This window comes from Arachis hypogaea, chromosome 3 (assembly GCF_003086295.3).
Source record: "Arachis hypogaea cultivar Tifrunner chromosome 3, arahy.Tifrunner.gnm2.J5K5, whole genome shotgun sequence".
NCBI classification, from domain to species: Eukaryota; Viridiplantae; Streptophyta; class Magnoliopsida; order Fabales; family Fabaceae; genus Arachis; species Arachis hypogaea.
The window spans coordinates 119,122,906-119,194,994 of NC_092038.1; the positions used below are offsets into that span (position 1 = coordinate 119,122,906).

Here is a 72,089-nt window from a genome sequence, read left to right on the forward strand (position 1 = left end):
TGATGATTGTCACGGATCATCATTCATCCGGGTTAGAACAAGTGTTATCTTAGAATGGAAGCAAGCATGATTGAATAGAAACAGTAGTAATTGCATTAATCCATCAGACACAGCAGAGCTCCTCACCCCAACCATGGGGTTTAGAGACTCATGCCGTGGAAAGTACACAAAAAAGTGTAAGTGTCATCAGGTACAGATACAATGTCAAATGATCCTATTAATAGTAAACTAGTAGCCTAGGGTATACAGAATGAGTAAATGACGTAAAAATCCACTTCGGGCCACTTGGTGTGTGCTTGGGCTGAGCATTGAAGCTTTTAGTGTAGAGACGTTTTCTGGAGTTAAACGCCAGTTCTCATGCCAGTTTGGGCGTTTAACTCCAAGTTTATGCCAGTTCCGGCGTTTAACGCTGGAATTTCTGAGGGTAATTTGAGCGCCGGTTTGGGCCATCAAATCTTGGGCAAAGTATGGACTATCATATATTGCTGGAAAGCCCAGGATGTCTACTTTCCAAGCCGTTGAGAGCGCGCCAATTGGGCTTCTGTAGCTCCAAAAATCCACTTCGAGTCAGGGAGGTCAGAATCCACAGCATCTGCAGTCCTTTTTGGTCTCGGAATCAGATTTTTGCTCAGGACCCTCAATTTCAGCCAGAAAATACCTGAAATACAGAAAAACACACAAACTCATAGTAAAGTCCAGAAAAGTAAATTTTAGCTAAAAACTAATAAAAATATACTAAAAACTAACTAAATCATATAAAAACAACTAAAAACAATGCCAAAAAGCATAAATTTCCGCTCATCACAACACCAAACTTAAATTGTTGCTTGTCCCAAGCAACTGAAATCAAAATAGGATAAAAAGAAGAGAATATACTATAGACTCCAAATATCAAGGAAACATAGCCCAATTAGATGAGCGGGACTAGTAGCTTTTTGCCTCCGAATAGTTTTGCATCTCACTCTATCCTTGAAGTTCAGAATGATTGGCATCTATAAGAACTCAGAACTCAGATAGTGTCATTGATTCTCTTAGTTGAGCATAATGATTCTTGAACATAGCTAGTGTATGAGTCTTGGCTGTGGCCCAAAGCACTCTGTCTTCCAGTATTACCACCGGATACATACATGCCACAGACACATAATTGGGTGAACCTTTTCAGATTGTGACTCAGCTTTGCTAGAGTCCCCAATTAGAGGTGTCCAGGGTTCTTAAGCACACTCTTTTTTTGCCTTGGATCACAACTTTATTTCCTTCTTTTTCTCTTCTTTTTTTTTCGAAAATTTTTTTTTATTTTGAATCACTGCTTTTTCTTGCTTCAAGAATCAATCTGATGATTTTTCAGATCCTCAATAACGGTTCTCTTTTTCCTTCATTCTTTCAAGAGCCAACAATTTTAACATTCTCAAAACAACAAATTCAAGAGACATATGCACTGTTCAAGCATTCATTCAGAAAGCAAAAAGTATTATCACCACATCAAACTAATTCAACTAGTTTCAATGATAAATTTCGAAATCCTGTACTTCTTGTTATTTTGTGATTAAAGCATTTTTTTTCATTTAAGAGAGGTGATGGATTCATAGGACATTCATATCTTTAAGGCATAAAATTTCAATTTTATTAATTATGAACTAAGAATAAGACTCAAAGATAGATATAAGACTAAAAAGAAAACAAAACAAAAGAAAAAGAAAACGCAAAAACATAGGCTCCTAATGATAGAGATTTCACAGAGTTAGGACTCAACAACCTTGATTTTGAGAAGTGGATGCTCCCTCAGCTTGAGAGGAGAGCTTTTGGCGTTTCAACTCTTGGAGTTCACGCCCCTGCTTCTCTTGTTCCTTCAGCAATTTGCAGAACATGCAGTTCTGATTCTGCTGTTCTTCCTTCAGTTGCTCCATAGTCTCTTGCAACTTGGTGATAGATGCTTCTAGGCTGGTCCAGTAGTCAATTCTTGGGAATTCAGGGAGGAATTCCTGCGCCCTCCTCTTGATAGAGTTGTCTTGCAATTGTCCTTCCATTGACTTCTTGGTGATTGGGTGTTCAATGGGTATGAACTCATCTACTCCCATCTTCACCCCAGCCTCTTTACAGAGCAAGGAGATCAAGCTTGGGTAAGCCAGTTTAGCTTCAGTGGAATTCTTATTTGCAATTGTGTAGATCTCACAAGCAATCACATGATGAACCTCAACTTCTTTTCCAAGCATAATGCAATGAATCATCACTGCTCTCTTGATGGTGACCTCAGAACGGTTGCTAGTGGGCAATATGGAATGCCCAATAAAATCTAGCCAACCTCTTGCAATTGGCTTGAGGTCTCCCCTCTTGAGTTGGTTTGGGACACCTTTTGAATTGGTTATCCACTTAGTCCCAGGGAGGCATATGTCCTCTAGAACTTGATCCAACCCTTTATCTACTCTCACCATCCTCCTATTGAAGGAATCAGGATCATCTTGCAGTTGAGGTAGTTTGAAGATTTCTCTTATTTTGTCCAAATGGAAGTACATAACTTTCCCTCTGACCATGGTTCTGTAGGTATGATAAGCAGTTCTAGTCATTCTCTACTTATCTGTTAGCCACAGATTAGAGTAGAATTCCTGAACCATGTTCCTTCCAACCTTTGTTTCAGGATTGGTTAGAACTTCCCATCCTCTGTTTCGAATTTGCTCTTGGATCCCCGGATATTCATCTTCTTTCAGATCAAATTTAACTTCCGGGATCACTGACCTCAAACCCATTATTTTGTGATAATGGTCTTCATGTTCTTTGGTTAAGAACTTCTCTTGATTCCAAAGATTCTTTGGATTAGTCTCTTTCTTTTCTCTTAAATTGGTTTGTTTTCCCTTAGGAGCCATGATCTTGATGAATCTTGGCTTAGTGATCACGGAAAAGCACACCAAACTTAGAGGTTTGCTTGTCCTCAAGCAAAAGAAAAGAAAGAAGAGAGAGAGAGAGAGGAAGAGGAAATTCGAATGGTGTGAGGAATGGGGGGTGGCAAGCGTTTATTTATAGAGTGGGGGGAAGATTTTCGAAAAAAGAAAAATTTGAAAGGAGATTTGAGGAGATATGGAAAGAAATTGAAAGAAGGGTGAGTTTTTGAACAAAATTTTGAGAATGATTTGAGAGATTTGAAGAGTGATTTTGGATATTTGAAAATTTGAAAGTGAGTGATGAGAGATTGGAATGTATTTTTGTAGAAAAATATGGTTGAGGAAAGGAAAGTTTGAAAAAATCTGATTTGAAAACAAAATTGTGGTCCCCCCACCTTTCTGGCGTTAAACGCCCAGAATGGCACTCATTCTGGCGTTTAACGCCCATATGGCACCCCTTTTGGGCGTTTAACGCCCAGCCAGGTTCCCTGGCTGGCGTTAAACGCCAGAAATCCTTTAGCACTGGGCGTTTTTCTGAACGCCCAGGATGCTGCACACCTGGCGTTAAACGCCCAGAATGGTGCCCATTCTGGCGTTTTACGCCCAAAATGGCACCATTCCTGGCGTTAAACGCCCAGAATGGTACCCATTCTGGTGTTTAACGCCCAAAATGCCCCTTACTGGCTTTTTTCGCCAGTAAGCTCATTTTCTCTGCTTTTTGAGCTGAATCCTTCTGTAACTCTGTGAATTCCTTCATTTTTGATACTTGCCTCTGTAAGAACAATTCATATAACCTCCTAATGACTGGGTTGCCTCCCAGCAAGCGCTTCTTTACTGTCTTTAGCTGGACTTTCACTGAGAATCACTCAAGTCTCAGTTTTGAGCATTCTTGCTCAAAATTTCCTTCAAGATAATGCTTGATTCTCTGTCCATTAACAATGAACTTCTTGTCAGAATCAATATCCTGAAGCTCAACATATCCATATGGTGACACTCCTGTAATCACATACGGACCTCTCCAACGGGATTTGAGTTTTCCTGGAAACAGTCTGAGCCTAGAGTTGAAGAGCAGAACTTTTTGTCCTGGCTCAAAGACTCTGGTTGACAACTTCTTGTCATGCCATTTCTTTGCCTTTTCCTTATAGATTTTTGCATTTTCAAAGGCATTGAGTCTGAACTCCTCTAGCTCATTTAACTGGAGCAATCTTTTTTCACCAGCTAACTGTGCATCCATGTTTAGGAATCTGGTTGCCCAGTAGGCTTTATGTTCCAGTTCCACAGGCAAATGACAGGCCTTCCCATACACCAGTTGGTATGGGAGGTTCCTATAGGAGTCTTGAATGCTGTTCTGTATGCCCACAGAGCATCATTCAAGCTCTTTGCCCAATCCTTTCTTCGGGCTATCACAGTCCGTTCCAGGATTCTTTTTAGCTCTCTGTTAGAGACCTCAGCTTGCCCATTTGTCTGTGGATGATACGGAGTTGCCACTTTGTGGCTAATTCCATATCTAACCATAGCAAGGTGTAGCTGTTTATTGCAGAAATGAGTGCCCCCGTCACTGATTAGCACTCTGGGAACGCCAAACCTGCTGAAAATGTTTTTCTGGAGGAATTTCAGTACGGTCTTGGTGTCATTAGTGGGTGTAGCAATTGCTTCTACCCACTTAGATACATAGTCCACTGCCACCAGAATGTAAGTGTTTGAGTATGATGGTGGGAATGGCCCCATGAAGTCAATTCCCCATACATCAAACAATTCTATCTCTAATATCCCTTGTTGAGGCATGGCATATCCATGAGGCAGGTTACCAGCTCTTTGGCAACTGTCACAGTTACGCACAAACTCTCGGGAATCTTTATAGAGAGTAGGCCAGTAGAAGCCACATTGGAGGACCTTAGTGGCTGTTCGCTCACTTCCAAAATGCCCTCCATACTGTGATCCATGGCAGTGCCATAGGATCCTTTGTGCTTCTTCTCTGGGTACACATCTGCGGATCACTCCGTCAGCACATCTCTTAAAGAGATATGGTTCATCCCATAGGTAGTACTTGGCATCTGAAATTAATTTCTTTCTCTGCACGTAGCTGTACTCTTTGGGAATGAACCTCACAGCTTTAAAATTTGCAATATCTGCAAACCATGGAGCTTCCTGAATGGCAAAGAGTTGCTCATCTGGGAAAGTCTCAGAGATCTCAGTAGAAGGGAGGGACGCCCCAGCTACTGGTTCTATCCGGGACAGATGATCAGCTACTTGGTTCTCTGTCCCTTTTCTGTCTCTTATTTCTATATCAAACTCCTGCAGAAGCAACACCCATCTGATAAGCCTGGGTTTTGAATCCTGCTTTGTGAGTAAGTATTTAAGAGCAGCATGGTCAGTGTACACAACCACCTTGGATCCCACTAGGTAGGATCTAAACTTGTCAATGGCATAAACCACTGCAAGTAACTCTTTTTCTGTGGTTGTGTAGTTCTTCTGTGCATCATTTAGAACACGGCTGGCATAGTAAATGACGTGCAGAAGCTTGTTATGCCTCTGTCCCAACACTGCACCAATGGCATGGTCACTGGCATCACACATTAGTTCAAATGGCAATGTCCAATCTGGTGCAGAGATGACTGGTGCTGTGACCAGCTTAGCTTTCAGGGTCTCAAATGCCTGCAGACACTGTGTGTCAAACACAAATGGTGTGTCAGCAGCTAACAGGTTACTCAGAGGCTTTGCAATTTTCGAAAAATCCTTTATAAACCTTCTGTAGAACCCTGCATGCCCCAGAAAGCTTCTGATTGCCTTAACATTGGCAGGTGGTGGTAATTTTTCAATTATCTCTACCTTTGCCTTATCCACCTCTATTCCCCTGCTTGAAATTTTGTGCCCAAGGACAATCCCTTCAGTCACCATAAAGTGACATTTCTCCCAGTTTAAAACCAGTTTAGTCTCTTGGCACCTTTTCAAGACAAGTGCTAGGTGATTAAGACAGGAGCTAAATGAGTCTCCATATACTGAAAAGTCATCCATGAAGACTTCTAGAAATTTCTCTACCATATCTGAGAAGATAGAGAGCATGCACCTCTGAAAGGTTGCAGGTGCATTGCACAGACCAAAAGGCATCCTCCTGTAGGCAAACACGCCAGAAGGGCAAGTGAATGCTGTTTTCTCTTGGTCCTGAGGATCTACTGCAATTTGGTTGTAGCCTGAATAGCCATCCAAAAAGCAGTAGTAATCATGGCCAGCTAGTCTTTCTAGCATTTGGTCTATGAATGGTAAAGGAAAATGATCCTTTCTGGTGGCTGTATTGAGCCTTCTGTAGTCAATACACATGCGCCACCCTGTGACTGTCCTTGTAGGAACCAGTTCATTTTTTTCATTATGAACCACTGTCATGCCTCCCTTTTTGGGAACAACTTGGACAGGGCTCACCCAGGGGCTATCAGAAATAGGATAAATAATCCCAGCCTCTAGTAATTTAGTGACCTCTTTCTGCACCACCTCCTTCATGGCAGGATTTAGCCTCCTCTGTGGTTGGACCACTGGTTTGGCATCATCCTCCAATAGGATCTTGTGCATGCATCTAGCTGGGCTAATGCCCTTAAGATCACTTATGGACCACCCAAGAGCTGTCTTGTGTGTCCTTAGCACTTGAATCAGTGCTTCCTCTTCCTGTGAATTTAAAGCAGAGCTTATAATCACTGGAAAAGTGTCACCCTCTCCCAGAAATGCATATTTCAGGGATGGTGGTAGTGGTTTGAGTTCAGGCTTGGGAGGCTTATCCTCCTCCTGAGGAATTTTCGAAAATTCCTTTGCTTCCTCTAGTTCTTCTTGATCAGGTTGAGCATCCTTGAAGATGTCCTCAAGCTCTGATTCTAGGCTTTCAGCCATATTGATCTCTTCTACCAGAGAGTCAATAATGTCAGCGCCCATGCAGTCATTTGGTGTGTCTGGATGCTGCATAGCTTTTACAGCATTCAACTTGAACTCATCCTCATTGACTCTCAAGGTTACTTCCCCTTTTTGCACATCAATGAGAGTTCGTCCAGTTGCTAGGAAAGGTCTTCCTAGAATGAGAGTTGCACTCTTGTGCTCCTCCATTTCCAGCACCACAAAGTCAGTTGGAAAGGCAAATGGCCCAACCTTGACAATCATATCCTCAATTATGCCTGATGGGTATTTAATGGAGCCATCAGCAAGTTGGAGGCATATCCGGGTTGGTTTGACTTCTCCAGTCAACCCAATCTTTCTGATAGTGGATGCAGGTATTAGATTGATGCTTGCTCCAAGGTCACATAGAGCTGTCTTGGTGCAAGCACCTTCTAATGTGCATGGTATCATAAAGCTCCCTGTATCTTGAAGCTTTTCTGGTAAGCTTTTTAATATGACTGCATTGCATTCTTCAGTGAGAAACACTTTTTCAGTTTCTCTCCAATCCTTCTTATGACTTAAGATTTCTTTCATGAACTTAGCATAAGAAGGTATTTGCTCAAGTGCCTCAGCAAACGGAATCTTTATTTCAAGAGTCCTTAGATAGTCTGCAAAGCGGGCAAATTGCTTATCCTGCTCCGCTTTGCGGAGTTTCTGAGGATAAGGCATTTTGGCTTGATATTCTTCAACCTTAGATGCTGCAGGTTTATTCCTTACAGAAGTGGTTGAAGAAGCCTTTCTAGAAGGGTCACTATCAGCACTCTCAGGTGTCTGATTCCCTATTGAAGTTTGAACGCCAGGATTGGGTGGAAAATGGGCGTTTAACGCCAACTTTTCCCCCTTTTCTGGCGTTTGAACGCCAGAACTGGGCAAGGAATGGGCGTTTAACGCCAGCTTTCCTTCCCTTTCTGGCGTTTGAACGCCAATGACATTCCTCTCTGGGCTCTTGCTGTCCTCAGAGGGATTTTGAACAGTAGTTTGGTTGTCCTCTGTCAATTGTTCCTTGTTTGGCTTTTTACTCTTTTGAGCAGTGTTATTCAGGGTCTTCCCACTCCTCAATTGAACTGCTTGACATTCTTCTGTTATCTGTTCAGATATCTGCTGTTTTGCTTGATTCAACTGCAGTTCTATGCTCTTGTTAGCAACTTTAGTTTCATAGAGCATCTCTTTAAAATCTGCTAACTGTTCTGTCATCAGGAGCAATTGTTGATTAAGCTCAATTATCTGTTCTTGAGGACTAGGGTCAGTGACTACTGTCATAACTTCCTCTTTTGGAGATAACTCATTGCTAGAGTACAAATATTGGTTTCTAGCGACAGTGTCTATAAGCTCTTGAGCTTCTTCAATTATCTTCCTCATGTGTATAGATCCACCAGCTGAGTGGTCTAAAGACATCTGAGCTTTTTCTGTAAGCCCATAGTAGAAAATGTCTAACTGTACCCACTCTGAAAACATTTCAGAGGGACATTTCCTTAGCATACCTCTATACCTCTCCCAGGCATTATAAAGGGATTCATTATCCTCTTGTTTAAAGCCTTGGATGTCCAGCCTTAGCTGTGTCATCCTTTTTGGAGGGTAAAAGTGACTCAGGAATTTGTCTGATAACTGTTTCCATGTCTTTATGCTTGCTGTAGGTTGGTTATTCAACCACCTTTTAGCTTGATCTTTTACAGCAAATGGAAACAGTAATAGTCTGTAGACATCCTGATCCACCTCTTTATCATGTACTGTGTCAGCAATTTGTAAAAACTGTGCCAGAAACTCAGTAGGTTCTTCCTGTGGAAGACCGGAATACTGACAATTTTGCTGCACTATGATAATGAGTTGAGTATTTAGTTCAAAGCTGCTTGCTCTGATGGGAGGTGTACAGATGCTACTCCCATATGCAGCTGTAATGGGGTTAGCATATGACCCCAGAGTCCTTTTGGACTGATTAATCCCACTTAAGTCCATAATGGACAAAAGGGAAATGATAATGATTGCAAGGAGATAAATTTTGTTGCTCTTTTTTTTTGAATAATTAAACGAAAGAAAATAAAATAAAATAAGGAAATTAAGATAAAAAAATTCGAAAATCAAAAAGAGAATAAGATCAAAGCAAATTGAGAACTGAATCAATTAGTTAATTAAAAAGATTTTGAAAACAGCAATTAGAAAGATATGATTGAAAAATTTTTATGAAAAAGATTTGGTTTTTTTTAAAAAGAGGAAAGAGAAAAACACAAAAAGACACCAAACTTAAAATTTTTAGAAAATCAAACACACAGTTTTCGAAAATTTTTAAGGGAAAAACACAAAGAGGACACCAAACTTAGAATTTTTATAAATCAAAAAGGGACTAAGAACATGCAAAAATCGAAAATTAAAAGAAAAACAAAAGCATGCAATTGACACCAAACTTAGAATATGAAACTAGACTCAACTAAAAGACTCTAAACCAACAAAAATAAAACAGTCCTAATCTAAGCAACAAGATAAGCCGTCAGTTGTCCAAACTCAACAATCCCCGGCAACGGCGCCAAAAACTTGGTGCACGAAATTGCAATCACACTTTTGCAACCTCGCACAACTAACCAGCAAGTGCACTGGGTCGTCCAAGTAATACCTTGCGTGAGCAAGGGTCGATCCCACGGAGATTGTCGGCTTGAAGCAAGCTATGGTTATCTTGTAAATCTTAGTCAGGATATCAGAAATTATCAGGATTGATTGTAAAAGACAAAAGAACACGAAATGATTACTTGTTTTGCAGTAATGGAGAATAGGTTGAGGTTTTGGAGATGCTCCATCTTCTGAATCTCTGCTTTCCTACTGTCTTCCTCTTCAAACACGCAAGTCTCCTTCCATGGCAAGCTGTATGTAGGGTTTCACCGTTGTCAATGGCTACCTCCCATCCTCTCAGTGAAAACGATTGCTAATGCTCTGTCACAGCATGCGGAATTCATCTGTCGGTTCTCGGTCAGGCCGGAATAGAATCCAGTGATTCTTTTGCGTCTGTCACTAACGCCCCGCCTGCTAGGAGTTTGAAGCACGTCACAGTCATTCAATCATTGAATCCTACTCAGAATACCACAGACAAGGTTTAGACCTTCCGGATTCTCTTGAATGCCGCCATCGATTCTAGCTTATACCACGAAGATTCCGATTAAAGAACCCAAGAGATAACTACTTAATCTAAGGTAGAACGGAGGTGGTTGTCAGGCACGCGTTCATAGTTGAGAATGATGATGATTGTCACGGATCATCCCATTCATCCGGGTTAAGAACAAGTGTTATCTTAGAATGGAAGCAAGCATGATTGAATAAGAAACAGTAGTAATTGCATTAATCCATCAAGACACAGCAGAGCTCCTCACCCCCAACCATGGGGTTTAGAGACTCATGCCGTGGAAGGTACACAAAGAAAACGTGTAAAGTGTCATGCGGTCATAAGGTACAGATACAATGTCAAATGATCCTATTAATAGTAAACTAGTAGCCTAGGGTATACAAAGATGAGTAAATGACGTAAAAATCCACTTCTGGGTCCACTTGGTGTGTGCTTGGGCTGAGCATTGAAGCTTTTATGTGTAGAGACGTTTTCTGGAGTTAAACGCCAGTTCTCATGCCAGTTTGGGCGTTTAACTCCAAGTTTTATGCCAGTTCCGGCGTTTAACGCTGGAATTTCTGAGGGTAACTTTGAGCGCCGGTTTGGGCCATCAAATCTTGGGCAAAGTATGGACTATCATATATTGCTGGAAAGCCCAGGATGTCTACTTTCCAATGCCGTTGAGAGCGCGCCAATTGGGCTTCTGTAGCTCCAGAAAATCCACTTCGAGTGCAGGGAGGTCAGAATCCAGCAGCATCTGCAGTCCTTTTTGGTCTCGGAATCAGATTTCTGCTCAGGACCCTCAATTTCAGCCAGAAAATACCTGAAATTACAGAAAAACACACAAACTCATAGTAAAGTCCAGAAAAGTGAATTTTAGCTAAAAACTAATAAAAATATACTAAAAACTAACTAAATCATACTAAAAACATACTAAAAACAATGCCAAAAAACATACAAATTGTCCGCTCATCAATAACTTATTAAATTCACAAGTTAAAACTAGTTTAAAAATCCTTTCTAAAAGAATAGGTACAACTCATTATTCCAATTAATTAAAACCTAATTCGTTTAATTCAACCAAACTAACAAGATGCATGACAAAAATGTGCAATATAAATTTAATGCAATTGAATGAATCTCATTCACTAAACACAACTAAAATCTTCTGACAACTGAAGCACTCTTAATCTTACCTTACTTAATCTACCCTAATATTATTTAATTTTTTCTTATATTAAATTCAAGGTTCTGAAAATCAGACCAATCATTAAATTGTTCTAATCACTGGTTCACTGGTTTATTAGTTCAACCTGTCTAACCGTGGTTCAACTGGAAAATCGTTCTATAATAAAATAAAATAATAATAAGAATAAAATAAATAAATAACAATAAGAATATGTTTAAAATTCTTTCTTTTGAGAAAAAATAAAATAAAATGAAAAATTAATATTCTGAAATTGAAATTCAGACTCTTGTACTTATAGGCTAACAAGATACATTCTAGCTCCTGCCTAACAAGTGCTTTACCAGCAGGTTTTATGCACCATGCACTAAGCCACTTCTCTTTAATTGACATAATTTCAATTAATAAATCAAGAGTTACAATGCAGAAAAACAGGGCTAATGCCACATATGATGTACATTTAAAAGAATAACTCAATATAACTCCTCTATCATCTAAAACCAGAGTTAGTTGGTGGTATACAGTTACCAAAGTTCTTAAACACACCAACGCAAGATGTACTTTAAAATTAAGCAATTTCAAGTGGAAACACAATTTTTATGAAGAGATAATTCAAGCTTACATTAATTATTGTATATATCTAACTATGAAATTTTTTGTCTGTCGTTTATTTACAGTCTGTATATGAAATAAAAAAGGTGGTCAGCATCCAATTCATTAGCCTAGAAAATGTAAAAACCATATAAATTAATCATCAAAGCTTTTAAAGAATAGCCTAAAAGATGCATGAACTATATAATTTAATTAGTGAATAATCTGTATTATGAATCAATTATTTGATTTATTTCAATAAAATAAAATAGAATAACACAAAAGCTCCATTTGTGTTATTTGAATCAATTTATTAACAAAAGTTGGAAGAAGGCCACTTATCCTTGTTTGATGCACAAAAGCTCCATCCGTTTTCCCTAGCAAAGAATATAGTCAATATACACTATACATATCAACAAATTTATGTTTAAATTTCATTGCAATTCATACGTGATAAAAACACATATCAAAATCATAGTTGATGATGATATGGAGAATATTGTAATTATATTAAAACAGAATAGAAAATCATTTATGGTTTCTATTGTTTATTGGAAATTTTGCTATTAATCGTTTATGATTTCAACAAAAACACAAAGCAACAGCAGCAGCACAGCAGATCCACAAAACACACAACATCACGTCAGAACCCAGAAGGTACAACAGCAAGCCAAAGCCAGAGCAAAACAATAATTTTAACAAAACACAAAGCCCTATAATCATTTAATGATTTGTTGATTTCATAACAGAGAGTCAGAGAATAAAATGAAGAACAAGTACACACCAAAGCCACTGACCTTTGAAAGGGCGACGAGACGATGATGACAAGACGACCATGAGCAGGACGAATCCAATGAAGGATGGGCGCCGAGCGAGGAAGAAGACAGTGAACAGGGGGTTTGACTTGGATAACGCCAACAGTACGAAGAGAGACTCCTCGGACAGTCATAAATGGCAGTAGTAGATCACTCCGTTCGGCGTGAAGGCTAGCTAGGGTTTTTCCTTTCTATTTTCTTTGAGTGAAGGAATGAATGAAAGTAACAAAAGGAATGAAAGAGAAGACAGAGATCAGCAACGCGCTCTTTTTCATCCCCCTATGAAACGAGGTCGCATTAGACAAACCGACCGGTTCAATGATTTTTCTTCAGTTTTGACATGAGCGGTTTTAGTAAGGAACCAAACCGTTTATAGTGCCAGTTCCTAGTCAGATCGGTCCGATCTAGTTTTCAGAACCATGATTAAATTAATACAACTCCTAATAACAAACTTCATTAAACAAATTTAACCAATGCTTTAACAAAAATCCTAACAAAATGTTAAACTCACAATCTGAAAATATATAATAACCATACCAACAAATCAATCTGATGATAGTGGCTACAGTCTTTCTTTAATGTGGTGGTAACAGAGGCAGCGGTGATGGCAATGTGAACACCAATCACAACAGAGGATGCAACGAGGACAGCAGCAGCAGCAGAATCAATAACCATGTGCAACTGCGGTGACAGTGGGTACTCTAGGCACGATGGCAATGACAATGGCTTGTTCGGGTAGTAGCGACGGTGAGAGTTATACAGCGAGGGAGAGAACGGACGAGAAGAGAGAGAGATATATATATATATATATATATATATATATATATATATATATATATATATATATAATAGAGAGAGAAAGACGTCGCACAAGTGAGGAGGAAGGGCTTCGCATTTGAATTTAGCCCCAACTTTACCGTTGGATTAATTCAATGGTAAATCACTAAAATGAGGTGTTTCATTAAACCTTGATACCGTCGGAATTTTTCGTCATTAAATCCAACGGTAACATTGGCGCGCATGACTTCCGTTTTCACGCTAATAATTACCATCATATTTAGCGACGGAAAATCTATTCGACGATAAGCTTTTATGGCGACAAAATTCTTCTCCTTTCCATAAAAAATCTGATGCTAAATTCGTCGGTACAGGTTGATACTAATTCCGACGGTAAAACTGACGATACTCAGCGTTTTTCTTGTAGTGCAATACTAACACTCTCCAACAAAAACCTTCTTTCACCATTCTCTATAAACCCTTTCTCTACCTTATCATCTTTCGCAGAAGGCAAAAAAGAACAATGACTAAATGATCATTAGAGAGACAGAGTCAGAGTCAGTGTACCTGATTTAGGGAAAGAAATTTTTTCTATCTATGCTAGGGAAAGAATTATTTGGGGAAGGATTTATTTATTTTTAAATATTTTAAAAAGGTATACAATCACTCGTTTTAAATAACAACTCAATTACAATATGATTAAAATATTAATTTTAATTAAATTGAAGTAATCTAAATTACTATTATAGTTAATAATTAGATTAAGATATTATTCAATTAGAAGATGACATATCATAGAAGGTAAGTTACATGTTAATTTAGATAAGACTAAGTAGAATTCACATGCACACACGCACACATATCAAATATCTTTTCATTGTGCTATGCAATTTAAACTAGTAGTGAATAAACTAAAATTATTAGAATTTTTCATGCCAATTTCATAAAATTCAATTATTTTACTAGATAACTATATGCCAAAAAATTCTTAATAAAAACTTTTAAATTTTTTTATATAAAAAAAATTTATCTTTTTCTAACACAAAAAGATTTAAAATTATTATTAAGATTTTTTTATTTAACTCAAATTTTTTATGTTTAAAAATTTTTTATTTTTTTATTATTTTTTCCTAACTAATGTGAGTTCAAATTGTTTTCATCTTATTTGTATATTAACATAAATAATTGCTTTTTAGTCACTATCCTTTTGATCTTTTAGCCATCATTTCAAAAATGAATCACGTACTAGCTGACAAAAATTTAAACATGCAACACGTTCGTACTTAAAGTTCCACGTTAAATAGTAAATCAAAACATATTTCTTTGATTTACCACTTTGTATCTGTTAGTATATCGAATCATATTATTTCAATTTACATGTATATATTGTACTAATAATAAATCGAATAGCATGTATTTAGTATAAATCGACTTAATTTGATTCGACTTATATAGATATGTTCAGCGTATAATTGAATTATTTTTAGGACATCTGTGTAATTTTAAACCTCATTTATTTTATAGGATAATTTACACTAATAAACTGAATGAGATTTAAAATTACGCAGATGTCCTAAATTAAATTTCGTTACACTCCTGTCCTAGAATATCTTTATGTTGGATTCGATTTAGCTATAATAGTAGTAAATCAAATAAACTAGATTTGATTTACTATATATGTGCTGTAGAAGTAGTAAATCGAATTAACTAGATTCGATTTACCTAGTTAATTGATTTACTACTTCTGCAGCATATATATAGTAAATTGAAGAGTTAAATACGATTTTGGTCCCTAAGGTATAGGCTAAATTTCTTTTTTGTCCCCAATCCTTTTTGTATACAAAATCATCCTTAAGGTTTAACTTGGTTTTAAAGTCGTCATTCGAACCAAAATACACTCGTTTGTACCCTCGCTGCCCGCCATTCTCGCTCTATTGCTGCCATGTCGCATCGCGTCTAACCACTTGCCGAGTCACTCTCTCTCTCTTTCTCCACACCCCCATCAGTTTGTCAATGTGCCTTCGCATCACCTTGCCTCTCTTTCGTTTGTCTCTCAGTCCATCTCCTCTCTCAACCTCTGCATTGTCGACGGCCTTCTTAGATCTCTTCTCAATAGTGATAGCAGCGATTTCGGATTCTCCCTCTCTTCTCAGATCTCTTCCCCATATGGTGTGTTATTGTTTTTGTTGAAGTTGAAAGATTTTTTCTTTCTTTATTTCAAAAAAAATATGAATGTTGTGTTGTTGTTGTTATTGAATTTGAAAGATTATGGAAAGATGTTGTTATTATTCTTGAATTTGAATACTGTGTTGTTGTCGGTAATAAATGTAATGGATATTTCTGCAATTTGGATGGCACGACGGAGGTGGTGGCAGAAACGGAGGCAGAGGTGGATCGTGGACAGCTTCTTCTTCTTCTTCTTTTTCTTGCCTTCCTTCTTCACAGGAGTAGAAACACTTTCTTTTTCTTATTTTTTTTATTTTATAATTTTTTTGCAAGAGTATTTGGTCAAAAATTTTAAGATTTAAGTAAAAAGAACGATTTTAAAACCAAGTTAAACCTTAGAGACGATTTTTTATGCACAAAAAGGTTGGGAACGAAAACAATTTTTGGTCTATACTTAAGGGACCAAAATCATACTTAACTCTAAATCGAATCTAGTTTATTCGATTTACTACTATTATAACTAAATTGAATCCAATTGATTTGATTTACATTGAGATCTTCTAGAACAGGCGTGTAACGAAAATTTATTTAGGACATCTGTATAATTTTAAACCCTATTCAGTTTATTAGTGTAAATGACCCTATTTTATCCATATAAATTACCCTACAAAAAATATAAAAAATACATATAGGACGATTTAATTATAAATGTATCTCATCTTTGGGAAAGACAAGATAAGTAAGGAATAACAAAAACATATTTAGTCTACAAATAAGATAAAACACAACAATCATTTTAAATATATCTTGTTTATAGTGAGGACGAAATACGTGTATAACTATCTCGTCCATGGTGAAGATGAAATACTTGTTTAAAAGAAATATTATATCTACAATCATGATACCCATACACGAGATAAGAATTTTCACCAATATAAGGAGTTCATTCATGTCATTGTAACACCAATTTCATTTCTCCAATTCTCTTCACATATTCTTTGAAAATGTCTAGTAGTGAATTTGCTGTTGTGAGTGTTTATGTAAATGGTTGTCTTAGAGACAACAATGAAGGAATTATTTGATTGTTCAGACCCGGTGTTATTTCAATCTTTCGGCTCGATATTCTGCAAGATTTAAAGAATCTGATACTGATAAAGATGGGGTTCAAGGTTGGAGCGATGTTACCAAAACTGATTACAAGTTCCTCACTACTTTGATATACCATGACTTCAAATTCAAGATTTTTTGAGTTGTAAGTGATGAATATGTGCGTGTAATGTTTGAGACTCATGGGATGAAGTATCCTCAACTGCAATAATATGACTGAACTTTATTTTTGTAACAAAAATATTGACATTAAAAAAAACCAAAACTAACAAAACCAATGAACTAATTAAGATTTTTTAGAATAAATAAAATAAGTATGAAATTAAATATTATAAAAATATCCAAACTGACGATTTCAATTTCTTTAAAAACATAAAATAAATGTAAAAATATTAAAAAATTCTGACTAACAATTCTGATTTTTAAAAAAATAAATAAAATAAATTAAATATTTATTTTCTAACGATATTTTATCATGCTGCAAAAAGTCTAACTAATTCAAACCAATTACAACAAAATTATTAAGTAAGATATAACTAACTACCTAACAAAAAATCCAAACAAACTACTCCTAACAATTTGTATTTTATAAAATCATTCTTATCTAACATGAACTAACAAAATCAGTCTAATTACAAATGAAAATATCTAACTAAAACTATAATCATTATTATCTAATCAAAACCAACAAAATTAATTTAATAACAAAAATATTAAAATATTTAATTAATTCGGTTACCAACACGGTCGAGCACTCTAACAATGTATGTAGTCGTATTTAACCGATTGATGTCAACGACACATTCTTGCATGATTCAAAACCTAGCGAGAAGAGTAGAAGAAAGAGAATTTCTTCAAAAAATTGAAAACAACGAGATTTTTGAAAATATAACAAATGAACACATCGATATATATGTGCTTGTGTTTAAACGTATTTCGTCCTCACCATAAATGAGATAGTTATGCGTGTATCTCGTTCTCACTAGTGATGAGATACATTTAAAATGACCGAAGTGTCTTACACTACAAGAAAAACATAGATTCGTAAACGTTGGTTAAAGAGAATTCTACTTAAACGAATGCACTACTTATCCTTAATCCCTAGATTGAAACTATTATATGCATCGATGCGTTCAGCCCCTCACATGACCTGACATAGTAGCAACAAAAGAGACTATGGAATCATGACGCAACCATCACACGAAAAAGCTTGGAGCATTTTGACCGGATCCATCCTACATTTGCGAGCGCGCTCAGGAATGTTAGACTAGCTTTGTGCTTTGACAAGTTCACACCGAATTCTAATTTCGGTAACACATACTCTTGTTAGCCCATAGTCGTGACACCTTATAATCTGATCCCAAAATGTGTATGAAGGACCCATACATGTTCCTAACTAGCATCATACCTGGTCCCAGCAATCTAAAGGCCAAAATAGATGTCTTCTTGTAGCCCTTGGTGGATGAGTTATAGGAGTTATGGATACATGGTGTATGGTGCTCAAAATTGTGATCATCAACAATGGCGCCAATAAACTTGGAGCTCTCAAACGTGAATCACACTTTATCACAACTTCGCACAACAAACTAGCAAGTGCACTGGGTCGTCCAAGTAATACCTTACGTGAGTAAGGGTCGATCCCACGGAGATTGTTGGTATGAAGCAAGCTATGGTCATCTTGTAAATCTCAGTCAGGCGGATTCTAATGGTTATGATGGTTTTCGAAAATAAAGATAAATAAAGCCTAAAATAGAGAAAGAGATACTTATGTAAATTATTGGTGGGAATTTCATATAAGTGTATGGAGATGCTTTGTTCCTGTTGAATCTCTGCTTTCCTACTGTCTTCATCCAATCCTTCATACTCCTTTCCATGGTCCAAATGCTCTGTCACAGCACGACTAATCATCTGTCGGTTCTTCGATCATGTTGGAATAGAATCCAGTGATTCTTTTGCGTCTGTCACTACGCCCAACATTCGCGAGTCTGAAGCTTATCACAGTTATCCCATCTCAGATCCTACTCGGAATACCACAGACAAGGTTTAGACTTTTTGGATCTTAGGAATGGCTACCAATAATTCTAGCTTATACCAAGAAAATTCTGATTAAGGAATCCAAGAGATACACACTCTAGCTCTCGCTTGTAGAACGGAAGTGGTTGTCAGGCACACGTTCATAAGGACGGATGATGATGAGTGTCACGGATCATCACATCCATCGGGTTGAAGTACAAGTGATATCTTAGAATAAGAATAAGTTGAATTGAATAGAAGAGCAACAGTAATTGCATTAATACTCGAGGAACAGCAGAGCTCCACACCTTAATCTATGGTGTGTAGAAACTCCACCGTTGAAAATACACAAGTGATAAAGGTCCGGGCATGGTCGAATGGCCAGCCTCCCCAAATAGCATGTGAATTCGAAAATAGGGAAAAAGATCCCCTAGTACAATAGTAAAAAATTTTATTTATACTAAACTAGCTACCAGGGTTTACAGAAATAAGTCTAAGTGCAAAAATCCACTTCCGGGGCCCACTTTGGTGTGTGCTTGGGCTGAACTTGAGCTTTACACGTGCAGAGGCTTCTCTTGGGGTTAAACGCCAAGTTGTAACGTGTTTTTGGCGTTTAACTCTGGTTTGTGACGTGTTTCTAGCGTTTTACTCCAGAATGCAGTATGGAGCTAGCGTTGAACGCCAGTTTGCGTCGTCTAAGCTCGAACAAAGTATAAACTATTATATATTGCTGGAAAGCCCTGGATGTATAATTTCCAACGCAATTGAGAGCACGCCATTTGAAGTTCTGTAGCTCCAGAAAATCCATTTCGAATGTAGGGAGGTCAGAATCCAACAGCATCAGCAGTCATTTTTCAGCCTGAATCAGATTTTTGCTCAGGTCCCTCAATTTCATCCAGAAAATACCTGAAATCACAGAAAAACACACAAACTCATAGTAAAGTCCAGAAATGTTCATAAAAACTAATAAAAATATCCCTAAAAGTAGCTAGATCCTACTAAAAACTACCTAAAAACAATACCAAAAACCGTATAAATTATCCACTCATCAGTGTACAAATGTATCATATTTTGACGAAGATAAATTTTTAACCGCAGGCTGCATCAATGTGGACCATTAACGACTTTTTTGTATACGGCATGTTGTCAGGTCAGTACACTCAGGGCAGAATGGCATGTCTTATTCGTATGGAGGATAGGAAGGCATTTTGGTTGATGAATAACGGTAAGAATTCGTGGTTTGATTTTCGTCGAAGATTCCTTAACATGGATCATCTATTTTGGCGCAATAAGGAATCATTTAAAAAAAATAAAACTGAACAAGAAGAGGCACCTAGGAAGTTGTATAGTTGTCCAGTTTGGTAGCGTATCAAAAGAATCCCACAAATCATTGATAACGGGGCAGGTCTGAGACCTCCAGGTATGTCAGGGAGTATAATTGGACTAAAAAGAGCATATTTTGGGAGTTTTCCTATTGGAAAGACAACTTGGTTCGACATTGTCTTGATGTGATACACATTGAAAAAAATGTGTTTGATAACATCATGCACATAGTAATGGACGATGAGCGAACGAAGGACAATGATAAAGCTAGGTTAGACTTGATAGACATTTGCAGGCGGCTAGATCTGAACTTAAAGAAACTTGATAACGGGCGGTGGACTAAACCAAAGGTGATGTTCTCTCTAACGAAGGAGCAAAAGCAAAATATTTGTAGGTGGATTAGAGGATTAAGATTTCCTGATGGTTACGCTTCTAACGTAGGTAGGTGTGCAAACGTGTCACAGGGTAGGCTTGCTGGGTTGAAGAGTCATGATTGTCATGTATTTATGTTGTTTTTGCTTTCGATTGCATTCAGAGCACTGTCAATCAATATTTGAAAACCTTTCACAGAAATAAATGAGTTCTTTATGGAGTTATGTACTACAAAATTTAGCATTAATAATCTCACAGTCATGGACAAGATCATTTCTCATCATAATTTATAAGCTAGAGAGGATATTCTCTCCATTCTTTTTTGACATTATGGAAGTTTTAGTAGTCTATCTACAGTACAAAGCAACACTATGTAGGCCAGTCTAATTTTGATGGATGTATCCATTTGAGAGGATGTTTGGTTCATTCAAGCACACCGTAAAGAACAGAGCTTGGATTGAGGACAGCATCTGTGAAGCATTCCTGGTTAAGGAAACTTTCACATTTTTCTCATTCTATTTTCAGTCTCATGTTGAGTCACGTAAAACAAGGGTTGCAAGGAACGATCAGAGGGGAGAATCCTCATCAAGTGGAATAACACACCCAATCTTTTTTGTCGGAAGGAGCTGTAATGGGTGCGAACAGTGATTATTGGTTTGAGCAGAAGGAGATCGACACCATACATCAGCATGTGTTGCTTAACTATGACCAAATTTCATCTTAACTTAGATGTATTTTTTAGGTATTCGTAAATATTGTAATCAGTAATATACTAGCTTCTTAATCTTAAATAAAACTTCATTATCTCATTCTATCATATAGGTTATTCCGAGAGGCAAATCCTGAGACCTCATTGAACAATTTTTCACATTGATTCCGAGAATACATCAACGTGCAGCTAACTGACACAACAGATTTGGAACTAGTTACACTTAGTTCAGGCCCAATGAATAAGACACTAGCTACCCGATTTACAATGTTAACGGATATCGGTTCCATAACTTACAATGGTCGATTAGAAAGAAAACATATAACATGAAAGTTTGGGTTTATGGGGATTCAAGCGAGGTATATTCTGATTGGTTTGGTGTGTTGCATAACATAATTAAATTATCGTATTTCTATTGCACTACATATAATGTGTGTGTGTTTAAATGTGAATGGTATGATCCAAGTTCACGACAAGGAACACAAAAGCACAAGTACTATGATATCATTGAAGTTAATGTCACCAAAAAATATAGGCATTACGATCCTTTTATACTATCTCAAAATGCACGACAGGTATGCTATTTCCTTATCCGAGTTCATGCAAGCTAGTTGGATAGTTGTGGTTAAGACTAAGCCCAGAGACCGTATCAAGTCTGATGATACGCTAGAGGGTCAGGAACCTTATGAGATTGACGACCTAACTCCTTCGAAGACGGTGCTTGATACCAGTGAGCTAGTCTCCCTTAGATCTCCTGTTATGGATAATGACATCATTGACCTTGGATTAGATACCGACGCACTTCCACCAGAGGACGACGATCTTCAAGAAGAGAACGGGGTCGATGGCAACGAAGAAGATGAAGACGAGTTCGATGATAATGAAAAAACTACATCGGAAGAGGAGGATGGTGAACCAGAGGAAGAAGATGATGAATCTGATTAAGGTTAATGTAAACATAGTTATGTAATATGTATTTCTTTAAAACCCTAATTGAATTTGTAATATATATTTCAGTGACTGTAAACATAGTTTTGTGAATGTAAAATAGTTAGCATTGTTTTAGATATTTCAGTTACCATCATTCGGTATTTATAATTTATATTTTAGTACTTCACATCAGATTTGAAGCACTATTTCAATTGTTAAATATCAGAGTACACTAGAAATGGACGGAAAAAGATAATTTAAAAAATTAAAATGCTACCATCAGAATTATCGTCAGAATTTTTTGATGGTAACATTATTTTTAAAAGAAAATAAAAAACATTTCCGTCGGCATGACCATCGGATGAATCTGTTGGTAATAATATAGCAGGAAAACGAACGATGTGGGGCCAATGTTACCGTCGAAAATTTCCAACGATAACGTTCAACACGATCCGTTTTCATACGAATTATATTTCGTTGCAGAATCCGACGGTAATTACCGTTAGACGAAAAAAATCCGATGGTAAACATTTACCGGCGAGATTTATACTATCCGATTGTTTCTGACGGTAAATCCAATGGTAATTAACATACCGTCGAATTTTTTTCATTTTCCGATGACAAATCCAACGGTATTCAACATTTTTTTTATAGTGTTATCTCGTCTAAATGCGTTTTTATTTTTTCTTACTTATTTCTTCTCTAAAGACAATATACGTGATATGACCGTTATACGTCGGTTACGAGTTATAGCTCGGCGAACGTCTTGATAACCGACGAATCCCTTGCGCCGAGTTTATGGCAATAAATAACCTTATGATCAGTTACATCGGTTTCGCCTTAAACGGTAAGTTAAGGAATATGACTGTTACAGTATCTCGGTTATAAAAAGCAATCAGGAAGAATCGGTAAAGGTAGACCTTCCTTGACTAGTTAACTTCTAAGAATAACTCTTCTAAACTGACTTGAGCGTCGGAGTACTTTTGCAGGTACTTCCCCCTTCTTCCTTTTGGCTCTGCTGGCTGGTGGTGGAACACTACAACTCGAGGACAAGCTCGGCCTACCATTGCTCGGGGACGATCTATAGTTCGGCGGTAATCAGGCAAGAACATTTGGCGCCCACCGTGGGGCCCGAAGCTTGAAGTCCCTCTCTCTCAGGCCCCAGATACCTCGACAATGGCTGACGCACCTCCTCCCACCCCATCGGAGCTTCTTCGTATGGTGACTGAACTTCAGCAGGCAAATCAGCGCATGGCTGAGGCCAACGAGCATATGAGAAACGAGAATCAACGGATGCAACAACAGATCGAGCAATTGATCAACGCCCGCATTGAACATGGTAACAATCATGATGAGCGAAATAATGACGAGGAACACCGCACACATGTTTCGGAGACACCTCAGGATGAGGAAGGCGGCGGTCCGCACGACAGCGAAAAAAGAGCCGAAACCGATAAGGACGAGCTTGACAATTCCACAGGACCATTCACGGCGGCCATCATGAATTTCCAGCTACCGAGGCAGTTTACTCTACCAACAACATTAACTCCTTATGATGGATTGGGAGACCCAAAACAGCACATCAAGAAATTCCGATCAATTATGATCGTTAACGGTGCATCTGATCCTATTCTATGCCGTTGTTTTCCTTCTTTTTTAGATGGTCCTGCACTTGACTGGTTTTGCTCTTTGCCTGCAGATTCTATTTCCCGATTTCAAGAACTGGCAAAGCAGTTTGAGGATCATTTTGCAGCGTCCGCTATTTACCTACATGACTCGGACTATTTGACAACTGTTAAACAAGGCCCTCAAGAAAGCCTAAAGGACTACATCACCCGCTTTACGAAGATAGCGATGAGGATCCCCGACCTCCATCCTGAAGTCCACCTACATGCCATTAAGAGTGGGCTCCGTCCAGGAAAATTCCAGGAAGCTATCGCGGTAGCTAAACCAAGAACCCTGGCCGAGTTCCGCGAGAAGGCCAAAGGACAGATAGACATCGAAGAACTCCGTCAAGCTCGGAAATCAGAAAAGTCGGCAACCACCAAAGACGACGAGAAGCCCCGCGAAACTAGAAAAAGCTTCAAACCAGTACCCCGATACGAGTCATACACACAGTTCAACACCAAGTGAGACGAAATTATCAAGGAGATATTAAACTCTAAGCTGATCAAACCTCCACGGAAAGCCGGGAGTTACCCAGAACCAAAAAATGTTGATAAATCCAAGTATTGTACATTCCATCAGAAGTTCGGTCATACAACCGATGAATGTGTGATCGCTAAAGATCTCCTTGAACGTTTGGCGAGACAGGGACACCTTGACAAATTCATTGCAGGTCACATGCAAAAGAGATCCACTTCTGCCGCGGAACCATCCTCGGTAGCAACTCCATCAAAGGACAAGGAGAAAGTTCCTGCCCAACCCAGGGGTATAATCAATTGCATTTCTGGGGGCTATGCTGGGGGAGGATGTACAAGCTCTGCACGTAAACGCACATACAGAGCGATGCTCGCCCTGACGGATACGGCCAACCATCCTCAGCCGACACAAAAAGCACCTGAGATAACGTTTTCCCAGACTGATTATCATGCTCATGACACGAATCTCGATGACCCTGTTGTCATCTCCATTCAGCTGGGCGATTTAATAGTTCGGAAAGTACTGCTGGATCCAGGCAGCAGTGCCGACGTTTTATTCTTTACTACATTTGAAAAAATGAAATTAAGTACTAACATTTTGCAACCATCTGTAGGAGACTTGGTCGGTTTCTCGGGAGAGCGAGTCCCGGTCATGGGTTCAGTATGGTTACAAACCACATTGGGAGAACAACCTGCGTCTAGAACACAAGACATTCAATACTTGGTGGTTGACAGTTTCAACCCCTACAACCTTATTTTAGGGCGACCCTTTTTAAACAGGTTTGCCGCAATTGTATCTACTGTTCATCTTTGTATCAAGTTTCCTCTGCAGGATAATACCGTGGCCATAGTCCATGGCGACCTACAAGATGCTCGGCACTGTTACAACACTAGCCTAAAGCCCATCAAGAGAAATAGCGACAGACGTGTAAACTCCATAGGCGCAGAGCAACCGATGCTTACCGAGCTGGATCTTCGAGCCGACCTTCAAGATCGCCCTCTACCAAATGAAGAGCTGATAAAGCTTACCTTGACAGATGATCCAACTAAATTTACCTTTATCGGCGCATCCATGAAAGGCGAAGAGAAAAACAAGCTCATCAACTTCTTACGACAGAATGCCGACCTATTTGCCTGGACGTCGGGGGACATGCCAGGAATTAGCCCTTCTGTCATTACGCATAAGCTCGCCATTAATCCGGCAGCCCGACCAGTAGCCCAGAAAAAAAGAAACCTCGGCACAGAAAAAAGACTGACATCCATGGACGAGGCTAAAAAGCTAATCGATGCAAACTTCATACGAGAAATCAGATTCACGACTTGGCTAGCCAACATCGTAATGGTAAAGAAACATAACGGTAAATGGCGTATGTGCGTTGATTTCACTGACTTAAATAAAGCATGTCCAAAGGACGCATATCCTTTACCTTCAATTGATACTTTAGTAGATAACTCTTGCGGTTATGGTACATTAAGTTTCATGGATGCATACTCTGGATACAACCAGATCTTTATGCATCCATCAGATCAAGAAAAAACTGCTTTTATCACTGAATATGGTAACTATTGCTATAACGTCATGCCCTTTGGCTTAAAGAATGCAGGAGCAACATACCAACGGCTGATGAACAGAGTCTTCAACCAACAGATCGGTAGAAACCTGGAGGTCTATGTTGATGACATGGTCGCCAAGACAAAGATCGGGGAGAGCCATGTCGGCGATCTTACGGAGATACTCGGTCAGATCCGAGTTTACAACATGAGACTTAATCCAGAAAAATGTGCTTTTGGTGTCCAAGGTGGGAAATTCCTCGGGTTTATTCTGACCAGCCGAGGAATCGAGGCCAACCCAGAGAAATGTCAGGCCATTCTAGATATGAGCAGTCCCACAAACATAAAGGAAGTGCAGAGATTGATAGGACGACTAGCAGCACTGTCCAGATTCTTGCCATGTTTAGCATTTAAATCAGCGAGCTTTTTCCACTGTTTACGAAAAAACACAGCTTTTCACTGGGATGAAAACTGTGAACTGGCATTTCAAAGTTTAAAACAATTCCTTTCTAAACCACCTGTTTTACAAAAGCCCAAAGTCGGTGAACCCTTATATTTGTATTTGTCTATCACTGATATATCCGTTAGTGCTGTCCTTGTTGCAGAAAACAATAAGACTCAACAGCCAGTCTACTTTGTGAGCAAATCACTCCAGAACGCCGAGCTTCGTTACCCGAAGTTGGAAAAACTGGCTTATGCCCTTGTTTTTTCAGCAAGAAGGCTTCGTCCCTATTTTCAGAGTCACACGATCAATGTTAGGACGTCTCAACCATTACGCCAAATACTCGCCAGACCCGAGCTTGCCAGACGGTTGATCAAATGGTCCATCGAACTCTCGGAGTTCGATATCTATTACCAACCTAGGACATCTATAAAGTCACAGTATTTAGCTGATTTTGTTGCTGAATTTACAGGACCCACCCAGAATGAGGATGGCAAAAAATGGGTGCTATTCGTTGATGGAGCATCAAACCCACAAGGAGCTGGTGCAGGAATACTGTTGGAAAACCCTGAGGGAGTTATATTTGAACATTCTCTTCGATTTTCCTTCAAAGCCAGTAACAATCAGGCCGAATACGAAGCCCTCATTGCAGGGCTCAGGTTAGCAATTGAATTGCAAGTCAATAACTTACACGTTTATTGTGATTCTTTGTTAGTGGTTCAACAAGTAAATCAGCATTTTCAAACAAAAGACCCTATTCTATTAAGATATCTTGAAATTGTTAATAAACTGATTACTCGCTTTTCGAAAATCGAAATTACCCACATAGAAAGAGATCAAAATCACAGGGCAGATATACTATCTAAGTTAGCTACTAGTCAGTCACATAATGCTTCACTTTTGCAGTCAACTTTACAGGAGCCGAGCATAAATATGATCGGCAACCTCCAACCCGAGGATTCTTGGCAAAAGCCATACATTCAATATCTCAAAAATGCAAAACTTCCGCTAGAAGTAAAAGACATTAAAAAGTTTAAAAGACAAGCATCATTTTTTACATTGTTGAATGACGAATTATACAGGCGAGGCTATTCTCGACCATTATTAAAATGCTTAGACAGAGCCGAGGCCGAAATAGCCCTAGCCGAAGTTCACGAGGGCATCTGTGGAATACACTCAGGCGCCAGAAGTTTAGCACGCAAAATTCTCCGTGCAGGTTTTTACTGGCCGACCATATGGGAAGACAGCCAGAAAAAAGTTCGAACTTGTGAACACTGCCAGAAGCACGCCCCGATACTTAATATTCCAGCCGAAGAATTACATCAGTCAACGGTAAGCTGGCCATTTCATAAATGGGGAATTGATATCCTCGGACCTTTTCCCACAGCACCCAGACAGGTAAAATTTTTAGTTGTGGCAATCGATTACTTTTCCAAATGGATTGAAGCTCAACCTCTATCCAGAATTACATCGGTACAAATGATATCATTTGTGTGGCAACATATAATCTGCAGATTTGGTATACCACAACATATTGTGACTGATAATGGTCGGCAGTTCATAGACCATAATTTTCGGACTTTTTTGCAGAATTTAAAAGTGAAACAACATTTTTCCTCAGTAGAACATCCTCAATCAAACGGTTTAGCAGAAGCTGCCAACAAGGTCCTTCTCCAAGCTCTAAGGAAGAAACTCGACAACGCTAAAGGCCTTTGGGCCGAGCTTGTTCCAGAGATCTTATGGGGATACAACACCTCGGTGCATTCAACAACAAAGGAAACACCATTTCGTTTGGTGTATGGTTCGGATGCAATGATTCCGGTTGAGATATCACAAAGTTCCTTAAGAACACAACATGAAGCCCATGATGAAGCCCGCCGAGCCGAGCTGGACTTGGTTGAAGAAGTTCGAGCAATAGCCACAATTCGGCAAAAAGCATTGCAGCAACGAATAGCTCAACGTCACAACAAGACGGTCAGACCAAGATCATTTCGCCAAGGCGATTTGGTGTTACGCAAAACTGAAACAGCCCGCAAGCCACCTTCCCACGGCAAGCTCGCCGCAACATGGGACAGACCTTATAGAGTACGTCAAGTGATCGGTAAAGGCGCCTATCAGCTAGAGGAATTAGACGGAACAACACTTCCTAGCACTTGGAATGTTACCTCATTGAAGAAATACTACAGCTAACAAGGTGCAGCACGCTAGTACTCTTTTTCCTAACTTGAGACTTTTCCATATATGGTTTTGCTCAAGAAGGTTTTAACGAGGCTAGCTTACCTATCTCAATTGTAAAGGTACTGCACTAAATAAAATTTGTTTTCGCATCTCTATATACAATTCCATATGTTTCATATACATTGTCTCTCATTACAATCTGGCAATACACACATCCATATATCATCGGTCAAACGTTAAGTCGCATTGATACCTCATGCGCAAAGCACTGCTGATAAAACTTCAATCAGCATCACAAATTAATCAGACCCTCAGACGGGAACAAATAAAATTAGGATTAACCACATCCTAATCCAACAGATATATCAGATAACAAAATAAACAACGCCAAAACCATAATGGCCAAAACAACCGTACGTAAATCATCAAACAAAAAACAAACAGTTCTTACAAGAATAACATAATTCCATTTTAAAACAAACAAAAAGATAACCCAAAATACAGCCTAATATCTTAGTCAGCCAAATTATCGTCACCCTCTTCAGCTTCATCCTCATCGTCAACTAACTCACCATTCCGAACTACTTTACTCGGATCCATGGCAGTAAAATTGCTGCCAGGAAACAAAAACTTAGCCTGAATTACCGCACGTTCAAAACCTTCTGCAAAAGCATCTAGGACATCAGTCTGCCGACTAGATTCCATTTGCTTCAATTTCATCGTAACCTCAACGATTTGTTCACTCATAGAACTCAATTCACCCTTCTTCTTCTCTAAAGCCTCGGAAGCACTTTGATGGTTCTCCTTCTCAACCTTCAATTTCTCTTTCACAGCAGCTAACTCCTTCTCAAGCTCGGAAAGCATATTCTCTTTCGTCTCAAGCTGACCTTTTAACTCGGTGCTCTCAGATGCACACTGTAACATTTTTCTATGTCTCTTTTCTTGACTCCGACCAATGCTGGCCAGCCGAAAGCCCAGAACCTGCGTTATCGCAAAACCAATTAATTGCTTCAGAAAAAAAAAGAGAGAATATATATACTTTACAACACAACAGACCTGCATGAATTGGTCTATTCTAAGATCTCCCACTTCATCAATCCGAGTAACATCAGAAGCAAACTGCACAACTTCGTCCGCTACCACATTAAAAGGAAAATTCTTGTCCCACAGTGACGAACCATCACCGTCTTCCTCAAACGAGTGGAGCTTCTCTTGCTTCACGATAAAATTCGCCAATTCGTCAAGTTCAACCATCTTCTTCCCCTCCTCCAAGTTTTCAGACTTTCTCTTCTTAAACACGATACCTTTCTTTCTCGGAATCGGTTGATTCACCTCAACCTCCCCCTCCACTTTTTCCAGGTTAGAGGAAGAACCTTCAAAGTTTTTTAACTTAAAACGAGCCCTCATACTCGACGCTGAAACCCCAGGATATCTACCACCTGAAAACAACAAAACAAAGCTATTAGCGACAGAACATACCACAGAACATATGATCAACAAACCCTTACCCAAATATTCCACCACCGAAGCCCTATTTTCCTCCCAAGGCAACAAGTTAGAGACAGATATCAACCCGCCCAAATCAACCATTTCCATTAAAAAATTGATAATACACTCATTCCGCGGCGAAATTAATTCAGGGCCCAAAATATGATTAGGATGACAACACCAGAAAAGTGGAAACTGTTCGCCGAGATTCTCGTCCAAATAGAACGGGAACTCCTTCTCCACCGATCTCACCTTAAAGAACATCTCTTTAAAGTCTTTGAAAGAGGATTTGTATAATTTAAAAACAGCAAATCCGGGTGTACTGTTCAAATTTACCCAGACACCCTTCCAAACACCTTTTGCTTGAAAAAGTGAGAAAAAAAACTCTACCTCAGGTTCAATACCCAGGAACTCCATTAATACCTCAAAACACTTTATAAAAGCCCATCCGTTAGGATGAACCTGGGACGGAGCACAGTTCATCTGTTTCAATATACTACATTCAAACTTTGAAAACAGTAATTTCACAAACAACTCCTCAAGGATACAACTATACAAATAAAAACTTTCAAAATCCTTTCCTTTGTGGTAAACCCTATCCACACGGTTACACGGAATCAGTTCGATGTGAAAACCGGGCCTCGTTACTTTCTCTAAAGATATTGCTCTAACACTTTCTTCATCAAAGAACAAAGAAGCCCTATTTTTCACATCCTCACCAACCCAACCATATGACCCATCATCTTCTACTTTAGGCAGTAGCTTTACTTTCGAATCACCCATTTTACTTATTAGACGGAGAAAAGAAGAAATGAAGAGAAGAGAGAGAACAGAAGTTCTAACCTCTTTTGCTCATAGTTTAAAACCACCTTCAAAAGACAAAGAGACTAAAGCTCTCACACGTAAGTAACTCAACATCACTTCCTAGCCACTGATTTAAGAAACCGTTTTCATTTCCAAAGTTTAAATCTTGACCGTCCGTTCAAACCCACTTTCAATGGCATAAATGTGACTTTGGAACTTGCACCTGCATTGAAAAGACAGGCATCATCATTAACTGTTCAGGTAACTTTTCCTATGCTATAATAAATGCACCCCACTCGATACGTCAAGTTGAACTGGGGGCTCCTTACGCCGAGCTATAACTCGGTCAAATCAAATTTCAAAGCTCAACCTGCCCTATCTACGTCCAGGCTAAGCTTGGGGGCTGTGATATGACCGTTATACGTCGGTTACGAGTTATAGCTCGGCGAACGTCTTGATAACCGACGAATCCCTTGCGCCGAGTTTATGGCAATAAATAACCTTATGATCAGTTACATCGGTTTCGCCTTAAACGGTAAGTTAAGGAATATGACTGTTACAGTATCTCGGTTATAAAAAGCAATCAGGAAGAATCGGTAAAGGTAGACCTTCCTTGACTAGTTAACTTCTAAGAATAACTCTTCTAAACTGATTTGAGCGTCGGAGTACTTTTGCAGGTACTTCCCCCCTCTTCCTTTTGGCTCTGCTGGCTGGTGGTGGAACACTACAACTCGAGGACAAGCTCGGCCTACCATTGCTCGGGGACGATCTATAGTTCGGCGGTAATCAGACAAGAACAATACGTTTATAAAAAAATCTTCTTATCGAGGACAAGATAAGTAATAAAGTGTTGTAGAAAGATAAATTTTTATATTTATTTTATTTATTTTAAAAAAATTCAATGATACGTGTAATCTTTTTCTCATGAAAATAGTAAAAAAATATACTTTTATCTTTTTTTTTGGGGGGTTAAAATCGCGTTAGCCTTCAAAATAATATAAAGAAAAAAAAAGCAAGTGTTTGCTTGAAACGAAATTCAGCAAGCCGGACGTTAGGGTTTGCATCAAGCTAAGAAAGATCATAAAGGAGTAAACAGCAAAGCATGATGAATATTGAGCACTGGGCTTGAAAATTATAAAATAGTAGATTGTGCCTAATATAAATATTTTCCCCCTTTATTTTGTTGATGCAATTAATAGTAAAAGGCCAAAAGCATAGTTGCTTTTCTCAGGAAAAAAAAAGAAAGAAAAAAGAGAAGAAAAGCCAAAATTAGCGGTGACGAACATGATACTCTTTCCCATTCCCGAAACCAAAATCCATATAAATAATATTGAGTCGCATTAATAAGATAGATCACCGATCCATGTTGCAGCATGTTTTTCTATGTGCGCCATATTAATACATATTTGGTTGTTTTGCAACTATACCACTCATAATTTTTAATTACGAAACATATCATAAGGCCATGAAATAGAAATATAATCTCAGGTTACGTATTCCCTTTGAAAGAAAATTGAATGACACTGGACCATAATATTTTAGGTATTGCGTTGCATGAGATAGTTTGGCTTGTGTCGATTTTCGTGTTTAGATTTGGTTTTTCTTCCCTCATAAAAACAGATGGTTTTCTTCTATTTCTATATATGGATTATCTGCATATGCAATATGCATGTACTCTTTGGCAACTACATGGATCAGTGGCATGAAGAAAAAAAAAAGTTGTATGATCATCAATTAATTAAGTGTTAGTTTGGATTGGATTTTTCTGAGTGATTTTTTTTTAAAATAAAGTATTTTTATTTATTTTAAAGTTTATTTAGATATATCTTTTGAAAAAAATATTTTTATTAAAAAAATAAATCATTTACTTTTTTTAAAGCTAACAATACATTACTTTTAAAAAAATAAAAACAAAAGACGTTTTTAATAATTATTTTTTTAAAAAAATCTATCTAAATATAAAATAACTTTTGTCTATTACAAAAAACTTTTTAAAAAAAATAAATATTTTTTTAAAAATCAATCCAAACCGACCTTAAATATTTACATATACTCTATCATATTATTGAAGAATTTTAATTATATTATTAGAGTTAATATTCAATTTAATTTTTAAAATTTAAAATTAAAACTTAAATTAACCTTTAAAATTTTAATCGATTTAAATTGAATTCTAAATTTACAATGATAACTCAAATTAGTCTCCAAAGTCCAAACACATTTTTGTTAATGATTTGCTGATGATTTGATATATTAGTTTGTCACGCTGATTAAAATAAATGATGTAATTTTATATTGATATCCAATTTTTAACAAAATAATATCATTTCACACACTTCTCTCTTTTTCACCAGTGATAGTTGTAAAATGAGACGTGATTTAACCCCTTCTGGGAAGCAAGGCACATGATCCATTTGCATTAAGGGAGCTCCAGCATCTTCCATTTATAGTATTTAAATATTATTATTATACTAGTATATTATAAAACACATTGATTATGTCACCTTTCTTCAAATGGCATTCAAGAAATTTAAAACCATTTTCCAATCTTCTTTCCTACTCCTACACGGGATATGGGGTATATCTCACCCTCAAATTAAAACCACGTGACTGACATATATAACATAACTATTAAAATACAAAGGTGAAAACTGAGGTGAAGTTGAAGTTAATATCTCAGAGCCGTTAGATGAAAATTTAGTCAAATCAGTCAAATCATCTAAAAACTCTCAAGTATCAAACTTCACGTGAAGTCGACTGCAGGTGAGTTTCTACCAAATACAAATCCATATAAACGGTGGATATGCTCTTATGGATGAACATAATTCTTTTTCCCTGTGCACAGATCCCACCCTGACATTAAATTAAACTAAATTTATACCAGCTACCTTCAATTTAGTTTTGTATTTTGCAACCCCTTGTTTTGTTTTGCAGTTTTGCAGTTTTGCTTCCTTCCACTTGATCACATTAGATGTATTGAATCCAATTGCCAACCCTTCATCCAATGGCATAGCCCCCTTAACTGAAAGCCGCAATTTGGTGCATCCCCACTTGCCCATTAATTTCTCCCACTTCCATATATATATATAGACGCACAGAGAATATATTATTATCCCAAACCACACATTGTTAAACCAGAGGCAGAGGGTTGCATATTCTGCTTGACAAAAATGTCAGAGCTTCCATGTCCAAGCTATGACATGTACCATTCACAACCCTCTGAATATGGCACCTCAGAGAGTGGAAGTGGAACTGACAGCTTTCACAAGTTCTTTGAGGGATGGGTGGTTGAGCAAAACCAACACCTGAAGGAGCTGGTGGCATCTACAACAACAGAGCTCACAGATGAGAAGCTTCAGGCTCTGATTGATGGAGTTGTCAAGCATTATGAGTACTATTACGAGGCCAAGTCAAAGTGCGCAAAGCATGATGTTCTGGCCATGCTATCTCCAACATGGAGAAGCTCCTTGGAAGATGCTTTTCTTTGGATTGGTGGTTGGAGACCAAGCATGGCTTTTCACCTTCTATATTCCAAGGCCGGGTTGCAATTTGAGGCCAAGTTGGATGAACTCCTTCAGGGTCTAAGAACATCTGATTTGGGTGATCTATCAGCAACTCAGCTAGCTCAAATTGATGAGATTCAGAAGAGGACAATCGCAGAGGAGAGGGAAATCACAGATATGATGGCAAGACATCAAGAAACAGTGGCAGATGCATCAATGGTGGAACTTTCTCATGCTGTTTCTGAGATGTTAAGGGCCAATGAAACTGACAAGGGTGGAAACAAAGAGGTAGAGGAGAGGGTTGATTCAGCTTTGATGCCAAAGGAAGAAGGATTGGAGGAGATTTTGCAAAGAGCTGATGATTTAAGGCTTAGAACACTTCAAGGTATTGTCAATATTCTGAGGCCAAAACAGTGCATTCACTTCTTGATTGCAGCTGCAGAACTGCACCTCAGGCTGCATGAGTGGGGCAAGAAGAGGGATACAAGCAGAAGGCTCAATGAAGGCACTTCTAGTGATGAGGGTACAACCCATGATTTGTCAACTACTTCAAGATAACATTAACAATTGCAACTTTGGAACCATCAGAATCAAGGATTCGACCTTGAATTTTTATCTTGTTTTATTTAAGGGACATTTAATTAGGATAGCATGAAAGCAAACTAATTTTTTTCTATTGTTGTCTGCAATAAACCCAGCAAAGGGGTCTTATTGATTTATGCATCAATTTGAGTTAGACTTCTGCTTAAATATCAATTGCAATATTTCACATTGGCAAAATGTTAAATGAATTCAGGTTTCTGAAAAACAGACCAAGGCATACTTATGATTGTATTTGCAGACTAATATCTTCTTGTCTTGCAAGAATGCAAAATGAACAGTTACATAGATCTGTATTCGGTAAAAATGAAGACAAATGACATGCTCAAATTCTTGAAATGAAAATGTTTAAACAAATGATATTCAAATATAAAAACCTGCTGACTCCTTTCTACAAATGGATGCAGCAACATCAGCCTAGACCTGCAATCCTTGATTTTGAAGTATCTTTAATGGCATATCGCCAAGTACTAAAAATTATAAAATTAAAACTTCGTGAATTTTGGGGTTGTGGGTTAATTGATTAATGGATTTGGTCATTTGGTAGTAAAATGACACTGTTTGTGTTTTACAAGATACGATTTTTGGTTTTTGGTCGAAGGAAGATATGATAAAGAAAGGAAAAGGGTCTTCCCAAAACAAAAAAGGGGAGAATTGGGCCCAACATCGAAGGCACAACGAACCAAACAGTTTAACATTTGTTAACAATTTTATTTGTTGATAGTACTAATGTAGAAATTTCAGGTCAAAACAAAAATCTATATAGAGAACCTCCAAAAACAAAATTTCTTAGGAAAAAAAAGTTTCGATTGGTAGAAAAGGAATTTTATTATCAATAAAAATACTTTTAAATAATTTAAAAGTGTAAATAAAAATTCAAAAAAATATTATTTTTTTTAAGTGATAAATAATTTTTGTATTTAATAAATTATTTATACAATTGATCCAAAATTTTATAGAAATATTTAGATACATATTTAAAAAATACATACACAAAATAGGATACAAATTTGATCTCTATATTTTTAGTTTATTTTTTAAAAATATTATTAGTTGTTGATAAAAAAATCACAAAAAATATATACTTAGTGAAAAATTATCAAATTTTAAGAATAAAAATATCTCTTTTTTTAATCATATTTATAAAAAATTACATTAAAATTTAATATCTAAAATATTTTTTGAGAACACATATTTAATATTAGGCATTTTTATCACGTTTTTAAATTATATGAGAGCATTTTTGTTAATAATAAATTTTGAATGTATTTTTATTAACGACAAAATTATTCGAGTGTATTTTTTATAGTTTACCCAATAAAAAAAGAATTAATTTGATAAATTTTTTTTTAGAAAAATGTTTATAATTTTCAAAATTGCAACACCTGAATTTATCTATGGTAAATTAAAAAGATTATACACTTGTTATGCTAGTTTTGATAAATTTAAGAATTTTTAGAAAGTATTTAAAAATTTTATTAATATAATTTTATATATTAATATATATATATATATATATATATATATATATATATTATATAGTCATTTATACTAAAATTTAAAAATAATTTTAGTACATTAAAATTTACCTTTTTTAATAATGAATTTAATTTTAAAATACCGACCATATATCATTCAATTATATATGATTTTTTAGATAATTATTTATGAATTAATATAAAAATAATTATTTTAGCTGTAAATTATATAAGTAAAATTTAATTTTGATGAATTAGTGTAAAAAATAAAAAATTATATGTCTTTAAAACTCATATTAAGATTATAAAATAAATTTTTTTTTATTAGTGATAAGTTTAAGGACACATGTTATCCTATAGATGAACCCTGTGTCTCTGTTATAGTGTTACTTATCTCTCTTAGTTCTTACCCTCAAAATTGAATTCTGTGCCTTTACATTATCAGTGCGTATGTGGGGTGCACACCTTAGCGTCGGCATCATTTCCGGAAACTATCTTCATTGTGGGAATCAAATCTTTGTCTCCGTTTATTCCTCAATAATGAATGTTGCAACACCTCTTTTTATTTTTTTCAAAAGAGGAAAATAAATTTCCCAAAGCAAGGCTTGACTGTTCGTGAAAATAGTAATTAATATAAAGTCTGTATATTATCATTCAATTTGATTATAGGTAGAGTCAAATTTTTTATCTAAAAATGGTTAAAAATTAAAAGCTTATTGAAACTTACAAATTGAATTGAATTGAATTGAATTGATTGCCAATGCGAGTGCAAATAAATCAGGAGTAATTGGAATAGTGAAACGTGTGATTTGAAGGGTATGGGTTTTTAATAGGGTGTTAATTATTCTGATTTTAGAAGATGGAAGGAGTAAGTAAAAGGTGAAATGTAATAAAAAGGAAGAAAGAGAGTGGATCGGATGCGACTGTGAAAGTGAGAAGACAATAGAAGAGTAGAGTAAAGTGTGGGAGAGTTTGGTGGGTAATAATAATTAACCTTCCACACAGGGTCCTCTGAGTCTGAGTGTGAGTGAGTATGAATATGAAGCCAAAGAAAACGTGTTAAGCACAAAAAGCCAATTCCTACAAACAAATTCCAAATCTCAATTCTCCTCTGCTCAACAGTCGCGGTAGCACCAAGTAAAGTAATCACCTCATTCCCTTTTTCTTTCCAATTCGCTGCCTGATTTTCATCATGATCAAATTTTGGGGATTTAATTTACTTTTTATCTTCTGAGATGATAAAGAAAAAAGAAGCTGTTTTTGATTTGCTCATATTCCATTGACGTGCATTTATAATATTGTGCTTCAGGTTATTCACATAGATATAGATTAAATTTTATACGTTGCAGCTTCCACTTGCTCCTCTGCATCTGTTCGAATGGTGGTGTTTGGTTTCTTCTTGAGGTAATTCTTGGTGCAGGAGATAGTGTTTTGAGGTAAATTAAGTGAATTTTGTTCAATTAAGAATGGGGAAATAAGCTGATAGTTCAAATTCTGTGCTTGAATCTGAATACACCGCCGACAATTCATCAATGGGCAAAGAAAATGGGTCAGCAACGCCGAAGGAAGAAGGCAGTGATGACGGTTACTCAAGTCTTGAGACTGTTGAATTAGAATCTCAGTCACGACCTAGCTTAGAGAAGGACACAGGTTTGCCAAGTTGTCGCGTGTGCCAATGTGCCGAATCTGATAAAAGGGGAGATGCTGCCCTAGAATTTTTGGGCATCACTCCGGTGATCAAAGCTTGTAAATGGAATGGGGAAGATGGGGAGGTAAGGTCAGAAGGCCAGGGAATTCAGAAAAATATGTCTTTTAACAAAAATGTTGGAAACAAATCTGGGATGGTGGAATTTGTAGGCCCTAATGGGGAGGTTTTCATGTGTAGAAGTGATGTGGAGATTGGTTTCTCTCACCAAGATGCATTGATTGAACTTGGTTGCTGTTGTAAGAATGACCTTGCTTTAGTACACTATGCTTGTGCACTCAAGTGGTTTATTAATCATGGATCAACAATTTGTGAAATATGTGGACACATAGCCAATAATATCAGAATCTCTGACTTCAACAAGGTTGTTGGTTCTCTGAAGGAATATGAAGCCTTGAGGGAGAGAACTGTCAGTGGGGATCCTGGTCCTCATGTTCATGAGAATAATAATACTGGCGTTGATCCTGACGCTGTGGCTGCTATCCGGAGGCAGCGGCTAAGTGAGATTGCATTATGGTTTTGTCCTCATAATACCAGTAGTATAAATAACAATAGCAATGCCGACACAGTTTCACAGGTGGCTTCTGAGCAGCCTTCAAATTTTGTTACTGAAGATGCTGGCCTTGCACAGAGTCCTGCAACCAAGTGGGCCGTGGAAGGCACAGGGATCCTGCTTGCTACTGGCCTGCTTACAATCACCCTTGCGTGGCTGATAGCTCCCCGAGTTGGAAAGGTACGTAAGATTTAAAGCCAATCACAATAAGTGGTGAAACATACCAAATTCTTTATATGGTAATTTCTTGCCTAGATGTCTTTTGCCTGAATGTGTCTGCATATTTTGGAACTGCCCTCAGTATGGGGCCTCAAAACCTATGCATTTACATTAATTATTATAGGGTTGAATTTCAGAATGTCATGATAATGATGCATGCATTGGGGTCATGCAAGCATGGTATTTCACTAAAACATGGAGCAAAGATACTAGTTTGTCATTGCTTCCATATAATTTGTAGAGCTTGCCTTTATTTCTCATGTCTCTCTATCTGCTAGATTAATACGAAATTGGAAACTTTAGCTAGCAATTTTATTCAAGGAATTTGTTATCATTTTTATAAAGGACATGAGATTAATAATGGACTCACATTGATGTTATGGACTGGTATTCTCATACTGATCACTTATAAGGTCTTCTTCCCTTTGGCCATACGCATATTTAGGGCTTGTTTGGGTATGCGTCTAACTAGAAAGCCTCACAGAATTAAACTAACAAACAATTAACAATCAAATGGATCTAATTACTCATAGTGTAATAAATCATCGTTCGTTTATAGCTCAAGATTAAGTCTAGCTTAGAGTTTAGATAACTTACTCAGCTCCAATGTTTAGAGCCACATCATTTGATCAATCAATATGAATTATGTGGACTTTTGCTTATATTCATCTGTAGGCTTCATTTTTTGGTGTCTTTCTTTTGATATGTGTGCTCTGTGACTGTGAACATCTATCTTAAGAAGAATAATGTCACTAGCGTTTGTGTTGTAAGGTGGTCACTTTTCTCGGAAAAGTCATTTTTTAACTCTCTGGAGCACTGGCTGCACCACTTTACCCTAGAACAAGTTTTGCTGGCTAACTATGAAATGGCTCTAATGAAAAAAATTGAGGCATAAATCTTATAGCAGGTTGTATTTTATGCTATCATTCTGTGCTTCTGGCCCCAAACCTGACTAATTGCTCCATTCATGGCAACTTCGAGAGTTACTGATTTGGATGTGCAAAGGAAGGGACTGGACAGCCTTAATCACATCATAGCTTTTTTAGTCTTAGTTGAATATAGTTTTTTCCATGTTCAGGTTCATTCCAAAATACAGTGGTGTTGGTTGTGTTTGGAAGCTGATTATACAACTTGTTTGCGTCTTCCATATTGATTTTGGTTAGAAGCCTGCATAATTCAACCTAACCTATAGTTGATCGTATTGTTGTACAGAAAACAGCCAAAAGTGGTCTTCACATCCTACTTGGAGGTGTTTGTGCTTTAACAGTGGTTGTTTTTTTCCGCTTTGTAAGTACTTCACGCACCTTTCTATTGTATTTTGTTTGAGAAATTTGATTGAGTTTTGATTCTTGGATCCTGATAGTTTTGTATACTCGAGTTATTGCAGTTTGTGCTTACCAGAATCAAGTACGGACCTGCACGTTATTGGGCAATCTTGTTCGTTTTCTGGTTTCTTGTGTTTGCAATATGGGCTTCACGGACACATGGTGCCCATACAACGTGATTCCTTAGTACTTAGTAGTTAGTACAGCGCTATAGAGTCTTGTTTTGTTTTTCATTTCTCTTGAGCCTTTCAATTGAAATTCATTTATGACCGGGTCTATTTCATAGTAGATTATTATCATTATCATTATTACTATTAAATGTAAAATAGCTATAACGTTGTTTGTAAAGCTACATTTCTTTCTATGAGATCGTGTTTAGTTATTTTGAAGAACTAATAAAAATAAATTTGAAGAAAAATAAATTTTCGTTGTCTTGTAATTAACTTATAGCTTTACTTTCTTTGATTGATTGAAATACAAGCCATGGAAATTTAAGGGAATCAGTTGAGAGAGCATAAAAGGGAGGATTCGAGATCCAAATCAAAGGGTGGCCTGCCGTACCTATATTTGGCGCATAGCATTGGGCCGGATACTCTGTTTTCGGCTGTAATTGTAATACATCATCATTAGTCATTATGATGATGGATTATAGAGAATTAAATATCTCCCCAACCAAAACACTGCTAGCATTTATGGTAATGGAGCGAATAATCATATCGGACAAAGTTTGACATAGACATATAGTGGAGTTATCAATTATCATAGTTAACGAATGAGCATTGTTGGTTTCCACAATAGATCCTTTGAATCTTGTTTGGTAGTGTGATTCATTACTTAATTGTGGTGTGTGAAGTGAAGGTGAACCAAACCAAAATGAAATATCACTTTCCATTTCGTCTTATTTTGAGGGATTGGGTTGTGGTTTGTGAGTGTATGAGGGGTCCCTCTTCATCTTCCTCATAACCACATAATCAATACTGAACCAAACAGTAACGAGGTAAGTTACACGTGCATGATCCACATAAAAACAATTTTCGTATTTGAACTGTTCGGAGATACCTCACATAAGAGTTTCCATTTATTTTGGCTCTGTGCTTCTGTTGTTGTTCTACACTGCCGTTGCCTTGTCATCACGATTTCTCTAACGTTATCTTTCTGTTTTTAATGGCTCAGAACTCACTCCACTTGTACATTTTTATGTAACTCTTTCTCCTCCTCCCTCTCCTTCTACCATGAAAAGCCTCTTCCTTGTATCGTTCCTTGCACCAAGGTACACCCTTTTCTTTCTTTCTTTATTCATGACCTTATTTACTTAGCAAGTTCAAACCTGTTCTTGTAACAAAGATATGTTGCTGAAAGTTCCTCGTGTTGGGTTAGCAGTGCCCCAGTTGGAAGCAGACCCTTCTCTCAACATTTAACCACCAAGTGCTTTGGCAAGCAACTTCACTTCCACTCTCGATGTGTTCTTTTCTCTTCATACACGTAAACACCTCTCTCTCTCTCTCTCTCTCTAGTCATATTCTCATGCTGCTTTGGTTTGTATTGCTCAACTCTGACGTGTCTTTCTTGCATGGATTATGTGGTTTGTGTTGTGAAGATGTTCTGCAACGCTATCTGTTGTGCCGGAACTACAAGAAAAGGAAACATTTGATGGAGAGATGGCTTCTTTGCTTCTCAAAGATCTCAGAAAGACCTTTAATTCAGGGAAGACAAAGAGCTATGAGTGGCGAATTTCACAGTTGGAAGGCATAGTCAAGATGCTAGAAGAGAAGGAGAAGGAAATTCTTGATGCTCTTAATAAAGACCTTTCTAAACCAGGATTGGAAGGATATATATCTGAGGTCTACAATTTCCTACTTTCATTTTCTGCTTCATGATTTTCTCTTTTTAACCAGTGCTTTGAAGAAAAATATCTCCATACAACTGTATTGTTTTTCCTCTGCTTCCTTTTGTCATGATGGCATTGAGTTTTTCCATTTGTCTGAAGATTCACCTCAGGCTCAGACTTACATTCATTGCGGCCACTTCGAATTATATCGTGGTGCTTATTAATGCAGGTTTCCCAGGCAAAATCATCATGTAGTGAAGCACTTCAAGAACTGAAACACTGGATGAAGCCGGAAAAGGTAATAATTACTTACTTAACAGAAGAGGATTGTGCCACATTATATAGATTGACATTAATAGCACAATCTTTTTTCCCATTCAGGTCAAAACTTCATTCACCACATTACCATCATCAGCAGAGATTGTGTCAGAACCATTGGGAGCTGTGTTGGTCATCTCCACATGGAACTTCCCTTTCTGTATGTAAAGTTGTCTTCCTTTTCAGATATTTGCCATATCTAAACAGCATTTGTTTCTATCAGATACAACTTTTCCGTACTTGTGTTGTTATCAGTGTTGTTGAAGGTTTGCACATATAGAGAAGTCTATCATACATTTGCATATTTATCATGTTTAAAGTTTTATTATCTAATGAGTTCTCAATTTTCTCATAAATTTCTTGGAATCCTTACACTATCTAGTGCAGTGACTTTGCAACTTCTACTTATCGTTCCCTTCACAATGATGAGTTCTTAATTACCTCCTGTGTTCAGTGTTATCAATGGATCCTGTCATTGGAGCCATATCAGCGGGTAACGCAGTGGTCTTGAAACCATCAGAAATTGCTCCGGCAACTTCATCAGTACTTGCAAATTTGATTGAAGGTTATCTAGATAACTCTGCAATAAGAGTAGTTGAAGGGGCTATTCCTGAAACAACTGCACTCTTGGAACAGAAGTGGGATAAGATACTTTACACAGGTAGTGCTAGGGTCGGTCGCATTGTCATGGCTGCTGCTGCAAAGCACCTTACACCTGTGATTCTGGAACTCGGTGGAAAGTGTCCAGCTGTTGTTGATTCAGATGTCAATCTACAAGTTAAGGACATCTCCATCCTAAGCTCATTATTTACACATCCAAGTAACTTTTTTTTTTTTTTGATGTAATAATCATTGAATTAAAATCTCAGGTTACTGCTAGGAGGATAATAGGTGGAAAGTGGGCATGCAATAGTGGACAAGCATGCATTTCTGTTGATTATATCATCACAAGAAAAGAATTTGCTCCAAAACTGGTTAGATTTTAAGAACTTATGTGAGCAGTTAAATCATATATATTTACATTATTCTTGATAAGTTTGTGCACACAACAGATAAATGCTTTGAAAGAAGAGTTGAAGCAATTCTTTGGCGAAGATCTGATGGAATCAAAAGACATGTCTCGTATTGTGTCCCCGACCCAGTTTTCCCGGCTGGTGAAGCTCTTGGATGAAGATAAAGTATCTGACAAAATTGTTTTTGGAGGTCAGAGGGATGAGATGAAACTGTGAGTGGCATTCTCATATTCTTTATTATTAAGATTCACATATATAGTATGATATTGTATCTTATTATTAATTCTCCCTCTTTGACTCTTGGATACAGAAAGATTGCACCAACTATCTTATTGGATGTTCCAGATGATGCAATGGTGATGCAAGAGGAGATATTTGGGCCAATAATGCCAATCATCACTGTGAGTACTTGTTGGCAAGGATAATATATAAGGCCATATTACCATAATATATATATTCCTTGACAATTGCTTCAACTTTAGGCCATATTCCATTTGTGCAGGTAGAAAACATAGAAGATAGCTTTGGCATAATCAAATCTAAGCCAAAACCTCTTGCTGCTTATCTCTTTACAAACAATGAGCAGTTAAAGAAGGCATATGTAGAAAATATATCTTCTGGAGGGATGCTCATCAATGACACTGTCATACATGTAGTGATTCTCTGATATCCCTTAATTATTTTACACATGAAAACTATAATCATACTTGACGTTTATGTGTGCATCGCCGATGCAGGTTGCGACTCGTGGTTTGCCTTTTGGAGGAGTTGAAGAAAGTGGAATGGGATGTTACCACGGGAAGTTCTCTTTTGATAGTTTCAGCCATAAGAAGTCTGTCCTCTATAGAAGTTTTGATGCAGATTCATCCTTAAGGTTCCCTCCATATACACCCGAGAAGGAAAAATTGTTGAAGGCCATTTTCAGTGGCAACATTATTCGCATAATTCTTACTTTGCTTGGATGGTCTTGAATTAGAATAACGCATATACAAGGGACATCCAAAGAATCTGTTTTTAATGACTCTAATTTTTAAGATGTCGATTGTCGAGCGAAGAATTGGATAAATTGTAAATGCGAAAATAATGGTCTAGGCTAGTGATCACCACGGCTTCCACTATTGTCAAGATGAAAATGACATAAAATGATGCTAAATCATGCAAGTGTGGTAACTCTATTTTAGCATGTTTAAATATGTTTGACTATTAAGATTCTAGAGAGAGAAGTTGGGGCTTTAGAAATTAGAATCAAATACAAGTATTAACAAAAATGAGAGAGAAAATAATAATAAGCCAATGGCAAATAATAATGCCACATGTCACTCTTTGTGTTGTTCTTGGTATAAGTATTTTGAACCATTCACCATTTTTTTGGGAGGCAAATTGAAATAAACACATACGCACTTATTATCCAATGAGAAATAAGGGATGCAAAATAAATCATATATAAAGGGAAACAAGTGATGCTGTGTAATTGTGTTAGATAGTATCTGTCTTTTTACTTTGCTGGTCAAATTCTTTCAATCCTTTGCCTTTTAATTTTGAAGTTTGAAAGAAAGAAGACAAATAAAATAAGATTGGTAGGAGCATGGCAGAAGTTTCGACGAAGCTGGGGAACAAGAAGAGTTAAGACAAATTAGTTATTTGATTTGATTGTAGCAAGAAAAGAAAAGAATAAGAACCATCTCATTCCCTTCTTAAACCCAAAACCCATCCAAAAGGGAACTGAACTCTATTCTATTCCTTTCAACTAACTCCAAGTAAAGAACCAATTCATTCATGCACGTATCAGAGTCCTTCAAGAATCAAGTCAAGTCAACCCCCCACCACTCTTGTGAATTCTCTCATCATAGCTTTCTCCAGAGAACATTGAAAGAAAGAAGGATATGAAGATGAAGCTGGGATGGTTGGTTGTGACAGTTATGGTTTTGAACCTGTCAAGTCCTTGCTCAGCATGGTTTGGTTTTGGCAACAAACAAAAGACTTCAAAGAACTCTATTCTGCCAGCTCAGCCCTCCATCATCAACCGTGCTGCCCATGGTTCCTCCATTATCATCCCACTTTACGGCAATGTTTATCCTGTTGGGTACGTACCTACATAGAATCTTCTTTCTTAAACACACAAAAAGGCAATACCTTTTATGAATCTTGAAAGTGTGCAATTTTGTATGGAAATGTATATGTAAAAAGAAAAAAAAAAGATTTGCATATCAAGATTCGCAATAGGAATATTTCATTTATTTAGTGATTGGGCCCTCTCTCTCTGCCTTTTGAAATTTATTTATTTGATTACCATTTGAAGAACAAAAAGAAAGGTGCACCGACACTAGCAAGATTGGTTGCTGTTTATCCTTTGAAAGATGAAATTATTGTGTCTCATCCTTCCTTGAAACAATTATTGCAGGTTCTATAATGTTACTCTCAACATTGGGCAGCCACCAAGGTCCTATTTTCTGGATGTTGACACCGGTAGTGACCTCACATGGCTTCAATGCGATGCCCCTTGTTCCCATTGCTCCGAGGTATTACGTGGAAACTGATTTCTTCTACACAAAGAATGTGAACAAATGCTAACAAAATCTTATCCTTGAATACTTGTTTTGTTTGTCAGACTCCCCATCCACTGTACAAGCCCAGCAATGATTTTGTGCCGTGTAAAGATCCCCTATGCGCGTCGTTGCAGCCGAGTGATGACTACGAATGTGAAAGCCCTGATCAGTGTGACTATCAGATTGATTATGCGGATCAGTACTCAACACTTGGTGCACTTGTCAATGATGTCTATCTTCTCAACTTCACCAATGATGTCCAACTTAAAGTTCGGATGGCACTTGGGTTAGTCATATTCACTCTTTGATTTGCTACCACCCCCTCCATGCATGTTCATGCTCTGATTCCTTTGTGCAGATGTGGATATGATCAGACTTTTTCGCCTTCTTACCACCCGTTAGACGGAATACTTGGGATTGGCAGGGGAAAAACCAGCTTGGTGTCACAGCTGAATGGTCAGGGCTTGGTGCAAAATGTTGTTGGACACTGCTTAAGTTCCCAAGGAGGAGGATATGTTTTCTTCGGAAATGTCTATGGTTCTTTTCGAGTGAGCTGGACTCCAATGTCATCCACAGATTCGTAAGTAGACCATTATCAGAACTCAGATGATTCATATAATTGATTGTATCATGTTCTGATTTGAATCCTGTGTCTCAGAAAACATTACTCAGCAGGGCCAGCTGAACTTGCTTTTGGAGGAAAGAAGAGTCGTTCTGGAAGCCTAACTGTGCTTTTCGACACTGGCAGTTCTTACACTTACTTCAACTCCAAGGCTTACAAAGCTCTCATTTCTTGGGTAATTTCTAAAGCATTCATCACTAGTATCATACCAATTTGGAAATGTTAGTTAAGAAGGGTCATTTTGTTCAACTTGGAAATGCAGTTGAAGAAGGAATTGCACAAAGTACCCATAAGTGTAGCAGCTGATGATCAAACCTTACCAATATGCTGGCGTGGTAAAAAACCTTTCCAGAGCATACGTGAAGTGAAGAGATACTTTAAGCCGCTGGCGCTTACTTTTAGCAATGCTGGAAAAGTTAAAACTCTGTTTGAGATCCCTCTTGAAGGTTATCTGATACTATCAGTGAGTTCTAACCTGTAACCTTAAGCAACCTAGATGAATATATCATAGTAAAGGCAATGGACTAACGAATTGTTATGGTGGCAGAACATGGGAAATGTTTGCCTGGGAATTCTGAATGGCTCTGAAGTAGGGTTGGGAGATCTCAACATAATTGGAGGTAGGAAATAATTAATTTCGTGTTAACGTTTTTGGGATTTGATGTTATATCATTAATTATAAAGATGTTGTTTGTTTATATATGCAGACATATCCATGCAAGACAAAGTGATGGTATTCGACAATGAGAAGCACTTAATTGGTTGGGCACCTGCAGATTGTACTCGTCTTCCAAGATCAAGAGCTTTCGGTATTTCATCATACTGAAAAAAGAAAAGAAAAATTCCTAGGTGGAGGTTGTTGTGCCATATATAGAGCAGGTTAATTCATGCTATCTTCATAATGTGTAGTGTTTGTGAATATAGTCATTGATCATCATCATGTATTAGTATATTACATTCTGATCGAGTAATGAATGTAATCGATGGAAATATGTGAATATTTCGCATCGCGTTTATTTTAAGAGCTATGCTACACATAAAAGTCTTTTTGGTTTACAGTTTTACAAGTTGGGCCAAGTCTAACAAAAATTACATTCATCCACTGGAGCATGATAACATGCGCGTCACTCAACCGTTTCCAAAGCGCGCTTTCATTCACCATTATGGAAGACGCTTCTTCTTCTTCTTTGCGTTCCTCATTCTCCTCCTCTTCTTCCTTCTCCTTCTCCTTCTTCTTTGCGTTTCTTCTCCTTTTTTTTCGCGTGTTTTATCTTCATCGTTGTTTTTCTATTACTGTTGTTGTTGCTGCATTTTTTTCCTCCTCCTCTTTCTACTCATTTTTGTAACATTGTGTGTTTTTTTGTTCTTCTTTGTTTGATTTTTTCTCCCAAGAAGAATTATAAGAAAATGAATTAAGATGAGGAAGAAGAAGCAAGTAGAAGATGAGGAGGAGAAAGAGGAAGAGTTTTTAATTATACGAATAAAAATACACCCAAAACTTCTTAAAATACATTCAAATATTTTCGTGTTACACTCAAATATCTTTGTATTACACCCAAATTTGCTGCAAATATAGAAAAATGTTTTCTCTAATGCTGCATTTTTTTTCTTCTTCTTTTTTTCTTATTACTTTCTTTCTTTTAGTTAAATGAATGTAAGTTCATCCTCTTCCAAGTAATTTTGCAGCATTATGTATTTTTTCTTTTTTTGTTTGATTTTTTTTGTTTTTATTCTTGTTAAGAGATTAGAGAAAAGGACAAATAGGTCCTTAACCTTTTGCCTTGCGGACATTTTGTCCCTGACCATTTGAAAATACTTTTAAATCCCTGATCTTCACAAAACTTGGATGAATGAGTCCCTCCATCTAAATGCTTCCGTCAGACCCAACAGAAAAGTCTAACGTGGCTCTCGTTCTGATGATCTGGCGTCACAGGTTGACACATGAACTGATGAGTGGAAAGATACTTTCGAAAATTGGACAAATAAATCCCTAAACCTAAAAACTACGGTCGTTTTGCGTGTGTGCAAATCAAGAAAACAACACTCGCACAACAAATAAAAATATATATTATTTGCATCTTCTTTTAAATATATGTGCATATATATATATATATATATATATATAAAGAAAAATGATATATTTGTCGAGGAAAATGATCATTTAATAACAAATCGCCATTTGAACTCTGATCTCATACTCAATGGAACTCGTTCTACTTGTGGAAAGTCTAAAATGATCATTCAGAGCCCGATAATTATCACCAAGATTCTCGCTAGTTGCTCCGGTTAGACCAGTCTAACAATAGTTTTCATCTTATAGAATCAGAACGAAATTCCCTTGCTTAGAGGGATTTGCCACAACCAAATTATCTTCTCCAATGTGTTCTATAATGGATTATTTTTCTTTGGCCCCAGCAGTAAATGGTTTAATGCGACAATACACTCTGATGTTTCCTGCATCCAAAAGGAAAGAAATTATGTGAATTTCCTATTCACCTACATTGGATGATCCCGAATAAAAGTAGCAAAGATAATGGCACCTTTTAATTTTTGGATTTCATTGAACAATTTTCGATTTTCAGCCACAACAACCTGATAGTTCTCGGCTGCATGCGCCAGTGATCTAAGATTTACACCTAAACTGTTTAAAATAAAATGATTAACAGCTTGTTGTTAACCAAAGTGTAAAATAAAATAGGAAGAGTGAGCACTAACATGGCATGGGAACAATAGAACATACCTAATTGATTACACTCCTCTGCATAAACCTTTTGCTCTTGCATAACATCTTGCTTAATGGACTCCCAAGATAATTTTATTTTCTGCAAGATTTCAAAAAATTTGCACACAAGATTATAATGCTTAGCATTGTGAATATCATATTTGACATCAACACATTTGTAAGCGTACCTCTAGGTTACTAGATTGAAAATTTACAACATTTAGCATCCGGTTCTTTTTCATGTTCCACTCGTTATTTTTTGAAACATAACAAGACTCTAATTGCGCCATTCTTCTAATTGCTGCTCATATGCTTTAGCTTTCTGTTCTATTTCTGCTTTAGCTTCCATAGCCTTTACTTCTAATCGTGAGCATTTTAATTTAAGTGCTTTTTTGCCTCAGGTGCTCTAATCCTGGATTGATACTTTTTTTCACGAACCTTGAAAAGATTGCTTTGCTGATGGCACAGGACAGGGAAAGAAAGTGATATGATGAAATCAATGCAGAAAGAAAAACAAGTCAAAGTAGTAATAAGTGTATTTGCCATACATTTCTTGAATGTTCTGCTTGAGCTGACATGCGGCGCTCAAGCTCCTGGGAAACTTTTCTCAACAAGCAGGCGACGCGCTGAATAACAAACATTAATATTAATGAATGAACGAAACGAGCCATGTGCAACACAAACCAAAAATCTGTTAAGGCCATACATACATAAGGCATTTCACCATTTCATTTTTCAACGGTTTCTTCAAGAATACCATTCACAAAAGAAAATTGGGAATAGAGTGGAATGCCAAAAGTAATTGTACAGAGCATGAACTATTACAAGGCTTGCATCACCTTAAAATCTAGAAAAACTAAAACTAGTGGACTTTAAGAAATTGACATTAAAGGGACGTGAATTTCCTTCAAAGATTCCCCAGATAAATATAATGATGTAGTATAATCCTGATGAACTTAACTTTAGCTATAGTTTCTTGAACAGTCTAGGAGAACTTACCAACCTCCGTATTCTCAAAGTAACCTCACAAGGGATGTTCAGTGAAGACTCTCTTAGCCTTGCGGCTAGAAGCTTCCCTAATAATGAAGTGTTTCATTTGTATATACTACCTAAAACCATTTCAGAACAAAATCCCTCAAATTTTTTATCTTACCTTACAGAATGGGCAACCCAAGAAGATTTTATTCGGATTGCTAACCGTCCTCGACATATACATTATTGCATAAACTCCAGAGAAGCACCTCGGGGCGACACCGTCCTTTGGGTCTCCGGCATGCACAACACAAGGAACTAAGCTTGAAGCTGAATTTTCTTGTCTTACTCTGCTGAAGCTTCTTCTTGATGTTGATGATGCTCCATTAGCAGGTAGAGCTCCTCACCGCCAGCATACACAAAGAAACGCAATCAATTTAAGGATTAGGGCCAAATACAAAACGGTGTAGTTTTTAGGTTGAGGGACTTATTTGTCCAATTTTCGAAAGTAGCCTTCCACTCATCAGTCTATGTGTCAACCTGTTACGCCAGGTCATCAGAATGGGAGCCATGTCAGACTTTTCCGTTGAGTCTGATGGAGGCATTTGGACGGAGGGACTCATCCGTCCAAATTTTGTGAAGGTCAATAGTCAAGGACGAAAATGTCCGTAGAACAAAAGGTCAGGGACTTATTTGTCTTTTTCTCAAGAGATTAAAACAAGAAGAAACTTGAGAAGGTAAAATAAAAAGAAAAAGATGAATAAAAAAAAGAAGAAGAAGATGGTGATGATGATGAAAAAAAAAAAGAAGAAGCAGTAGAAGATGAGGAGGAGGAAGAGGAAGAGTTTTGAATTATACAAAACTTATCATGATAAAAATACACCCAAAAATTCTTAAAATACACCCAAATATATTCATGTTACACCTTAATATCTACGTGCTACACCCAAATTTACTGCAAATACAGAAAAATATTTTCTCTAATGCTATATTTTTTCTTCTGAATTGAACCACACCTCGACCACTTGATTGGATTCAAAACAATAATAAATTTTATTCTAGTTCAATTGACAATTTAAACCTGAATTATTTATTATTTTCAATAATGAGATAACTGATGATAGAGGAGAAAGAGAAAAAGAAAAGAGGAGAATAAATTTCAATGAAAAAAGAAGGAGAAAGAGGAGGAGGAGGAAGAGGTGGTGTTGATGACAACGATAACGAGAGAAAAAAATTACAAAAAGACACAGAAAAAAAACGTAGAGTGCGTGAATATAAATGACTTGTATGACTTATATAATAAAAACGCTTGTATGTGAAAAATAATTCTTATTTTTATTTAATATATGGATAGCTTATCTACTATTATCAGTACAACAACTTTGTCTAGATTTGACAAAAGGTGGTTTGATAAATCTGTGTGTGAAAAATATCCAGACTTAACATTCTTATTAGGGATTAAAGGAAAAGCTATCAAAATAGCCAAATAAATATCCGTGGAGGGATTTTTTTTTAAATAAAAAATATTATTTTCAAAAACAACTTCATAATATTAATAGAGTTCGCCTCACTTCCGGCGATTATGAAGTTAACTGCATTTTCGGCAGACTTCATTTCGAATTCTCATAAATAATTGGCTGACTCAAATTTTTAAACTTCATTATGGTAATGGCAATTATTATTATTGTTTATAGAGTACATAAAAATATACGAGTACACATGAATGAGTCGTATTTTTCTAGGAAAATAATGATTTTTTAATTTATAATAGAAAAAAAAATCCTTGTCAAATATGGCGTATTCATGTGTGTATCTGTGTATTTCTGAAAATGATGATAATAGTTGTCATTGCCGCCAGCAATGTTGAAAAAATCATACTAGTTGTCTATGTATTTTTGTGTACATGTACTTTTAGAGACAATGATAATAGTTTAAAAATTTGAGTTTCATTCTCAATTAGGTTTTAGGGAGAATTTGGATTATAAAATTATAGAAATTCGTCAGGGTATAGTTAGGGGTAGCAATATGTACCCTATCCGCGAGTACCCAACCCAACCCCATCCGGTCGGGTGGGGTTGCCAACCCGATCCGCAGCGGATAGGGTAGGGTGTGGGTTGAGCTTCAACCCTACCCAACCAACCCACACTCTATATATGTATATGTCATATACTTATATAAAAATACGTTTTAAGTGGATGTTGAATTAAAGACCTCTCACTAAATGCAAAAGATCCTTGGTCACTAAAAGAAAATCCTTAATTGATCATTTAGTACTTTTTTTATATAAAAATCAGTTCTATTTTAAATTATCATCAAGTTACATAATAATATTGTATCTTTTTTGTAACTCGCGAGTAAGATCGGATACCCGCGGGTTAAGAGTGGATAGGGTTAGGATTGAAATATTCTCAATCCGCAAATAGGGTAGGGTCGAATCCAAACCCTACCCATTACCACCCCTAGGTTCGGCGAACTCATTTTAAACAAAAAAATACACTCCAAAAATTAAAATTAAACTAATTTATTTTTAAAAATAATATTTTTTAATTTATTTTTAAAAAAATCTATTAGTAGAGATTATCCAAAAGAGAAACAAAGACAGCCAAATACTCATATTTAAATGGCATGGAAGTGAGAAAAGAGGTTCTCATCTCCTAGAGAGTCCCAAACTTCTTGATTTTATTAATACAAACACCTAAATTTTGAAATAGTTTAGTCTTAAAATGAGATAGATGTATTTTTATATTATTTTTAATTTCATATTATGTTTTTTATAAATAAATTATAATTTTTTTTAAATTTATAAATACTAAAGGGTTAATTTTTGAGTAAATATCTGTTTCAGTCTCTAATCATTTGGATGAGGGATTAAATGCTTTTCAACAATTGAAAATTATTCAAGCGGTCCACCTCCAACGACTACCTCCGCCTCTGGGAGATTTGCAAATCCTCCGTCAAAGTCCTCACCTTCTTCAACAACAATAAAACCAGCAAAAATGTACAATTAAGACGTTTGTAAAAATGTCTCAACTATATTTAGTGGTTCACACGCCATTCATGCTGAAGAAACAAAAACCAAAAAAATTGTTATACATTAAATAGAGAAATCGGCGATAACTCTTTCAATTCCTCTAGCACCTTCTGGGGTGACTCCGATTGGGAAAAGCACGTGAGCAGGTTGGTGCGTCGTGTCTTCCCTTTTGGTCTCGTCGTCCTTGTCACCGGTGACGCGCGATTCGTTGGAACGCACGTTTATACACGTCGTCGATTCGTGAACCTTCTAGAAGCATGCAAGACAGTGAACAACTCGTTGTCGTTTGGGCCTCGTCGATTTTTGTGTACGGGATCAACTCCAAGGTCCTTTTCTTCGAGAAGGACCATACGGACCAGCCCACGAGCCTTTGCTCGGCAAGACAAGCGAGTTATACGCCCCTCTCATCGCCTTCAATTGGAACGACATCGATCCTAGACACATTGGAACTTCAAGTATCGACACCACTTGCAATCTGAGACACCGAAAAAGGATAAGGAGCACTCCATGATCATCTACGAGAGCCCCCGGCCCGATATGCCATTGCTGCATTTGGTGTCGAACAAGCAGAATTTGAGGTACATGGCTAGGATCTGTGTATTTTCCTGGGACTTTGGGTTCTCTGTAGGAGTCGATTTGTCCCAATTTTAGAGGAATAAAATTCTTCCACTGACACGTCAACACTCCACCGTTTTTCAACCAATTACAAGGGGTGCAAAGACCATTTTCTTAGGTGGATGATGACTGCTTGAGACTGGAATAAAAATTTATTCTTAATTTTTTTATTTTTGTCTTATATTTAAATTAACATTAGTTAGTACTCTATATCTTTTCACTAAAAGTGTCTTGTAAGTTGAATTATATTATATGGTTAAGTACGATTTTGGTCTTTAGAGTTTAGGCCGAAAATTTTATTCGTTTCCAACCCTTTTTTTTGTATTTGAATTCGATCCTAAAGTTCAACTTGGTTTTAAAATCATCTTTCAGACCAAAATACCCTTCTCTAACAACCCTTCTCCAACAATCCTCACTAAAACACCCAGTTTCTCTTCTTTTATTTATCATCCAAAATTTATGCTTTTGCTTTTATAGACACTAAAATAAATTTAAATAAAATTTTCATTAAGAAAATAAAGCATCATCAGCACCAGCAGTTTTCACAGCGTTAGCAACAACAATGAAAGTTTTAAAATAAAAGTAAGGAATAAACAAGAAACACCAACTACAGCAGCAACAAGACACAGCAAGAAAAAAATGTAATAAACAAGAAACAGAAATAGAAACCAGTACCAAGATGAGAGACCAACGATAGAAACAATTATGCATTTCAAATATAAAAAAATCAACAAAATAAAAAATAGAATTGCAACCCTAATTTAGAAGTAAAATGAAGTAGAAGTGAAACGAGCAGAAGCACAAGCAGAAGGAAAAAACCGTAAAACGACAAAGATGTGAGCGACAAGTGGCGAGTGGTGAGGAGCAGAGGCGGGTAGCATGAAATAATGGCGAGCACGCGAGTTGTAGTGGTGAAGGGCAAGGAGCAATGGTGAGTGAGTGAGGAGCAGCGAGGCAAAGCTCGCTGCAAACAGCAAGCTAGATAAGTCGCCTACATGACTCTGACTCTACCGTCCGATCTGTTTGCGTTGACGCCGTCTCCACCATGCCCGCTCGTAGATGTGCTAGCACAGGAGCAAAAAGGGCGATGGTGGTGCGCGACATCTCCCTCTTCCCCCTCTCTCTCTCTGTAACACCCTAATTACCCTAAGCCTTACCTCGCATCGTAAAGCAAAGCTTAATCAAAGGTTACGACAATCCTAAGCTCATACATATAATATATGGAAAGATTTGATATAATCTAGAAGCCCGATGAAGGATATAGCTCAAAATAGGATTTGAAAAACGCAGAGCTTACTCACGAAGCTACAAGCTTAATGTACAAGATATAGGTATATTTGATGAAGAGAAATTGTTGTTGCATCGATGTAGAATTTCACAAATGGATTCTCGTTGATAGTATAGTTCTAAACCAACAAATAACAATCCTTAATCAAAATTTGATTGTCACAAGTACAAACCCCAAATGAAAATTAACCAAAGTATTTAAACCTCGGGTCGTCTCACAAGGAATTGCAATAAAGTGGTCAATTATTGGCTATAAAGAAACGAGGGGTTTGATTTTATAATTGGCAAGAAAATTAAGTGACAAGAAAAGTAAATCAAGTAACTAGATAAAGTAAGTGATAAGAGAGACAATCATGGCAAGAATTGAGAATATAGGCTTTCCATCCAAGTCATTCAATCATAACAATGATTAACAAAAATTTATTTTATTACGTCATTCCTGACGATAGAAGAAGGTACAATATTATCTTCACACTCGAAGAAAGTCTAATAAGACTAGCTAATCTCAATCCAAAAGTCCTAGTCAACTTACTAATTGAATTAGCAAAAGATTAGCGTCAATGGAAACAATATTAGCTAACAACTCTAGATCACCAACATAAGTTGGGTATTGATGACTCAAGATTACCTAATTACTCTTTCCAAGCCAAGAATGCTCAAAGATCTACTCTAAAGCCCAACCAAATATTTTGTCAAACACTTGGAAGGCATAAAAGGGACGCATAATAAATTGCAAGGAAAGATAAATTCTACAACTACCAATTTCAAGGGAATAACAATAACAACTCCAATCATCAATAAAAGAGGCATAAAACATAAAATTGCATTAAGGGAAATCCAAACCCAACATGAGTTCATCCATAAAAGAGACATAAAGGAGAAATTAACACTACAAATTATGAGAATGAAAGTGTGGAAGCAAGAAATTGTAAAGGGAACAAGATGAAACAATAGATTGAGACCTAGATCTAAGAGAATTTAACCTAATCCTAACCTAATTTTAGAGAGAAGAGGGAGCCTCTCTCTCTAGAAAACTAACTAAAAGCTCATCATAACTACACTAAGTTCTCCCCCCTTGTCCAATCTTCAATTCTGCATGAAATAGCCTCTGGAATCAATTGGATTTGGGCCTGAGAAGCTCAAAAATCGCCCCTAGCGTTTTCACTTTAATGAGGTCATGTGCGAGCATCGACGCGTACGCATGGGTCACGCGTATACGTCGCTTGGCATTTTGCTATCCACGTGTACGCGTAGTGCACGCGTGCGCGTCTGTTGCGCGTGCGTGTCGATTGGTGCATTCCAAATCCTTTATTTTCCATGAGTTCTCCACTTTGCATGCTTTTTCCTTCACTCCTTTGATCCATTCCTAGCCTTTTCAACCTGAATTCACTAACAAACACATCAAGGCATCTAGTGGAATCAAAGGTGAATTAAAATTACCAATTTAAGGGCCTAAAAAGCATGCTTTTACACTTAATCAAAAATCAATGAAAAATTACAAAACCATGCTATTTCATTGATTAAATGTGGGAAAAGGTGATAAAATTCCCCAAAATAAGTATAAGATAAACCACAAAATTGGAGTTTATCAATAATATAAAAAAAGATAAGAGTATAATAATGTAATGATCTAGCCACGGCTCGCAGAGTTTAAGCCGACTAGCAATATACAAACCATACAGAAATCTGAAGTTTAAAAACAGTTTATACAAGTTTTTCTCTCAAAGATAAGCCTCTAGGCAAAAGTAAATACAAAATATGAGAGATAAATATAAAATAAGCAAAAAGACTCCAAAACAGATAGAGATCCTCCGCTCTGTCACCACCAAAGCAACTCGCCGAGGTGGGTTGCGACCTGCATCTAAAAAACAACAACAGAAATATGATATGAGAATATGAGGTTCTCAGTATGGTAACAGTGCCCAGTTGGTGGACGAAATTGTGATCGACAATTTTAGCTTTTTGGTATGTGCACAAAAACATTAACTCAGCATTTTCTTTTCACAACTCCGTTCAACTAACCAGCAAGTGTACTAGGTCGTCCAAGTAATAAACCTTACGCGAGTAAGGGTCGATCCCACAGAGATTGTTGGTATGAAGCAAGCTATGGTCACCTTGTAAATCTCAGTTAGGCAGATTAAAATTGGTTTATGGATTTTCGAATAATTAATAATAAATAGAAAATAAAAAGGGATAGAAATACTTATGTAAATCAATAGTGGAAATTTCAGATAGGCGTATGGAGGTGCTGTGCTCCTGTTGAAACTCTACTTCACTACTCACTCTTTCTTCAATCCTTCTTACTCCTTTCCATGGCAAGCTGTATGTAGGGCATCACCATCATCAATGGATACTTTTAATCCTCTCGGGAAAATGGTCCTATGCGCTGTCACTGCACGGCTAATCGTCTGGAGGCATCACCCTTGGTTGATGGCTACATCCCATCCTCTCAGTGAAAATGGTCCAAATGCTCTATCACAGCACGGCTAATCATCTGTCGGTTCTCAATCAGGTTGGAATAGAATCCATTGATTCTTTTGCATTTGTCATCACTCCCAGCCTTCAGGAGTTTGAAGCTCGTCACAGTCATTCAATACCGGAATCCTACTCGGAATACCACAGACAAGGTTAGACTTTCCAGATTTCCAGGATCCTACTCGGAATACCACAGACAAGGTTAGACTTTTCGGATCCCCATGAATGCCGCCATCTATCTAGCTTATACCACGAAGATTCTGTTGGGGAATCTAAGAGATATGCGCCCGGCCTAAGGTAGAACGGAAGTGGTTGTCAATCACGCGCGTTCATAGGTGAGAATGATGATGAGTGTCACGGATCATCACATTCATCAAAGTGTTGTGCAACGTATATCTTGGAATAAGAATAAAAGAGAATTGAATAGAAGATAATAGTAATTGTATTGAAACTTGAGGTACAACAGAGCTCCACACCCTTAATCTATGGTGTGCAGAAACTCCACCGTTGAAAATACATAAGTGGTAAAGGTTCAGGCATGGCCGAATGGCCAGCCCCCCAAAACGTGCTCAATGGCCTCCTAAGATGAAGAATAAAACAAAACTGAGACCAAAGATGAAACATGGTCAAAAGACCTCTAATACACTAGTTAAATGTTCTATTTATAATAGACTAGCTACTAGGGTTTACATGAGTAAGTAATTGATGCATAAATCCACTTCCGGGACCCACTTGGTGTATGCTTGGGCTGAGCTTGATCTATCCACGAGCTGAGGCTTCTCTTGGAGTTGAACTCCAAGTTATGACGTGTTTTGGGCGTTCAACTCTGGATCATGACGTTTTTCTGGCGTTTAACTCCAGACAGCAGCATGTACTTGGCGTTCAACGCCAAGTTACGTCGTCAATTTCCGAATAAAGTATGGACTATTATATATTGCTGGAAAGCTCTGAATGTCTACTTTCCAACGCTATTGAGAGCGCGCTATTTGGAGTTCTGTAGCTCCAGAAAATCCATTTCGAGTGCAAGGAGGTCAGATTCTAACAGCATCAGCAGTCCTTTTGTCAGCCTTTTTCAGAGTTTTGCTCAAGTCCCTCAATTTCAGCCAGAATTTACCTGAAATCACAGAAAAACACACAAACTCATAGTAAAGTTCAGAAATGTAAATTTAACATAAAAACTAATGAAAACATCCCTAAAAGTAGCTTAAACTTACTAAAAACTACCTAAAAACAATGCCAAAAAGCGTATAAATTATCCGCTCATCACTAGTGAAGTAAGATATAAGACTCCGGGATACCAAAAGCAATCCTAGAACTTCATATCCATCACAAGATACAAGCTTAAGGCATCACTAAAATAGTAAAACATCAATTAAAACCATAACATAACTTAAAACCTTAACATAACTTAAGGGGAAATCTAACTTAAGGAATTTTCTAGTATAACAGATCTTCGCTGTTCCACAACCTTCACCAACCTATCTTCCATGCGATCCCATCGCCGCCGCCTTCCGAACTTCCTCAATCCTAGTAGAAAGCACAATTATTTACAATGCAAGTAAAACACAAGGATAGGCATATATATCAAGAAATTCGAGTATAAAATTAGACATGTTATACATTTAGCCAAGTAATTACAAGTCAGTAAAGTGATGCGTGAGCATCTTTTCTATCTTTTCCTAGTGAATTTGCATCTAATTTGTTAAATTTAATAAAGAATTAATTATCTTTTAGCCAACATGGATGCTACTTTGTGTCTTTTGAAATTTTGTTTATTTTAGGTAGAATTCGATAGAATTTGATGAAGTTTCTGCAGCACAAGAATAAAAGGAGATGGCAGCAAGGAGCGACGCACACGCATGCCTGACGCGTGTGCGTGATTTGGAGATATCCATGGCGACGCGTGCGCGTGACTGAAGCATACGCGTGAATTGAAGATTTGCTCAGCGACACGTCCACGTGACTTGTGAAAAAGACCATCGACGCGTACGCGTGACATGCACCACGTGCAGAAAACGTAGAAAAATGCTGGGGACGATTTCTGGGCTTTTTTAACTCAGTTTTCAGCTCAGAAAACACAGATTAGAAGCTGCAGAATGGACAAAACATGTGGTCCCCACCCATCAACTGAAGACTTGTCAATTAAATTCAAATTTAAATTCAAATCTTATTTTTAGGAAAAGATATTATTTTAAATTTTAGATAATTAGATTTTAAATTTATTAGGATTAGTTATAAATAGGAATTTAGATGCCATCAGATTGGAGCTCTGTACATTTTGACAATCCTTATTTTCTCTCTGAACCCTGAGCAATTAATCCTCCATTGTTAAGGTTAGGAGCTCTGTCTATTTGTATGGATTGATTCGTTTGCTCTTTCTAATTTAATTCATGTTTTGATTTATATTTCAATAATTGTTTTCGTTCTTTATTTTATGAATTTGGGTGGAACGGAAGTATGACCTATGTTCTGATTGAGTTCTTGTATAACTTGGAAAAGCTCTATACTTGAACAACAGCTTGAAAACATATTATCCTGAATTTCTAATTGTTTGTATTTAACGGGATACGTGACATATAATCCCTTTATTTTTGGATAATTAGGATTCTTGTGGCATATAAACTGGAATTTGATCATCACCTTCTAATTGGATTTAATTGACCAAGGAATTGGCAGTTAATGAATTTTAGAGGAGACTAGTAAGGTCTAAGGAATTAGGGTCTAGTCACATATAGTTTGCCATGAATTAAATCTTGCATGATTAAAATAGTTAGTAAGAAAAATCAATCTGGAAAATAGATAACTCTGAAGCCTTAACTGTTTCTCCAATATTTTATTTTCAACTTATTTATTTGCATGCCTGTCTTCTGATATTTTCGAATTTAAACCTTTTGAATATCTCAAAACCCTTTTCTGCTTGCCTAACTAAGCCTATCACTCAATAATTGTTGCTTAATCCATCAATCCTCATGGGATAGACCCTTACTCACGTAAGGTATTACTTGGTATGACCCGGTGCACTTGCCGGTTAGTTTGTGGGTTATAAAATACCGCACCACAAAGTAAACAAATAGATAGAAGATGCACATGATGAATGCATGTCCTATTGGCTGTGATATCACATTGTCGGTTCAACTGCCAACCTGATACATCTCCATGGAGATGTCGCCCTTCGAAATCATCATTGGGAACCCCCGAGATATGGTGCTCGGAACACCGTCCAGGATTTTGTGCCTGCACACTCTATTGATCTGAAGGGATAAAAGTGGGATACTCTTGCGATAGACCTCACATCTCAATGCAAGCGAAATGAACAACCGTCCTAACATCGCCGCCACTACCTCGACAGGCGGGATCCAACCGTTATCCCTGTCGGGCGCATAGCGTCTCAACACTTTGACTATAAAACAATAATTCAGTGGTTTTCAGAAAACATTTTCAGTATATCATGGATCCATCATTTCATTTCGAGTCCTCGAATCATCTCAACCATTGTCAATTCAACATTTCCATTCTGAACTCATTAGTTCGTCAATTTCTCAATTCAGATATCATTCTTCATTCTCATCCCACCAGACTCATCCTCAATACACTAGAAACCTAGGCCTCTATTCTCTAACTTTTTAAAATAATACCAATTTAAATCTTCTAGGACCTTCCCCATGTTTTGATATCTAAAATTAAGCCAAAAAATCTTAAAATGGTGTTTTAGAAGTGTACAAGCTTGTTGGGAAGGTGAAATTGTTGAAAACAAGAAGTTAGTTTGAAAATTAAGGCATGTGCGTATACACAGGGGTGTGCGTGCGCACGCCCAAGGAGATTTTCAAAAAGTGTGCTAGCACCCTCAACAGAATGCCCTTCCCAACATGTGCGTGTGCATAGGGCTGTCCCTGCGCACAGGTTGTAAAACTCCATTGGTTATGTGTGCGCACAAGGCGTGCTAGCGCCCTCATCAGAAGCCATGTCCCCATGTGTGCATGCACACAAGACTGTGCCTGTGCATAGGTTTTAAAATTCATGGGGTGTGCGTGCGCACACAAACCAGAAATCACAAAATTCTGCAACATTGTAGAATTTAAGATTTTGACACCAAACTTTTCACAATCATATATTTTTCTACCAAATTCAAATTTCCACAAAATTTAAACCATTTTAAAACTTATTCAATTTCCTTTCATTTGATATAAAATACATTGAATTTCAAGCATGGTAGTTCAAGATATGATTCATGGAAGTTCACCAAAATTTTTATTTTACCAAAAGTTCACAAAATCTCAATTTTCCACAATCTTCGACCAAATTCAAACCAAAGCCCTTCCAAACTTCAATGTACATTATAACTCACCCTTTATGTCACATTCCACCATTCATACCAAATTTTCCTTCACATTACTTCTTTCTCAACCATCAAACATCAAATATATAACACTATAATCAAACCTCCACCAACACATTCACCAATCATCATTCTATCACTATCAATCTTCATCATCAATTCTCATTCATGCTTTATATCAATAATCAACAATATACATTCATTTAAATCCATCGTACATTGTACCTCAGCGTCATTATTTAACAACATTAATAATATCAATTCATCATACATCATCAACCAACCAACATCAACAACCATATCAATCCAAACCTATCATTTGGGTCTCTAGCCTAAGTGTCTAGAAAACTGAAACTATACCTTGGGCTTCCAACCACAAGCAACCAATCAACTCCCACAAGCATCAAATCAATTCCAAAGGCTTCCAAACTCACAATAATCAAGCTATAAACACACAAATCATAACTAATAAACCTAGGGCTCATCATAATTAAAATTTCTCAAGAGTTAAAGCCCTCTTACCTTACCCAACAGTTTTGGAAGCCAAAATCCAATGCTAATCAAGCGTTAGAGTGTACCTAAACACTCAAAATCATAAACTTTTACTTAATCCAAAACCCAAAAACTTGAAATTCTTAGGGCAGGAAATTGGACAGAGAATCTCAAGAAACTAACCACAAGGCTTAGCTAGAAGTGACGGACTTGGCGAGAGATTCGTGTAGCCGCTGATGGCACGCGAATTGGAGCACTGTAACTCGAGATATCGCAGATTGAAGTTGTAAGTGAATAGTGATTTTGGAAACCCTCACTCTCTTCTCACTTCAGTTGCTCCCCCTCTCTTGAACACATTTAATGAGCTGAAGGATTCATTAATGGACCTATTTATATGTTGGACTTGGGCCCAACTTTGGTGCGGTCCGACCCGTTAGCGTTTTTAGCCCGTTTGGCCTAACTTTGGGTCAAACTTTTAAAATTAACGCCCGCTTTTCGACTTCTAATATTTTTCTAAGGTTTTTTTTACTGTTTTCACTTTTTCTCGCAAAGTACCAGGCAGACTTGAACCGGTTTGCGATTTTTCTCGATTTTTCGCCAAAAATACATTTTCTGACTCAGAAAAATCCACTAAGTCCAAAAATCATATTTAAATCCTCAAATTCTCATTCTAAATTTTCGAAACCTAATTTGGGCAATATTAATTATCTAATTAAATGGTTAATTAGTCACGGTTCTTACATTCTCCCTAGCTAATAAGAAAATTTTCTCTCAAAATTTGGCTTACCCATCATCATCCTTAAACGTTCCCTCAACTTAAACCTACCTCTTACCATTCATCGTTTCGTTCCTCCATGTCAGCTCAATCCCTATTTTCATCTTTTATTCTTGTTTACAACTCCATATTTTAACTGAATTCAAGCCTATATCGTTCCTGTCCTTCTCACTCTTAGCTCCCTTCAATCAACCTCAATACAACATTAGCATTTCAATTCAATGCTCTCTAAACCTATCTTTCAAATAAATCAGTTCTTATTTCAATCTAAGCCCAAAGTCATCATAATCAAATATCATAATTCTTACCTTTCAAACCCAACAATTGCACTCACGTGCTATCCAATTCCAAATTAGTCACCTACCCTCATTTTCACAACCTATCCTAAATCATTCTAACCTTACAACCGTAATCAAACTTAGTTTCTTAAGGATCCTTACTTACATTAACCTTCTAACTATTCAAGTATTCAACCCTAAGATATGTTTAGTCATCATCCTACGACCTCTACTCACAACTATCATGTACTATTGCATTCCACAAGCTTCCGTTGCGCTACTCTGATTCTTAGCCACTAATTAACTAACTAATCCAAATATCCAATCAAGTCATGCATCATCCTAAGACTGATTCCTAACTTAAGGGCCTTATAGCATCTCTATGCCTAATTCAAAGTCTCATCAAATTCTCAATCGTAAACAATTTCTCATAGCTCCAATTACAATGTTCATCAATTTCCGATCATTCAACATCTTCAAAGCCTAGCAACAGTTCTTCTACTAACTACAACTTCACCGCCATCCACTCATAACACACTCAATCATTTCAAACACCTAAAATATTCTATTCTTACTCATTTGACAAAATTCCAAGGTCCACAATTCCACCACACCATTTATTTCGCATCTAATTACCCAATTTATTTATAATTTCACCAATGTAAACAAGTTAACCTCCCTTAGCCCTACTAAACAACTAATGATTTCTACTTATCATAACTAAAATCAAATGTTAAACTCAGCCAAATATTCAAGCTTAAATTTATTCTCACTTATTTTTCTCTTTCTCTACTTACCTCTGCATTCGATAACTCACTATGTACCAACGTTATATTAACCACCCAATCTATGCGTATAAACCAATCAACATCTGAACGCACTCCAAGATTTCCTATAAAATGTATCAATGGGCATCTTTGTGTGTCAACTCAGTCATCGGTAACACCATTTGCAAAATTCGAAGCTTCACAACTCTTCGTAAGGTCACACGCTCACTGGTTTCATTTTTTGTGTTCATGAGTTGTATCCTAGGAAACTAAAATATTGATGGTTGTGTCTAAGAATTGCATGTGATGTCGAAATGAGCTCAAGCTATCCAAAGGAATATCAAGCTTGAAAGAAAGCAAACAATTTTGAATGGTATTCATAAGAAATTTGAAAAGATACATTATGTTGTGATCAAACAAGGTTGTAGAAAATAAGAAAGTGCACTAAAAGAAAATTAGAGTGCACTTCAAGAAAGGGATTCCAAATTACGAATCCTTAGAAGAAACAATAAGGCACATCGAATCATAATATGTTTCTGCTAATAAGTTATCTCAACAGTAATCTCCCTCACACTTGATTGGGTCAAAACGGATTTAGGCTCATGTCAAGGAATACAAGGTTTGCGAGGATATGCGCAAGCAAGGAATAGGATTTAGCAAGGCTCAGTTTATTCACCGAAAGGGATTCCGAAATAAAGAGCTCTAATACAATTTACAAGGGAAAGATAGGTCGATTCGCAAGGATGTATTGTTGCCTTCACTCGTATAAGACTTCACACCGTCATTAAGATCACCGTGGTTCCGTAGCGTTACTCTAACTCTTTAGTTTTTAAGAATTGGATTATTTGCTCACACCAACAAAAAAATGTTCCTAAGTTCTATCGGTTCTAGCGGCAATAATTTACGCGATACAAGTGAGCTTGGTCCTAAAATTAATACTAAGTTTGACACTTTTAGTCTCTAACCCCCATCCTTATTATTATAAGCTATAAATAAACGGATTGTCCCAATATCGTACAATACGGTTAAAGCTTTATAACCAGTTATACACCTACTTCTTATCTCAGGCTCCCACATATGGCGTTTAGAGTGAATACACGACTTTACTGTTGGTTCTGACTCGCATCCTAGTTTTTCCTACGACGGCAATCCCTGGCAATATGTCCAAACACCCCACAAGTATAGCATCGACCATCTCTTTTCGCCAGGTGAAACTGGGCATTGTTGTTTCTTCGAAAGTTTCCTTGACCACAAGAATGATGAGTGGCATGTCCGCCCCTTTTGAAGATCTGGCCTTTTGGGGGAAAATACTTTCCACAACCTCTGCTATTGTTACCCCCGCGAGTATCTCCTGTCAAAGTCATCTTCTCAATGCAATCCTCCACGAATCTTGCCTCGTTCACCAATTTCGAAAATCACTTAATCTCAAATAGTGCCACAACACGCATGATATCTTCCCTCAGCCCTACTTGGTACTTTTTACACTTCTAACCCTCATAGGACTCAGGGGCTCTTTGACATACCCTTGAAAACCTACAGAGCTCCTTGAACTTACTCATATACTCGGCCACAAGCATTGAACCTTGCTTCAACTGGATAAGCTCTAACTTTCTGGCCTCCCTCACTGACTCAAGAAAATACTTCTTGTAGAAAATAGTCCGAAACATCTCCCATGGAATATCCATATTCTGTAGTTGCAGGAATCGACACTCTTCTTGCCACCAATGCTGAGCTTCTCCCACTAATTGATAAGCCGCATATTTCATGAACTGATTATTTGGGACATGTTGAGTCTGTAACGCATACTCCACAGCTTTAAACCAGTTGTCTGCTTCAATAGGGTTTGTCGATCCATTGAAAATCGGTGAGTCAACTTTCAGAAATGCAGCTAGAGTTCTCGGAACACCAACTAAGCTGTCCTCAGCACCTTCTTCTTTTTCACTTCCTACTGATTGCCTTATCCGCCGCAAAGCATGAGTAGCAATAGCAGTGCCTGCTTGAATCGTGTTAGACAAGTTAGTCATTGCCACCACGAGTTCAGCGTGATTGTATGTCGACGGGTTACTCTCATTCTCTCTTCGAGTACGAGTACGATCTCGTCCACGAGTAGCCATTCAGGGTCCTGTCTACACCAAACAATCGATATCAAGGTGATCAGTCTCAATATCAAAATCCTAGTGCTTTAATTATCCCAAAAAGGAACTCACAAACAAGCATGCTATGAAATATCAAGAAGATAACCTAAATAGCATGAAAGAAAAATGACCCAGAGTATGTAATGAAGCACAATCGGTCCATCCCTCAGGCTCACGAGGATGAACCGCTCTGATACCACTAAATGTAACACCCTAATTACCCTAAGCCTTACATCGCGTCGTAAAGCAAAGCTTAATCAAAGGTTACGACAGTCTTAAGCTCATACATATAATATATGAAAAGATTTGATATAATCTAGAAGCCCGATGAAGGATATAGCTCAAAATAGGATTTGAAAAGCGCAGAGCGTACTCACAAAGCTAAAAAGCTTAATGTACAAGATATAGGTATAATATAACAAAAGATAAAAGTATAATAATGTAATGATCTAGCCACGACTCGCGGAGTTTAAGCCGGCTAGCTATATACAGACCATACAAAAATCTGAAGTTTAAAAACAGCTTATACAAGTTTATCTCTCAAAGATAAGCCTCTAGGCAAAAGTAAATACAAAAGATGAGAGATAAATACAAAATAAGCAAAAAGACTCCAAAACAGATAGAGATCCTCCGCTCTGTCACCACCAAAGCAACCCACCGAGGTTGCGACTTGCATCTGAAAAACAACAACAAAAATATGGTATGAGAACCGGAGGTTCTCAATATGGTAACAGTGCCCAGTGATGTAAGATATAAGACTCCGGAACGCCAAAGGCAATCCTATAACTTCATATCCATCACAAGATTTAAGCTTAAGGCATCACTAAAATAGTAAAACATCAATTAAAACCATAACATAACTTAAAACCTTAACATAACTTAAAACCTTAACATAATTTATAGGGCAATCTAACTTAAGGAATTTTCTAGTCTAACAGATCTCCGCTGTCCCACAGCCTTCACCAACCTACCCTCCATGTGATCCCATCACCGACGCCTTCCGAACCTCCTTAATCCTAGTAGAAAGCACAATTATTTACAATGCAAGTAAAACAAAAGTATAGGCATATATATCAAGAAATTCAAGTATACAATTAGACATGTTATAAGCAAACAAACAGACAGAAGATGCACATGATGAATGTCTGTCCTATTGGCTGTGATATCACATTGTTGGTTCAACTGCCAACCCGACACATCTCCATGGAGATGTCGCCCTTCAGAATCATCATTGGGAACCCCCGAGATATGGTGCTCGGAACACCGTCCAGGATTTTGTGCCTGCACACTCTATTGATCTGAAGGCGTGTGAGCGGGATACTCGTGTGATAGACCTCACATCTCAACGCAAGCGGGACGAACCACCGCCCTTGCGCCGCCGCCGCTACCTCGACAGGCGGGATCCAACCGCCGTCCCTGCCGGGCGCATAGCGTCTCAACGCTTTTAGTATAAAACAATAATTTAGTGGTTTTCAGAAAACATTTTCAGTATATCATAGATCCATCATTTCATTCCGAGTCCTTGACTCATCTCAACCACTATCGATTCAACATTTCCATTCCGAATTCATTAGTTCATCAATTTCTCAATTCAGATATCATTCTTCATTCTCATCCCACCAGGTCCATCCTCAGTACACCGGAAATCTAGGCCTCTATTCTCTAACTTTTCAAAATAATACCAATTTAAATCTTCTAGGACCTTCCCCATGTTTTGATACTCAAATTTAAGCAAAAAAATCTTAAAATGGTGTTTCAGAAGTGTACAAGTTTGTTGGGAAGGTGAAATAATTGAAAACAAGAAGTTAGTTTGAAAAACAGGGCATGTGCGTACGCACAGGGGTGTGCGTGCGCACGTCCAAGGAGATTTTCAAAAAGCGTGCATACACATAGAGATGTGCGTGCGCACAAGGTGTGCTAGCGCCGTCAACAGAATGCCCTTCTTAACGTGTGCGTGCGCACAGGGCTGTGCGAGCGCACAGGTTGTAAAACTCCATTGGTTATGTGTGCGCACAGGGCGTGTTAGCGCCCTCATCAGAAGCCATGTCCCCGTGTGTGCGTGCGCACAGGTTTTAAAATTCACGGGGTGTGAATGCGCACAAGGCTGTGCATGCGCACATAAACCAGAAATCACAAAATTCTGCAACATTGCAGAATTTCAGATTTTGACACCAAAATTTTCACAATCATATCTTTTTCTACCATATTCGAATTTCCACAAAATTTAAACCGATTTAAAGCTTATTCAATTTTCTTTCATTTGATATAAAATACATTGAATTTCAAGCATGGTAGTTCAAGATATGATTCATGGAAGTTCACCAAAATTTCCATTTTACCAAAAGTTCACAAAGTCTCAATTTTCCACAATCCTCAACCAAATTCAAACCAAAGCCCTTCCAAACTCTAATGTACATTATACCTCACCCTTTATGTCACATTCCACCATTCATACCAAATTTTCCTTCACATTACTTCATTCTCAACCATCAAACATTAAATATATAACACTATAATCAAACCTCAACCAACACATCCACTAATCATCATTCTATCACTATCAATCTTCATCATCAATTCTCATTCATGCTTTATATCAACAATCAACAATATACATTCATTCAAATCCATCATACATTATACCTCAACCTCATTATTTAACAACATTAATAATATCAATTCATCATACATCATCAACCAACCAACATCAACAGCCATATCAATCCAAACCTATCCTATGAGTCTCTAACCTAAGTGTCCAGAAATATTATATACTACATAGAGGAAATCGAAACCAAACATTGACTGATTCCCAATATGCCAAAAACCCAAAAATTGAGTGCAATTAAGCTTCCAACCACAAGCAACCCACCAATCAACTCCAACAAGCATCAAATCAATTCCATAGGCTTCCAAACTCACAATAATCAAGCTATAAACACACAAATCATAACTAATCAACCTAGAGCTCATCATAATTAAAGTTTCACAAAAGTTCAAGACCTCTTACCTTGCCCAACAGTTTTGGAAGTCAAAATCCAATACTAATCAAGGGTTAGAGTGTACCTAAATACTCAAAATCATAAAATTTTACTTAATCCAAAATCCAAAAACTCGAAATTCTTAGGGCTAAAAACTGGACAAGAATCTCGAGAAACTTATCACAAGGCTTAGCTGGAAGTGACGGGCTCGACAAGAGTTTTGCGTAGCCACTGACGGCACGCAAATCGGAACACTGTAGCTCGAGATATGGCGGATTGAAATTGTAGGTGAATAGTAATTTTTGGAAACCCTCACTCTCTTCTCACTTCAGCTGCTCCCCCTCTCTTGAATGTGTTTAATGAGTTGAAGGGTTCGTTAATGTACCTATTTATATGTTGGACTTTGGCCCAACTTGAGCTCGGTCCAACCCGTTAGCATTTTTAGCCCGTTTGACCCAACTTTGGGCCAAACCTTTAAAATTAATGTCCGATGTTTTACTTTTAATATTTTTCTAAGGTTTTTGTCTGTTTTCACTTTTTCTAGCACAGTACCGGGCAGACTTGAATCGGTTCGACCGCCGATTCACGGTTTTTCATCGAAAATACATTTTCTGACTCAGAAAAATCCACTGAGTCCAAAAATCATATTTAAATCCTCAAATTCTCATTCTAAATTTTCAGAACCTAATTTGGACAATATTAATTATCTAATTAATATCTCTCTCTCTCTCTCTCTCTACTTTTTCAACCTAAATCATAGAGACCAAAATCATACTTATATTGTTTTATACTTTTAATTTTTTTATGAAAATTTTCTAAAATTATTTTTTATTAATATAAGAGATATTTCTACTCTCTCTCTCTCCCTCTCTCTCTCCGATGACTATTTCAACCTAAATCATAGAGACCAAAATCATACTTATATTATTTTATACTTTTAATTTTTTTATAGAAATTTTCTAATATTATTTTCTATTAATATAAGAGATATTTCTAAAAAAATGAATACATATGGGATAAATGGAATGAAAAATATGCTTCTAAAATATGGACCAAAGTAGCCGCTAGATCAGTCTAATTGAGAGTAAAACTTCTTGTGAGTTCTTTGTAACAAAAAAATTAAAAGAATTGATAAAAAAAAAAGGCAAACTAATCGTACAGGTTTTAGTATTTATTGGTTTAAAATAATAAAATTATCATTTTTGTCAAAATTTGAGTAACGCTAAATTTTAAATTCTAATAGTATAAAAATATAAAAAAATTACGTATTATTATTTTTATATGAAGTTGATAGCTCATAATCGTTAAATGATTTTTGACTAAATTATCATCAAATATCAACTCACATGAATTGTATGTAAATTTTTGCGGTATAAAAAAATATTTATCTAAAATATTAACTAATTGATAAAAAAAACCCTCTTAATATTTCTCGGCACAGGATTCGGTGGTCCAGGAACCTTTGGACCACTTAGTGGTCCAAGTAAAAAACATGTTTTTAGAGCTTTTTTATCAATTGCTACGTAGTCCTTGAACTAATTTTAATTACAAATCAACTCCATATATTTTATTTATTATAAAAATAGTTTTTTATTTTATAAATTATTATTTTATCAATTATCTATTATATTTATTAACAATCAAATACAAAAATAACAACCAATTATATCCTCCATTCATCCTAATAATTCCAATTGATTAAAAAATTAACTTTGATCTCGTTACGTTCGTCCATGGCTTCCAAATTGTGTTTCCTTGAAATTCAATTGATTGGTTTTTCAAAACAATCGATTGAATGATAACTCAATCGATTGGTTTACACTATATCACAAAACAATCGATTGAAAGTTGTAAGGTAGAATGGTAAAAAGCTTATACCAATCGATTGTTTATACTTTCCAATCGAATGAATGCCTCAAAACAATCGATTGAATTCACGAAAACAACATGGATTTGCCAAATACAATCGATTGGAAAGTGATGACATTGAAGTTTTAGCCAAATTCAATCGATTGGTAATATAATCCAATCGATTGGAAGGTGATGAAGTTAAATGTTTTGCCAATTTCAATCGATTGGTAATGGTACATAAAATTAATTTATAGATTGGTAATTTATAAAATTAATTTTGCCGATCAATAGTATCTTTTGCTTTTATTCAAGTAAGGCAGAGTAAAAAATACAAAAAGTATATGATATTGATAAGGTAGCAGCGTATCAAGTAGTAAGTATGCTTAATTTATTTATTTGTGTTATGCACAAATTTAGTTTCGTTAAAATATTAGTAACCAGTGCTCTAATTTTTGTAAATATATTTTGGGATGATTGTTTGCAATTAGTTAAATGTTAGAATATATTGAGTAAATTCTTTTAATATATTTAGAGTTAATATAAAACTGAGGGTAAAAAACGTATTTAAGCCAAGGAGAGAAGTTTATTACGCATATAAGCCAAACAAGAATCTGATACAAGAATTCACCAAAGCACACTTTAATGTAATTCGAAACAACTTTATTCGAATTACATTCCTTAATAATTCGAATCAATACAGCTCCAATTATTTCCAACCATTGCATACAAGTAATTCGAATCAACTTAGAACGAATTATAAAAGCATAATTCGAATTGTATCAATTCGAATTAGTAGGAACACGTGAGTAGGAGGAGGTTCGAATCAAATTGATTCGAATTACTCACATTTCGAATCAAATGGTAATTCGAATTACACATTGTACAATAAGATACTAGAAAAAATACTATATAATATAAAAAAAATATACTAAAAGAAGTATAAAACAAAATTATAGTAAATTAATTTTAGTATAAAATTATTAAATATAAATTAATTTTAACTCCTATTAGTACATTGAATTAAAAATAACATATAAAAATGTACTTGTATTTATTAAATTTTAATAACATATAAAAATTTAATGACTTTTTAAATATTTTTTTTATAATAGGAGTACATTTTTATATACTTTAAATACTTTATATAAAAATGTACTTATATTTATCATACAAAAATAAAGTGTTGTGCCAATATA

The 72,089-nt window shown here is 36.9% G+C and overlaps 5 protein-coding genes across 11 annotated transcripts; all 5 read left to right on the forward strand.

The window, feature by feature from the left end:
- Positions 1–23,038: 23,038 nt before the first annotated feature.
- LOC140183559 (uncharacterized) lies at positions 23,039–28,186 on the forward strand. The gene is made up of 3 exons (XM_072232011.1): positions 23,039–23,953; positions 24,110–26,655; positions 27,511–28,186. Exons 1-3 carry the CDS (start codon positions 23,039–23,041, stop codon positions 28,184–28,186), a joined length of 4,137 nt encoding a protein of 1,378 aa, XP_072088112.1.
- Positions 28,187–33,363: 5,177 nt separating this feature from the next.
- On the forward strand, positions 33,364–34,777 carry LOC112791070 (protein DOG1-like 4). The gene has a single exon (XM_025833768.3). It carries the CDS (start codon positions 33,637–33,639, stop codon positions 34,525–34,527), a length of 891 nt encoding a protein of 296 aa, XP_025689553.1. The 5' UTR covers positions 33,364–33,636; the 3' UTR covers positions 34,528–34,777.
- Positions 34,778–36,902: 2,125 nt separating this feature from the next.
- Positions 36,903–40,271, forward strand: LOC112791073 (uncharacterized). Of its 5 annotated transcripts, none has more exons than XM_025833773.3 (4): positions 36,903–37,189; positions 37,397–38,485; positions 39,737–39,811; positions 39,912–40,271. In XM_025833773.3, the coding sequence occupies exons 2-4, from the start codon at positions 37,580–37,582 to the stop codon at positions 40,026–40,028; spliced, it is 1,098 nt and encodes a 365-aa protein (XP_025689558.1). In that variant the 5' UTR covers positions 36,903–37,189; positions 37,397–37,579; the 3' UTR covers positions 40,029–40,271. The 5 variants fall into 5 exon arrangements, with proteins under 5 accessions (XP_025689558.1, XP_025689557.1, XP_025689561.1 ...); XM_025833772.3 differs by having other exon boundaries at positions 36,969–37,189; positions 37,357–38,485; XM_025833776.3 differs by having other exon boundaries at positions 37,025–37,184.
- A 400-nt stretch (positions 40,272–40,671) lies between these two features.
- On the forward strand, positions 40,672–44,161 carry LOC112791071 (aldehyde dehydrogenase family 3 member H1). Of its 3 annotated transcripts, none has more exons than XM_072233371.1 (12): positions 40,672–40,846; positions 41,023–41,119; positions 41,230–41,331; positions 41,447–41,690; positions 41,907–41,975; positions 42,059–42,155; positions 42,450–42,772; positions 42,865–42,969; positions 43,048–43,220; positions 43,319–43,409; positions 43,511–43,660; positions 43,746–44,161. In XM_072233371.1, exons 2-12 carry the CDS (start codon positions 41,082–41,084, stop codon positions 43,977–43,979), a joined length of 1,626 nt encoding a protein of 541 aa, XP_072089472.1. In that variant the 5' UTR covers positions 40,672–40,846; positions 41,023–41,081; the 3' UTR covers positions 43,980–44,161. The 3 variants fall into 3 exon arrangements, with proteins under 3 accessions (XP_072089472.1, XP_072089471.1, XP_025689554.1); XM_072233370.1 differs by having other exon boundaries at positions 40,724–40,846; positions 41,227–41,331; XM_025833769.3 differs by lacking the exon at positions 40,672–40,846 and having other exon boundaries at positions 40,896–41,119.
- On the forward strand, positions 44,003–47,198 carry LOC112791072 (aspartic proteinase Asp1). Its single transcript, XM_025833771.3, has 8 exons — positions 44,003–45,091; positions 45,410–45,527; positions 45,617–45,840; positions 45,913–46,134; positions 46,213–46,351; positions 46,439–46,639; positions 46,724–46,796; positions 46,884–47,198. The coding sequence occupies exons 1-8, from the start codon at positions 44,892–44,894 to the stop codon at positions 47,000–47,002; spliced, it is 1,296 nt and encodes a 431-aa protein (XP_025689556.1). The 5' UTR covers positions 44,003–44,891; the 3' UTR covers positions 47,003–47,198.
- The last annotated feature ends 24,891 nt before the right edge of the window (positions 47,199–72,089 follow it).

Bases quoted from the DNA above. Each gene is read 5' to 3' on its own strand.
- LOC140183559 (XM_072232011.1), top strand. From the start codon at position 23,039: ATGGCTGACGCACCTCCTCCCACCCCATCGGAGCTTCTTCGTATGGTG. The intron at 23,954-24,109 runs GTACCCCGATAC...ACATTCCATCAG, and splicing joins CTAGAAAAAGCTTCAAACCA to AAGTTCGGTCATACAACCGA. The intron at 26,656-27,510 runs GTTAGCAATTGA...TATAATCTGCAG, and splicing joins GCCCTCATTGCAGGGCTCAG to ATTTGGTATACCACAACATA.
- LOC112791070 (XM_025833768.3), top strand. From the start codon at position 33,637: ATGTCAGAGCTTCCATGTCCAAGCTATGACATGTACCATTCACAACCC.
- LOC112791073 (XM_025833773.3), top strand. From the start codon at position 37,580: ATGGGCAAAGAAAATGGGTCAGCAACGCCGAAGGAAGAAGGCAGTGAT. The intron at 38,486-39,736 runs GTACGTAAGATT...ATTGTTGTACAG, and splicing joins TAGCTCCCCGAGTTGGAAAG to AAAACAGCCAAAAGTGGTCT. The intron at 39,812-39,911 runs GTAAGTACTTCA...GAGTTATTGCAG, and splicing joins TGGTTGTTTTTTTCCGCTTT to TTTGTGCTTACCAGAATCAA.
- LOC112791071 (XM_072233370.1), top strand. From the start codon at position 41,082: ATGAAAAGCCTCTTCCTTGTATCGTTCCTTGCACCAAG. The intron at 43,221-43,318 runs GTGAGTGGCATT...TCTTGGATACAG, and splicing joins CAGAGGGATGAGATGAAACT to AAAGATTGCACCAACTATCT. The intron at 43,661-43,745 runs GTAGTGATTCTC...TCGCCGATGCAG, and splicing joins TCAATGACACTGTCATACAT to GTTGCGACTCGTGGTTTGCC.
- LOC112791072 (XM_025833771.3), top strand. From the start codon at position 44,892: ATGAAGATGAAGCTGGGATGGTTGGTTGTGACAGTTATGGTTTTGAAC. The intron at 45,528-45,616 runs GTATTACGTGGA...TTTGTTTGTCAG, and splicing joins CTTGTTCCCATTGCTCCGAG to ACTCCCCATCCACTGTACAA. The intron at 46,640-46,723 runs GTGAGTTCTAAC...TTATGGTGGCAG, and splicing joins AAGGTTATCTGATACTATCA to AACATGGGAAATGTTTGCCT.